Source organism: Mesoplodon mirus (assembly GCF_964341445.2).
Source record: "Mesoplodon mirus genome assembly, chromosome: 6".
In the NCBI taxonomy this organism is placed as follows: Eukaryota; Metazoa; Chordata; class Mammalia; order Artiodactyla; family Ziphiidae; genus Mesoplodon; species Mesoplodon mirus.
The window spans coordinates 130,632,781-130,704,869 of NC_138982.1; positions in this window are offsets into that span (position 1 = coordinate 130,632,781).

The window sequence follows — 72,089 nt, forward strand, 5'->3', positions numbered from 1 at the left end:
ACAAAAAATATAAACAAATGGAATCTAATGAAACTTAAAAGCTTTTGCACAGAAAAGGAAATGTTAAACAAGACGAAAATACAACCCTCAGGATGGGAGAAAAAATTTGCAAATGAAGCAACTGACGAAGGATTCATCTCCAAAATATACAAGTGGCTCTTGCAGCTCAATATCACAAAAACAAAACAACTGAATCCAAAAATGGACAGAGGACCTAAATAGACATTTCTTCAAAGAAGACATACAGATTGCCAACCAATACATGAAAGGATGCTCAACATCACTGATCTTCAGAGAAATGCAAATCAAAACTACAATGATGTATCACCTCATACCAGTCAGAATGGCATCATCAAAAATTCTACAAACACTAAATGCTGAAGAGGGTTTGGAGAAAAAGGAACCCTCTTGCACTGTTGGTGGGAATGTAAATTGATACAACCACTATGGAGAACAGTATGGATGTTCCTTAAAAAATTAAAAATAGAACTACCATATGACCCAGCAATCCCACTACTGGGCATATACCCTGAGAAAACCATATTTCAAAAAGAGACATGTACCACAATGTTAATTGCAGCTCTATTTACCATAGCCAGGACATAGAAGCAACCTAAGTGTCCATTGACAGATTAATGATAAAGAAGATGTGGCCCATGTATAGAACAGAATATTACTCAGCAATACGAAGAAATGAAATTGAGTTATTTGTAGTGAGGTGGATGGACCTAGAGTCTGTCATACAGAGTGAAGTAAGTCAGAAAGAGAAAAACAAATACTGTATGCTAACACATATATTTGGAATCTAAAAAAAAAAAAAAAAAAAGGTTCTGTACAACCTAGGAGCAGGACAGGAATAACGACGCAGACGTAGGGAATGAACTTGAGGATACGGGGAGGAGGAAGGTTAAGCTGGGACGAAGTTGAGAGAGTGGACATATATACACTACCAAATGTAAAATAGATAGCTAGTGGGAAGCAGCCACATAGCACAGGGAGATCAGCTCGGTGCTTTGTGTCCACCTAGAGGTGTGGGATAGGGTTGTTGGGAGGGAGACGCAAGAGGGAGGATGTATGAGGGTCTATGTATATGTATAGCTGATTCACTTAGTTATACAGCAGAAACAACCACACCATTGTAAAGCGATTATACTCCAATAAAGATGTTAAAAATATACTAAGTTGTGCATGTAAGTTCTATCCACTGTTAATTTTATGAGAAAATAAAACAACTTTCTGATACATCCCAGAATGAAATGTGCCAAAAATTTGGTACAAAATTTTTTCAAGTATCAATTTGTCTCAGCAAAATTAAATGATTCAGTGTGGCTCTGAAATTCTCCTTTTTGCTCTTATTTTGAACGGATTCATACTATGGAAGCATATTGTCTTTCATCACTTAACTATTTATCTCATGTTTTGATTATTATTCCCATATGAATTACCAGTGGCTTAATATAGAAACATACTTTATTTTCTCTACAGCTCTATCTAGTCAGGAGAAAGGGTTCACCTGGTTGGTTGTGGTTGGAGTCTCTTATGATATTCAGTCAGCTGGAGTCTGGTTATAATCCTCTTTCCATGTAATTACAGGCTTTCTCCTCCATATAGTCTCACTGCATGGAATGTTTGGGCTTCCTCACAGCATAGCGGCTCAAGGCTCTTGCACAAGAGCTCCAACAAGCAAAGTGAGAGTAATCTTTTATGAACCAGTTTAGAAGTCACAAAGCATCACATTTTATTTGTTATAAGTAAGTCATAAACCTGAGTTGTTACTAAGGGGAAGGGAATAATACTCAGGGAGATACTCTGTAAAACTTAATTCCTGTTACACATCATGTTTTATATTTATATGGGTCCTAATATCCTCCATGTAGCTAAATCCAGGATCACTATTTAGAGTCATGTTACTTCATAGTTCAGCAATTTTTGATACAGTTGTCAACCCCCTCCCTTTGGAAGCATTTTATCCTTGGCTTTCATGACACCACACTTCTCTTTTTCTGTTCATTTCTTCCTTCTTTTTCAACTTTTCCGTTTCTAGAGGATTTTACATGTTGGAGTTTCTCATTCAAACCCAGTCCTGCTTCTCTTCTCACCCTAGGCATTTAATTTCCTGTGGCTGCTGTAACAAATTACCACTAATTTGGTAGTTTAAAATAAGACATTTATTCTCTCACAGTTCTGGAAGCCAGAAGTCTGAAATCAATATGTTAATGCCACGTCCTCAGCATAACCCTTCTTAAATTATAAGACTAAGTTTATTATTTCTCCATTTTAGACTTTCATTTCATTCTATACCTCTTTACATCACAAATGCAATTGTGATCATTATTGCCGTACTTCATCAAATTGAAATCTATTCCTTTTAAGAAACATCATTTAGAAAAAACATTGCCAATTAAACTATGGCATTCCCATTTTTATCACTTGGAATTTTGATTTTATACTTATTAAAAGACCTCTTTAGCCATATGTACACCTATATTTTTATAATATTTCCCCCTCTTTTGCAAAAGTAGAAAAGAACAAAGACATTGATTAAAGTATTTATAAAACATCTTTATATTCACTCAGAGCCCAAATAATTTGAAATACTTTTCAAGTCAGAATGGATGGTGTCTATATTTGCCCACAAAATAACTTTTTCTGCATCATCAGGAATGTTGATGGTGTAGTGTTTCTTCAAAAAGTGTTTTACTCTTGCCTGTTCCTGGATGCTGTCACCCATTCTGGAATTTTTAATGTCTTTGTATAGTCAATTAATTATAACTACTACATCACAATTACTGGCAGGCCATCAGTGATCGTAAGATACCTTGTAAGTTCAGAGGTGTTAAAACAGAAGAAAGAGCAATATATGTCTTAGAATCAAAGAGTTTAAATATTTAGATAAGTACTTGTTTAATGCCTATTCCAAGTGCTAGATTTCCAAATGCTAGACCTGCATAAAGTCAGGTCTCATATGCTTGGAATCCCCATTTCATTCCAATAGTTAGGGCTTTGGGTCAACATCTCTCATCAGCAATATTACAGTAATCTGTATCAGGTAGCCCCTTTTCCAAAACAATCTATTGCTGTAGATTTTCTGATTATATACCTGCTTGGCCACTAGGTACAAAAAACCAGCTAACACCTCCAAGGGCTTACTGAGAGGTGGAGACCATCAAAGGGAAACTTCTTTCAGCAGGTCAAGGAGCTGCCTGAGTCTGTCAATGCACATAGCTGTAAACTGAAGAAAAAAAAAAAAAAGCACAACCTAATAGTTGAGAATTATGTTTTATTTGGCAGACTTCCTGAGGACTTAATCCTGGAAGGCAACTTCTCAGGTAGCTCTGAGGGACTGCTACAAAGAGGTATGGAAAGAGCCAGAATATATAGAACTTTTTGCAGAAACAAACAAACAAACCCAATTAGCCAGAGTATCAAAATATTACTGTTAATTAAAGAAAACCAGACATCTCAAGTTAATGAATTTAGCACTTGTCTATGTATGAGAAGATGCAAGAGTCTGGGCTCACTGAAATCTTTCCTTTGATATGCACCTTAATTATCTAGTGAATCTTAATTATCTAGGACCAGTATTCTGTTCTTTCCCATCCTAAGTCTCCTCAGAGTGCACAGTCGGGGCGGTTCCACTGGCTGAGGGCTTGATGGCAGCAAACTCCTTGCTTTACTGATATGGCAGGTGACATTCCTCTCCACACAGCATATAAAGGTCTTCATGAAATTGCACAAGCCTGTTGTTTTCACCTCATTTACTGCCATGGCACCAAAAGCAACACCTGTATCTCCCTCCACATACAGCACTCTGTCCCCTCTCTGGGTCCCTACATTTGATGCTGCCTGTGATGAGTACCCCTACCTTTCTAACCCTTCTTCCAGGTGTTTTCACCTCTCAGACTCCCTTTCTAAATCACCAGTATGTTTAATTCTTTGCATCTCTCTTTATACATATCAAGACAGGAATCCAGCCCAAGAGGTTAAGATAGGACCTAATAATGAGTGCGGGGCTGATGATAGGAGAAGGAATTCTGTTATGAAAACTAAGCCTGAGGCCATACTTAGCCAATGAACCCATGTGAGGTGTGGAACAGACACATTCCTCCAGGCAGCACAGGGTTCACAGACTAAGACAGCAAGAACCAAAATCTGGAAAGGAGGGTTGTGAAATCAGGAAGGCAATGAAGGACATGAAAAATAGCAAGAGAAAAAGAGTAATTTGAGGTAATTTAGCTTTGGAAAAATTAAGAAAATTTGAGCACAGGGCCTTTAGCTACTGGTACTTACTACGTGTATTAGTCTGCTCAGGCAGTTACAACAAAACACCATAAACTAAGTGACTTATAAACAACAGAAGTTTATTTATCACAGTCTTGGAGGCTGGAAGTCCAATATCAGAGTGCCAGCCAGGTTGGGTTCTGGTGAGAGCCCTCTTCCAGTTTCCTAATATGATGGGGGGAAAAAACTAGCTAGCTTCTTGGCTTCTTCTTATAAGGGCACTAATCCCATTTATATAGGTTCCACCTTCATGACCTAATTACCTCTAAATGGCCCCAATTTTAAATACCATCACCTTGGGGATTTGGGTTTCAAATATGAATTTTATAGGACATAATCATTGAGTCCATTGCAATCATTATTTATTGAATAAATAAAATGTGGAGTGCTATGATTCAAGGTAATAAGATGTAGATAATAAAAGGAAAACAACAAAGAAAACATTTTGTGTTAAAGACATTGTAGTGAGCTGAATAGCACCTCCCCCATATTCATATCCACCTAGAATCTCAACATGTAACCTTAGATGGAAATAGGATCTTTACAGATGTAATTAGTTAAGGACCTTAAGATGAGATCATCCTGGATTTAGGATGGGTCCTAAATTCAATAACTGATGTCTTTATAAGAAGAGAGGACACAGGAAAGTACACAGAGCAGAAGATGGATGCAGAGACTGGTTACACTGCCATAAGCCAAGGAACACCAGAAGCTGGAAGAAGCATTCTCCCCTAGAACATGACCTTATCAGCATCTTGATTTCAGACTTCTGGCTTCCAGAATCATGATAGAGTAAATTTTGTTTTTTTAAACCTTCAAGTTTGTGGTAATTTGTTAACAGCAGCCCTAAGAAACTAATATAGATTTTTTTTTTCCTAATTCAATCCTCCCTAAGGCATAAATGCTACTATTTCTGTTTTTCAAGCATGGAAGCAAACTCAGAGGAGCTAAGTAAGTAGCTGAGGGCCACCCAGCTGATAAGTGAGGGAACAGATTAAACCCATGTTTATTTGATTCTAAAGTTTTATCCTCTCTTTACAATGTTATAGACTAAGAGAAATGGTAATATAACTTAGAAATCTTCCCCTTTTAAAATCATTACAATAAATATATAAAATTAAGAGCTTAAAATATTAAACATATAGAAAGTTTATCTGAGGAATACTTTATTCTGAGAAAATGTAAGATAAATAAAGCATCACTGCACATACTCTCACACAATAATTCTGTGGAGTTGAGTGTCCTCTATCTGCCAAGTTGTATGTTGAATTCATTTCAACCCTGTATGTGAGGGACTGTTTATGGTGCCCATTTTATACATGATGAAAAGGAGACTCAGACAGTCTAGTACACAGAATAATGTCTTTCCAAAGATATCCACATAATCACTGGAACTTGTCAATATATTACGTTACCTGGCAAAAATGTATGTGACTTAAGGGTCTTCATATGGAAAGATTATTCTGAATTAGCTGGGGGGCCCAGTGTAATTATAAAAGAAAGAGGAAGAAGAATTAGAGAAGGAGAAGTGATGACAGCAGAGGTAAGAGAGAGAAATTTGAAGATGTTATGCTGCTGGACTTGAAGATGAAGGATGAGGCCATGAGCCAAAGAAGGCAGGTGGTCTCCAGAGACAGGAAAACGACAGGGACTGGATCCTCCCCTATGGTCTCCAGAAGGAATGCAGCCCTGTCAATGCTTTGAGTTTAGAACTTCTGACCTCCAGAATTGTAAAAGAATAAAGTTGTGTTGTTCTAAATTACTAAGTTTGTAGTAATTTATTTCAGCAACAAAGAGCACTAATACAGAGGGATTAGGAGTTATCTCATTGACCTTCATCTGGAAGGTGCAGCTGTAACCCAGGCCCCTTTGACACCAAGTTTCATGGTGCGTCTCATCGTAGTGGAGGGAAATTCACATCCAGAATAAAGACCAATCCACGCTAGGTAAAAGAAGTGCCTTTGTCTACTCAACTGGAAGTATACATTTTCTACATGCACAATAAAAGTGAGAAAAAAGAGCCAAATACATATTTATGGATGATAAACTACCACTTCTTCCTAAATGCAGGAAGAAAAAAGACATTTATCAAATTTTATTAAGTTTAAATTCTGGCCAGATGTATATCCCTTTGCTGTGGATGCAAATTTGATCACTATCCAAGTATTTTTCAATGTCTTCTCTTATATTTGGCTTATTTCCAAAAGCAGATGAAAATTACAGGTGTCCAATTCTGACTTGCTGCAAAATATATCTTTTTCTATTTACATAAAATGGTGAAAGATTACTCAAAATCTGTTAGCTCATGCTTAGCTTCAAACGACACACACTTAAGAACTCTTATTTCCACTATATTTTGTTTAACAAGCATTATTTCATGTTTATTGTTAGAAAGAAAGAAAGAAAGAAAGAAAGTGTTCAATTGATCATTTATTTCTTTCCAAGTTAAATACTACTTTTTCAAGGAGATATTAAAAACTTCAACAAAAAGACACTTGTATATGTAAGCATATTTTTTGGTTAAAACATATATTCACTTTATTTTGGCTTTCTAATATATACAATAACAAAATGTGTATTACTTTTTTATGGGCAGTGATTTTCCTATAATGTGTGATAGCACATTATGTCTAAATTATGGTTCTATATCTTACAGTGGAAATAAACAGAATCCTTTACCCCAATCTTCAAGGAATTTGGTTAGAAAATCAGAATATATACTCAAGATAAGGCTACTAAGCAAATCTCTGAACCTAATAAATCCCTACACTCCACTCCCTCTTCCAGCCATTCTCCACATTGCAATTAAAACAAGTGACAGGGCCTCCCTGGTGGCGCAGTGGTTGAGAGTCCGCCTGCCGATGCAGGGGATACGGGTTCGTGCCCCGGTCTGGGAGGATCCCATATGCCGCGGAGCGGCTGGGCCCGTGAGCCATGGCCGCTGGGCCTGCGCATCCGGAGCCTGTGCTCCGCAACGGGAGAGACCACAACAGTGAGAGGCCCGCATACCGCAAAAAGAAAAAAAAAAAAAAAAAAACAAGTGACAGTAATAAGGTGTCACGACAGATATCAGTTGTTTTTTCCCCTTCTCTTTGTTGGAAAGGTCTGGAGAGGTTTCACTGAGTAATTGGAATTGAATTGCTGGAGAAAAGGATGCTTAGCACTTGAGCGTGGCAGGTGGGCAGTGGCAGAAAGCATGAGGCTTCGTCAATGAATGAATGGCTTTACTGAAGTGGAGTTGCTTAAAGGAAAAGAGACCTGACCTTGACCTGCACAGATGGGTCAAAGTCACGTTACAAAAGACCTTGAATTTTGAGCTCTATGATCCGTGTTTGATCCTTCATGTTTAGGACATTATTTTCTTAAAAATGTTTAGTAAAATATAATATTTAGGGTACAGAGTAAAGCCAGTTTTATTGGGCTATAATCAATTCTAGTTTTTGCTTTGGGCAAGATGCTTTACCCTTCTTTGCTTTAATTTCCTCATCTTGAAAATGGTCTAATAAATAAGCCATATCGTCACAGTGTCACTGTGAAGATCAAGTGTGTTAATATACAGAAGTGTTTAAAATGATGCTTTGTCCACACAAAGTATTGAGAAACGTTTTTTTTTACTATTCTACAGCACACAGGTATTAAAAATACTTCAGACAAAGATAAGTACAATTTTTCTTTACAGATTATTATTTCAACAGCTTTGAGCAATCCAGCAGAGGAAATTAGTTTTTAAGAGTTTAATTTTCTTTCACCCAGTGTTTTATGAAATTGGGTGATTTTAAATTTTTTTAATTATGTATTTGTTGTATTATTTATTTTACTACAGAATCAACCATTTTTAATAGTACTTATTCTATGATACAGTTTTAGAAATCTGTTTTGCAAAACAGAAAATCCTGCTTTTATCTGTAAAACAAATAGAGTCAGTTCTTAATATTTGGGCTTGTATGCTCTAAAAAGTCCCCTCACAAACACTGAAGTAGCAAATACTGAACTATTGCTTCTAGGAGATAAACAAGGTTAGATTCTTCCAAGCCTCTGCATACAACATTGTCTTCAGCCTAAACACCATCTCCACCACTATCTTAGAACGTTTCTTTCTTAAGCTGAAATGGTGCAAAGTGAAAAAGCAATTACCTTAGGACACATCTTGCTAATGTATGAACAAAATAAATCAAGATAAAACACAGATGCTCAGACACAGTTTAAAGCTATGGCAGCTTGACGCTTAGATGCTGAGTGTAGTTCCAGGGAAGGAGCTTGGCGATGCCACTCTCACTGCTCTGCTCTGGGTGCATGCTGCCTTTGAACAGCTTGCTGCAAAACAAAAGTTGAACCCTATTTTCACCTTTTTTTCATAAAAGTGAAAATCCTCTTCAGATTTATTTCAGCTAGCCAAAAGAGGTACTAATGTAGACCTTTTGTAAAAGCGAAGGGGCATAAAGTGAACTTTGAAAAGTGGGGGAAACCTGCATATTATTTGTTTGTCAATATCTTCCTGAAACTACCCTGTCTCATCAGAGTAGAAGCCCTGCCCTTTCACAAAACCCTCTTTCTTCTTAATACAGAGGAGGTTTTCTTTTTTTTTTTTAATTCTTCTTCATCTTCCTGATCTGCAAAATCTGTCCCTCCTGCAAGTTCAATGTTTTCACAACATAAACACCTTTTGAAATGTGCAAGCTTCCCAGTGCTAGTCAAGGAGGGTTTACTGTGACCCTGGGTGACGTGACATAGCCAGAAATTTCTCTGGCTTTCAGCCTCACAGCGGACTTGTCCACTACACTTTTTTCTTGGTGATCAGGTCACAAATCCACAGATTAGGCCACTTTTCCTTTGTTCCTGTGCTTTAACTTGCGTCTGGGTGTTAATTTCATTCTTTCTCTTGTGGCCTCACAAACAGATCGCAAATTTCCTCTTCCTTTTTCTGGATGTGCTATATCGTTGGTTCATTAACATTGAACTTGTGGCCAAAAACACCATAACCGATGCCTAGTTAGAAGAAGGAAGCTTCTCTAACACACGTATTTTCTGCATTTAGGAATGCTAGGTAGCACTTCAGTACTACTCTTGGATGCCATTTTAAACAGTTAAATTTTAAAAATAAAATAAATAAAAAACACAATAATGCAAAAAAACAAAACAAAACATGACACTAAATAGAACAGGTAAAGGGCAGTTGTTTCCTGAAACAGAGCTAAAACAGGAAGGCAGAATATTACCTTGTTTTCCCTCAGCTGGGAACCTTCACATCAGGTGACTCAATTTTTGTCACTCAGCACACATCGTTGAATGACCATGAAAAATCTGTAAGTATTGATTTGGAGTTACAAATAAATTTGAGTGAGTAGGCAAATTTGTAATAACCAAATCCGAGAATAATGAAGATTAATTGTATAATGAGGATGTCACGTGTAAGAAGCTCTTTTTCAATAGGAGGATGAAGATGCTGCTAAAAAGAGGATGGATGAAGGGAACACTCACCTCCACAAGTGTCTTGAGTTTTACAATGATTTCACAATTAATGTTCAACAAGACAGTCCTAGTAGAGTGCGTTTGCTGTGTTATAACTGTAAGGGTTACATGATAAGGGAATGGCTTTTAAAGTCATTGAACACTTTGGGAATGATCTAGTAACTGCCAAAAAAATAAAATAAAAGCTGACAGCTGGACTAGTGCAACAGTGGTGTGGCTAGTAGGCTTTGCCAAGGGCTGTGTTCATCAAGAGTTACATCACTAAGACACATAAGGGAGCATATAGTCTAGTCTTCTGATATTTCATTTGTTTAAAGCAGAAATCCAGCCATTGTTTAGTTTGGTCATAAAATCTATGCATCTAGAAAACAATTGAAAGTTTATTATTAATACTTATGGGTCAAATATGACTGGGAGCTAGTTCTTAAACACTCACTTATAGATCATATGAGTGTAAATAATATGAAGTGGTATCTCTGGAGCTGATACCCACAGACCACGAGATATTTCCCAAAGAGGATGTGAGCATATGATGAAAGCTGACCTCTGGTCAGTCCCAAATATTGTTTCCAAAACACTTCTCAAATCTAACTCGATTCTGCTCCTGTTACCACTTCCCTGGTTTAGACTTTCTTTAGCTCTCTTCTGATCTAGTTCAGTCACTTATTATAAATTGGCAAAACACCTTCATTACCCAACAACGCTGGCAGAAAGAGCTGGCAGCAGAAGGGCCAGCAATAGTCAGCTCTCGCTTGTACAAATACCAGCCTGCAAGGACAGTCCTATGCCTTCATTTTGTGCTCAGAGAAGGAAGTTTCTGATAGTTAAGGCTATTGGTAAACATCTTTATTTAGCTAGATATATTCATAGTCTCCAAAAACACGAAAACATTAGATAGGTGAACTTGGACAATATATTTAACCTCATTAAGCCTGAGTTTTCTCATCTGTAGGGTGAATAGAATAGCACGGACCCAACCTGCTCTCTGTACCTCTCTCTGTTACAGTTTCCTTGTATGTGAAAAGGGAAAAAGTAATTTTAAAAATCAAGTTAATCCACTGAGGTGTGACAGGAGATTCACTTGTAGGATTTATATCTGCTTCCAACCTGGTGCTTTGTGATGTTAATTTAACCATTCAGACACGTTTGGGAACTGTTTAGTCCTCAATTCCAATTCCTGGTAATGCTCAAGACAGGAAAGGTTGTTAGACTTCTGAGCCCCAGATGTGTGTGTTGTTACTAAATTTTGCCATGGTCTGTGTAGAAAATGAGTTAAACTTCAGTGTGCAACATTCAAGGTCCACACTTGATCATGCGTCTCTAGGATCAACTAGAATTAGAGCTGAAATATTTCATGTTTAACTTATACAGCAGGGGTGTATTTATTTATTTATTTATTTTAATAGAGCTATAACTGTTAAAGTTTCTTAGCAAATTCCTTTGGTTTGTATTCTCCTAAAAGTAAATCATTTTAAGATTAATTGATATTAGACTAGTTTTACGACAACAAAAGCTTCCTTTTGGTTGGCTTTGAAAGGAAAGGCATCTCTTTATCAGTTATTTTCAATCCAAGTCTCTGCCCCTCATCCCACTTAGCTTTCCTACCTTCTACTGTTTTCTTCAAAGCAGGAAATTTCCTTAACAAAAGCAGGAACTGTTTAAAAATCAGACAGACTGACCCAGTAGCTGAGAACTTGCAAAATAAATCCTCATTTGAGTGAGTTTTTGGACTTGATTTTTCATCCTTGGCTAGAGACAGTGTGTACCCCTTAAGAGCCTCCATATCTGTCTTTCTGAGGAAAGATAAACTGTGCTTAGGACTCAAAGAGAAGATAACAGTGGTTGTGAAAAAAGGGTTAGAAGCTCTGGCAGCTTTGCCACAGAAATCCTTCAATAAATTCAAAAGGATTACTTTAGGCTTGCTGTGATATGCATGAAAGTTCATCAGGCAGAGTGGAATGAACCGATGCTAGCCTCTACTAGGCATAATGTGTTGACCTTAAACAGCAGGCAATCTGGGAGACAGAAGAAAACTCTTGGCAAATTACGTATAATAACTTATTTAGGGGTATGTCTAATTTTGGATGTATTTTTTGTTATATTTATTTATTTGGCAAGTCTTTGAATTCCAACCACGCAGAAGTCAGCCAGTCGGCCAGCACAACGGACTTGACGGATTGTCTGTCTACTGTACTACACTCTGAACGTCAGCATTTTTTGTGAGGTTAGGCAGAAGATAAAAAGATCTCAGTTTAGGGGTCATTGTTGTATTGTTACATGAACAAGTGGTGCCAGCCTCTAAAGATATAAATAGTGAAGGAATTGAGGCCAAAGAGCCATGGGTGAAGGGTTGTCTAAGCTGAAGCTATTTATGCATTGGAATAAATCACTGGGAAATGGTCAAGGTGAAGTCAGAGTGCTTGAAACAATTGTTTGTACCTTATCATAAAGAGGTTTTCCTTTTCCAGCTATCAGTCAACCTTCACATGAAAACCATTAGATACAAGAAAAACCTCATGCCTGCCAACAGCTTCTGCTAGCTAAGTCTGAGGTTTTCCTAATAGTATATAATTCTAGAATATCAAATATAAAACAGTGATGTTTGGCTAATGGTATTTTGGTAAGGGTGTACATTTGTTTGAATCTTTCAAGTAATCTCCTTTTTTTTCTCTTCTGTACCTATTTTGGCTTTGCAGGAGATTTTTATGGAAAATACCATATTTTTGTCAATGTTGTTATAATCCTTTTTTTTTTTAACTTATAGCTGTAATCAGATCTCAATTTGAGGAGGATTCATACTATAAACAGAGAAAAACTACCTGGATTCTTACATAACATCCTATGCAAGTGTGGTCTCTAGATCCACTAAAGACCTAAATGAAAATGGTAAAATAGTAAAGTTTATAGAGAAAAAGTCATAGGATATCTTTGTGGCAAGGTCCTGAAAAGATATCTTTAAAAAAATACCAAAAACACAAATATAAAGCAAAAAAATGATCGTTTTTGCTACATGAAAGTAAAGATTTCTAGTCAATGATTCACAGCATAGACAAGATAAGAGGTAGGTGGCCAAAGGGCAGAAGATATGTGAAATTTGTAAAATATTATAGGATAGGTTTCTACAAATCAACAAAGAAATAAATAAAGATGCCCCTGGAGGGAAATAAACAAAACTCATGAGCAGAGCAGATTATTTTTAGAAGAAACCAGAAAAGCACATAAAGAGATACTTAAAATCATTAAGTGATGATTAGTGTCATAGTAATGAGACAATGTAAATGAAAATAAGATTTTACTTTGCACCTTTTAGACAAAGACTAGATAATGTCATGTACTGGTAAAAATTCAGGGATATAGGAACAGTGGTGAATAGTGCCATTCTGGAGAGCAAATCTCTCGATAGGTATGCAGAATAGAAAAGTTATGGCCTGCATAACCCTAATTTTGATACTGGGGATGTGGCACAAAGATATTCCCACATGGGTCCATAGGGGGTAAAATCAACTATATTAACAATCAAATACTTTAAAAATACAGAGATACACAAAGCATACTAAAACAAATAAACATACCCATACCATCTAGACTTACCAATAGTAACATTTTCACACACTGTCAATCAATTTTTTAAGAATTAAAATCCTGTAGATAATACCAAATTTCTTTTTAATCACCTTTCCCCTCTCTTCTCCCTTTACATCTAAGTCTGAGACATCAGTACTATAATTTTGCTCTGCATCCTTGAGTTCATTTTCTGTGCTTAGAATTACCTAGATATTACACATATTCAATATACATCATTTTCAACAGGTAAGATTTTTTTGAAAATATGTGTAAGTGTCATCATAATATGGTAGCATTCTAAACATTCTTACTTTCACTCAATTTTTAACTTTATTAATAATTTGTATAGATTTTACATGTTCATTGTGTAAAACTGAACATGTATAAAATGACAAGTAGTAAAATATATATCTTCCTCCTATTTCTGAACGCCTGTCACTCAGTTTTTCCTTGAGTCCCTGACTTAACTACCATTATCAGTTTTGCAGACACTCTCCATAGAAACATATATGCATACATGACCTTCCTTTTATGCCAAATGTATGTAAAAGTTTTTTGTTGTTGTTGTTGTTCTTAAAGTTTAAAATCAGTTCATTGACCAGTAATAGTTATTTCTCACCAAAACTGACTTGATTTTTGCTTTATTTCTTTAATCCTCCTTGTCAAGCTAATTTATTAATATATATACAGCAATAGCATTGAATTTATTTTTGTTTTTTTTTAATTTGTTTTAACCTTTCTCAGGCTCAGAAATGTTTTATAAGTAATGGATTTTGCGTATATGTTCTAAGATACATATCAAGAGAGCTCATACATGACCCACTCCACCCTTTGTTCTTCCATTCGAAAAAAGATCAACTTTAAAAATTATATTTAAGAGATTTCCTTTGTGGTCTAGTGGTAAAGAATCTGTCTTCCATTGCAGGGGATGCGGGTTCAATCCATGGTCGGGGACCTAAGACACCACATGCTGCTGGGCAACAAAGCCCATGTGCCACAACTACTGAGCTTGCACCCCTCAGCGAGAGAGCCCATGTGCTGCAAACTACAGAGCCCACATGCCCTGGAGCCTATGTGCCACAACTAGAGAGAGAAAACCCACATGCCACAACTAGAGAGAAGGCCGCAGGCTGCAACAAAGAGCCCGTACTGCAACGAAAGACTCCAGCATGCCTCAAGGAAGACCCCACGTGCCTCAAGTGACCCGACGCAGCCAAAAAAATAAAAATAAAAATAAAATATTTTTAAAAATAAATGAAATAAAATTATATTTGAAATTCATGTTGCAAATTCTTTTTCCTTGACACAGCTTCCTCTTACATTTATACTTCCTCAATAATTTTCATGTGATCCATTAATCAAAGAAGGCAGTACATGGCATTTTTTACCTCAGTAAAATCCAGATATCTACCTATTCTCAAACTCTAAGTCATCTTGCCCAAAGACCTTCCCATATGCTTCATATGGCTGTGAGTTGGAACCATGTTCAGGTAGATGATGAGGCTAATGGGGTGTCAGGGAGTCCTGAGAAGCTGCTAGCTGGAGATTGTAGTATCGGGTGGGAACCTGCACATCAGCTACCCTATACCTCTTTAGGGTTCATTGTATTTTCCTACTGTCTTAAGCCTATACTCAAGAAGAGGGAGAGCCACCGTCACACCTGCATACAAAATTAGACTACTAATTTTAGTACACTGTTGCCTGGTGGGAATGTGTTCCTTTTTTTTTCACTTGGGGAGAGAAACTTTTTCTACTCTCTTTGAGAATCCTCATGGATTCATTCAAACTACATTCCCCTTCCCCAACCTCACCCTGAGGATGAAGAGTCAACCAGACTGCTCAGGTTAATTGCCAGAATGAAAATTACCACAGCAGTGTGGACTCCACATCCTCATTCTCTTTCCTATCTCCACCTCCAGCAAGCCGACGAGTACCTTTAGATTGACCTTGTCTTTCCAGCAGGAGAACCCACTGGTCTAGCTGTCATTTGCAGGTTTCAGGATGGAATTGGTTCCTGCCTTTGTAACTTCTTGCCTGGGACGGCAATAAGTTTTCATTATCTGTGGTCCCCCTTTTGCTCACCTTTTGGACCTATCTAGACTGATGAATGCATTATTTTTTTAACATCTCATTCTTTAGTGACAGGATAACTTGTCCAAGTTGTTTACCTCTCACTTCTGTTTTGTCAATCTCTTGACTTTTATCCTGTTTTTTTAATCTTTTGGGACTTTTTATAGGGCTTATATGCCTGACTGTTGTAATTTCAGAATTTTTCTAAGTTCCTCTTTTATTTGCCAGCATTATTTGACCCAATAATGTCCTCAGCGCTGAGCGCAATTACTTACTTGGTTCTCATCCCCCAAATTCTACTTTTACAAAAGGTTATTCTTTCAGGCTTATTCATAACCATGAGGCCCTTGTGCCTTTGTCTGAAACCGGCATCATCCCTCCTACCTCCACTCTGCCTCTCCATACTGGCGCCTGGTTTAACACTGACAATGCTATTTCCCAGGAAGTCTCTGTTGGACTCACTTCATTTCCTTCTAAGGCTTATTCACACCAAGCTGTGTCTCAACTCTGTTCATTCTGATACCCATATCTGGGAAGACATATCTTGGAATGAGTAGCAATAATCTCTGCTTCCTATTTTTCCTCAAGAAGCCAAATTCTATAACTTAATCATCTATAGGAATAAAATGCCCTCCATTTTATTCTCCATGGTATAAGGAGACAAAGATGGAAATTAAGAAGCATAAACTAAATAAATAAATAAAGTAAAATTATAATTAAGTCCCCAGTGTAAATCCCTGGAAGAGTTGATACCAGTGCCAATCAAAACTTTTGCAATTATGGGTTGAATCACTGCCCACACCCAAAAAAAAAGATATGTTGGTGTCCAAATCCCCAGTACTTTAGAATCTGACCTTATTTGGAAATAAGTTTTTGCATTTGCAGTTAAATTTAAATGAAGTCATTCTGTGCTCACTTCGGCAGCACATATACTAAAATGAAATCATTCTGGAGTAGGATGGGTTCCTAATCCAGTATAACTAGTGTCCTTATAAGGACATTTATAATGATCATGTGAGGACAGACACAGAGAGAATGTCATGTGAGGATGGGGACACAGTTTGGAGTAGAGATGCCAAGGAAGGCCAAATATTGCTGGCTTTCACCAGTAACTAGGAGCAAAGTGTTAAAATTAAATAAAGAACAGAGACCAAAATTGAGATTTCCCTGATCAGACAAAACCACCTAAGTCATGTAAGCAAAACTAAAGCTAGCTTTTTTCATGAACATAAAGGAAACTTAACTTTGGTTATTTTTTGTAAATGCCACTGACAATCATAAAATAAACTTAAGTCATCTTCCTAAAATTGGTATGAAATAATAATTTTAACCAATCCCCTGCCATTTAGGAACCCTCCTTGTAATAACAAATTGTTATAAATGTTAATAACTTCCTCATTTTCACTTTACAACCCGTCATGTAACTTCATGCCTCTGAGCTTCATATTAGTCTTTGAATTTGGAAGCTCCCAGCTCATGAACTGTTTTTCTATGCACAATAATCTCTTACTATATAGTATTTATTAATTTGGTGGTTCTAAATTTGCTATCTCTAAATTTCTAACAGGAACATTGAACAGATTCTCCCCCAGAATCGAATCCTCAGAAGGAACCAAACTAGTCTGTGGTACACTGTATGGCAGCTGTAGGAAAGTAAGATACCAGTTGTGGTTGATATAAGAAACAAATAGGTAGAGATACTGCTACTGGATTAATGGGTTATCTAATTATTTACTTGGGGAATAAGACTGTTAATAACACGAAGGATAAATTCTTTTTTTTTTTTTTTTTTTTTTTTGCGGTATGCGGGCCTCTCACTGTTGTGGCCTCTCCCGTTGCGGAACACAGGCTCCAGATGCGCAGGCTCAGCGGCCATGGCTCACGGGCCCAGCCGCTCTGTGGCATGTGGGATCTTCCCGGACTGGGGCATGAACCCATGTCCCCTGCATCAGCAGGCGGTCTCTCAACCACTGCCCCACCAGGGAAACCCGAAGGTTAAATCCTTATTTGCACCAAAATATATATTGTTCTTGTGGTCATGTTCCAATGGAATGCCATCATTTAGGAAGACTAACTCCTTCTCTTTTCTACAAAACATTTTTTCCACATCATAAAATGTAGACCATTAAAGAATAAATTTTCCCAATAATTTATCTGGTTTCATATAATTAGTAAAATATGCAGTACAGGAAAGAATAGATTTTATCATGGCTACACCATCAACTTTTTGAATTGAATTTGTAACAGAACTAGTTTATCAGTTGTAAAAATAAAACAAAATGCTGAATCAGTAGTTCAACAGTTTCTGTCTCTTAAATGTACTCAAGGATATGATAGATAGATAGATAGATAGATAGGCAGACAGAGATAATACATGCACACACATATATAATTTTTTTCTTTTGACTCATTTGTTTCAACACACATTCCTAGCTATGATACATGTAAGATACTGTATAATTTGACTTTTGAAAAATGTAGAAATGTAAATAAAATTGATTCTGAAATTAATCTGAATTAATCTTCACAACCTTTTTTTTTTCTTCAACATCCTTATTGGAGTACAATTGCTTAACAATGATGTGTTAGTTTCTGACCTAAAACAAAGCGAATAAGCTACACATATCCCCATATATCCACCCTCTTGAGTCTCCCTCCCATCCCCCTTATCCCTCTCCTCTAGGTGGTCAAAAAGCACTGAGGTGATCTCCCTGTGCTATGCAGCTGCTTCCCACAAGCTATTTATTTTACATTTGGTAGTGTATATATGACCATGCCACTCTCTCACTTCATCCCAGCTTACCCTTCCCCCTCCCCATGTCCTCAAGTCCATTCTCTATGTCTGAATCCTTATTCCTGTCCTGCCCCTAGGTTTTTCATCATCCCTTAGATTCCATATATATGTATTAGCATACGATATTTATTTTTCTCTTTCTGACTTACTTCACTCTGTATGACAGTTTCTAGGTCCATCCACCTCACTACAAATAACTCAAATTCGTTTCTGGGGGCTTCTTTGGTGGTGCAGTGGTTGAGAGTCCGCCTGCCGATGCAGGGGACACGGCTTCATGCCCCGGTCTGGGAAAATCCCACATCCCGTGGAGCGGCTAGGCCCATGAGCCATAGCCACTGAGCCTGTGCGTCTGGAGCCTCTGCTCTGCAATGGGAGAAGCCACAACAGTGAGAGGCCCGCATACTGAAAAAAAAAAATTGGTTTCTTTTTATGGCTGACTAATATCCCATTGTATACATGTGCCACGTCTTCTTTATCCATTCATCTGTCTATAGACACTTAGGTTGCTTCATGTCCTGGCTATTGTAATTAGTGCTGCAATGAATATTGTGGTACATGACTCTTTTTGATTTATGGTTTTCTCAGAATATAGGCCCAATAGTGGGATTGCTGGGTCACATGGTATTTCTATTTTTAGTTTTTGAAGGAACGTCCATACTGTTCTCCATCATGGCTGTATCAATTTACATTCCCACCAACAGTGCAAGAGGGTTCTCTTTTCTCTGCACCCTCTCCAGCATTTATTGTTTGTAGTTTTTTGAGGATGACCATTCTGACTGGTGAGAGGTGACACCTCATTGTAGTCCTGATTTGCATTTCTCTAATGATTAGTGATGTTGAACATCCTTTCATGTGTTTGTTGGCACTCTGTGTATCTTCTTTGGAGAAATGTCTATTTAGGTCTTCTCGCCATTTCTGGATTGGGTTGTTTGTTTTTCTGATATTGAGCTGAATGAGCGGCTTATAAATTTTGGAGATTAAACCTTTGTCAGTTGCTTCATTTGCAAATATTTTCTCCCATTCTGAGGGTTGTCTTTTCGTCTTGTTTATGGTTTCCTTTGTTGTTCAAAAGCCTTTAGGTTTCATTAGGTCCCATTTGTTTATTTTTCTTTTACTTTCATTTCTCTAGGAGGTGGGTCAAAAAGTATCTTGCTGTGATTTATGTCATAGAGTGTTCTGCCTATGTTTTCCTCTAAGAGTTTGATGGTGTCTGGCCTTACATTTAGGTCTTTAATCCATTTTGAGTTTATTTTTGGGTATGATGTTAGGGAGTGTTCTAATTTCATTATTTTACATGTAGCTGTCCATCTTTCCCAGCAACATATATTGATGAGGCTGTCTTTTCTCCATTATATATTCTTGACTTTTTATCAAAAATAAGGTGATGACATGTGAGTGGGTTTATCTCTGGGCTTTTTATCCTGTTCCATTGATCTATGTTTCTCTTTTTTGCAAGTACTATACTGTCTTGATTACTACAACTTTGTAGTATAGTCTGAAGCCCAGGAGCCTGATTCCTCTAGCTCCATTTTTCTTTCTCAAGATTGCTTTGGCTATTCGGGGTCTTTGTGTTTCCATACAATTTGTGAAAAATTTTGTTCTATTTCTGTGAAAATGCCATTGGTAGTTTGATAGGGATTGCATTGAATCTGTAGATTGCTTTGGGTAGTATAGTCATTTTCATAATGTTGATTCTTCCAATCCAAGAACATGGTATATCTCTCCATCTATTTATGTCATCTTTAATTTATTTCATCAGTGTCTTATAGTTTTCTGCACGCAGGTCTTTTGCCTCCTTAGGTAGGTTTATTCCTAGGTATTTTATTCTTTTTTGTTTCAGTGGTAAATGGGAGTGTTTCCTTAATTACTCTTTAAGATTTTTCATCATTAGTGTATAGGAATGCAAGAGATTTCTGTGCATTAATTTTTCATCCTGCTACTTTACCAAACTCATTGCTTAACTCTAGTAGTTTTCTGGTAGCATCTTTAGGATTCCCTATGTGTAATATTTCATCTGCAAACAGTAACAGTTTTACTTCTTTTCCAATTTGGATTCCATTTATTTCTTTTTCTTCTCTGATTGCTGTGGCTTAGACTTCCAAAACTATGTTTAATAATAGTGGTGAGAGTGGACATCTGTGTCTTGTTCCTGACCTTAGAGGAAATGGTTTCAGTTTTTCACCATTGAGAATGATGTTATCTGTGAGTTTGTCATATATGGCCTTTATTATGTTGAGGTAAGTTCCCTCTATGCCTACTTTCTGGAGAGTTTTCATCATAAATGGGTGTTGAATTTTTTCGAAAGGTTTTTCTGCATCTATTGAGATTATCATATGGTATTTGTACTTCAGTTTGTAAATATGGTGTTTCATATTGATTGATTTGCGTATATTGAAGAATCCTTGCATTCCTGGGATAAACCACACTTGATCATAGTGCATGATCCTTTTAATGTGCTGTTGGATACTGTTTGCTAGTATTTTGTTGAAGATTTTTGCATCTGTGTTCATCAGTGATATTGGCCTGTAGTTTTCTTTCTTTGTGACATCTGTGCCTGGTTTTTGTATCAGGGTAACAGTGGCCCCTTAGATTAAGTTTGGGAGTGTTCCTCCCTCTGCTATATTTTGGAAGAGTTTCAGGAGGATAAGTGTTAGCTCTTCTCTAAATGTTTGATAGATTTTGCCTGTGAAGCCATCTGGTCCTGTGCTTTTGTTTGTTGGAAGATTTTTTATCACAGTATCAATTTTAGGGCTTGTGATTGGTCTGTTTATATTTTCTATTTCTCCCTGGTTCAGCCTTGGAAGAATGTGCTTTTATAAGATTTTTTCCTTTTCTTCCAGGTTGTCCATTTTATTGACATATATTTGCTTGTAGTAATCTCTTATGATCCTTTGTATTTCTGCAGTGCCAGTTGGTACTTCCCCTTTTTAATTTCTAATTCTAATGATTTGAGCCGTCTCCCTATTTTTATTGTTGAGTCTGGCTAATGATTTATAAATTTAGTTTATCTTCTCAAAGAAACATTTATTACTTTTATTGATCTTTGTTATTGTTTCCCTCATTTCTCTTTCATTTGTTTCTGATGTGATCTTTATGATTTCTTTCCTTCTGCTGACTGGGTTTCTTTTTCTCTTCTTTCTCTAATTGCTTTAGGTGTAAGTTTAGGTTGTTTATTTGAGATTTTTCTTGTTTCTTGTGGTAGGATTTTATTGCTATAAACTTTCCTGTTAGAACCGCTTTTGCTGCATTACATAGGTTTTGGGTCGTCATGTTTTCATTGTAATTTTTTTCTAGGTATTTTTTATTTCCTCTTTGATTTCTTCAGTGATCTTTTGGTTATTTAGTAGTGTAATTTTTAGCCTCCATGTGTTTGTATTTTTTACAGATTTTTTTTAATGTAATTGATATCTAGTCTCATAGCACTGTGGTCAGAAAAGATACTTGATATGATTTCAATTTTCTTAAATTTACCAAGGCTTGATTTGTGACCCAAGATATGATCTATCCTGGAGAATGTTCCATAAGCACTTGAGAAGAAAGTGTATTCTGTTGTTTTTGGATGGAATGTCCTATAAATATCAATTAAGAAGTCCATCTTGTTTAGTGTATTATTTAAAGTTTGTGTTTCCTTATTTATTTTCATTTTGGATCATCTATCCTTGGTGAAAGTACGGTGTTAAACTCCACTACTATGGTTGTGTTGTTGATTTCCCCTTTTATTGATGTTAGCATTTGCCTTATGTATTGAAGTGCTCCTATGTTGGGTGCATAAATATTTACAATTTTTATATCTTCTTCTTGGATTGATACCTTGATAATTATGTAATGTCCTTCTTTGTGTCTTGTAATAGTCTTTATTTTAAAGTCTATTTTGTCTGATATGAGAATTGCTACTCCAACTTTCTTTTTATTTCCATTTTTATGGAATACCTTTTTCCTTCCCCTCACTTTCAGCCTGTATGTGTCCCTAGGTATGAAGTCAGTCTCTTGTAGACAGCATATATACGGGTCTTGTTGTTTTATCCATTCAGCCAGGCTATGTCTTTTGGTTGGGACATATAATCCATTTACATTTAAGGTAGTTGTCAATATGTATGTTCCTATTACCATTTTCTTAATTGTTTTGTGTTTGTTTATGTAAGTCTTTTCCTTCTCTTGTGTCTCCTGCCTAGAGAAGTTCCATTAGCATTTGTTGTAAAGCTGGTTTGCTGGTGCTGGATTCTCTTAGCTTTTGCTTGCCTGTAAAGTTTTTAATTCCTCCATCAACTCTGAATGAGATCCTTGTTTCATAGAGTAATGTTGGTTGTAGGTTTTTCCTTTTCATCACTTTACATATGTCCTGCTACTCCCTTCTGTCTTGCAGAGTTTTTGCTGAAAGTGCAGCTATTAACCTTATGGGGATTCCCTTGTATGTTATTTGTTGCTTTTCCCTGCTGCATTTAATATTTTTTCTTTGTATTTAATTTTTGATAGTTTGATTAATATATGTCTTGATGTTTATCTCCGTGGATTTATCCTGTATGAGACTCTCTGAACTTCCTGGAGTTGACTGATTATTTCCTGTCCCATACTAGGGAAGTTTTCTAATATAATCTCTTCAAATATTTTCTCAGTCTGCTTTTTTTTTTCTCTCTCTCTCTTCTTCTGGGACCCCTATAATTCAAATGCTTTTGCATTTAATGTTGTCCCAGAAGTCTCTGAGACTGTCCTCAATTCTTTTCATTCTTTTTTCTTTATTCTGCTCTGTGGTAGTTATTTCCACTATTTTATCTTCCATGTCACTTATCCATTCTTCTGCCTCAGTTATTCTGCTATTTATTCCTTCTAGAGAATTTTTAATTTCCTTTACTTGGTTGTTCATCATTGTTTGTTTGCTCTTTAGTTCTTTTAGGTGTTTGTTAAACATTTCTTGTATTTTCCCCATTCTATTTCCAAGATTTTGGATCATCTTTACTGTCATTACTCTGAATTGTTTTTCAAGTAGACTGCCTATTTCCTCTTCATTTGTTTCATCTGCTGGGTTTTTACCCTGCTTCTTCATCTGCTGTGTGTGTCTCTGTCTTCTCATTTTGCTTAACTTACTGTGTTTGGGGTCCCCTTTTCACAGGCTGCAGGTCCATAGTTCCTGTTGTTTGGATGTGTGCCCCCTGTGGCTAATGTTTGTTCAGTGGGTTGTGTAGGCTTCTGGGTGGAGGGGACTTGTGCCTGTGTTCTGGTGATTGAACCTTGATCTTGTTTTTCTGCTGGACAGGAACGTGACTGGTTGTGTGTTTTGGAGTGTCTATGACCTTATTATGATTTTAGGCAGGTTCTCTGCTAATGGGTTGGGTTGTGTTCCTGTCTTTCTTGTTCTTTGACATAGGGTGTCCAGCACTGTAGCTTGCTGGTCATTGAGTGGAGGTGGGTTTTAGCATTGAGATGGAGATCTCTGGGAGATCCTTTGCTGGTTTATATTACATGGACCTTGGAGGTCTCTGGTGGACCAATGTCTGAGCTTACCTCTCCCACCTCAGAGGCAAAGGCCTGACACCCCAGTGGAGCACAAAGAACTTGTCAGCCCCATGGCTCAAAAGAAAAGGTAGAAGAAATGAAAGAAAGAAAAAATAATAAAGTAAAAAGTTATTAAAATATTTATATAAAAATGTTTAATAACCTTTTAAATATATATATATATATTTTTTTTTTTTTTTTTACACGGGCATCTCACTGTTATGGCCTCTCCTGTTGCAGAGCACAGGCTCCAGATGTGCAGGCTCAGCAGCCATGGCTCATGGGCCCAGCCACTCCATGGCATGTGGGATATTCCCGGACCGGGGCATGAACCCGTGTCCCCTGCATCGGCAGGCAGACTCTCAATCACTGCACCACCAAGGGAGCCCTAAAGAATTCTTAAAATAATAAAATAAAATAATATAAGGTAATTAAAATATTTTTAATTTTATTTTGAAAAATAAAAGTTATTAAAATAAAAATATTATTTAAAATAGAAAAAATAAAGTAATAAAAAAAGAAAAAGAAAGAAGGAAAGAAGGTAACAATCATACCAAAAAACAAATCCACCAGTGATAACAAGTGCTAAAATCTATACTATAAATAATAAAACAAACACAAAATAATGGACAGACAGAACCCTAGGACAAAGCTATACAGACAAAATCACACAAAGAAGCATACACATACACACTCAGAAAAAGAGAAAAAGGGAAAAAATATATATCTGTATATAAAAAAAAATAAAAAAAGGAATAGAACAACCAAATCCATGAACAAATCTACCAATGATAATAAACTCTAAATACTAAGCTAAGATAAACATAAAAACAGAAACAAATTAGATGCAGAAAACAAACTCCAAGCCTAGAGTTGTCCCCTAATCCAGTGTCTCAATTTTGGGATGATTCATTGTCTATTCAGTTATTCCAGAGATTCAGTGTTCATCAAGTTGATTGTTGAGATTTAATCCACTTCTCCTGAAGCTGCTGGGAGAGATTTCCCTTTCACTTCTTTGTTCACATAGCTCCTGGGGTTCAGCTTTGGATTTGGCCCTGCCTCTGCATGTAGGTCGCCTGAGGGCATCTGTTCCCCACCCAAACAGGATAGGGTTAAAGAAGCAGCTGATTAGGGTTTTCTGGCTCACTCTGATTGGGGGGGGAGGGTGGGGTATGGAATGCGGGGCAAGCCTGCAGTGGCAGACACCAGTGTGATGTTGCAACAGCCTGAGGTGCACCATGTGTTCTCCCAGGGAAGTTGTCCTTGGATCACAGCACCCTGTTCGTGGCAGGCTGCACAGGGTCCCAGTAGGGGAGGTGTGAATAGTGATCTGTGCTTGTACACAGGCGTCTTGGTAGCTGCAGCAACAGCCTTAGCATTTCATGCCCGTCTCTGGTGTTTGCACTGATAGCCATGGCTTATAACTGTCTCTGGATCTTGTTTAGACTGTGCCATGAATCCCCTCTCCTTGTGCACTCTGAAACAATGGTCTCTTGCTTCTTAGGCAGTTCCAGTCTTTTTCCCGGATTCCCTCCCAGCTAGCTGTGGTGCACTAACTTCCTTCAGGCTGTGTTCACGCAGCTGACCCCAGTCCTCTCCTTGAGATCAGACCTCCGAACCCAGAGCCTCAGCTCACAGCTCACAGTCACCCCAGCAGGTGACCAGACAACTTTTCAGGCTGGTGAGTGCTGGTCGGCACCAATCCTCTGTTCGGGAATCTCTCCACTTTGCCCTCTACACCCCTATTGCTGTGTTCTCCTCCCCACCACCACCCCCCATCTTCCCCAGTGAAGGGACTTCCTAGTGTGTGGAAACTTTTCCTCCTTCACAGCTCCCTCCCAGAGGTGCAGGTCCCATCCCTATTCTTTTGTCTCTGTTTTTTTTCTTTTTTCTTTTGCCTTACCCAAGTACGTGGGAAATTTCTTGCCTTTTGGGAAGTCTGAGGTTTCCCGCCAGTGTTCAGTAGGTGTTCTGTAGGAGTTGTTCCACATGTAGGTATATTTCTGATGTATTTGTGGTGAGGAAGGTGATCTCCACGTCTTACTCCTCTGCCATCTTGAAGGTCTTTAACCACGACCTTTTTTTTTTTTTTAACTGTGGATTAAAAATAAATCTGTGATTTCTCTACTTACATGTAGAATTGTGTGATAATAGCTCATTTCTCCTTTCCCCCATCCTGTTCTGAGACTAGGTCCTTAGTGAAAGTAGCGTAATAGCTGACGTTCCTTGAAGACTTACTATGTGCCTGTCACATGTGCTAAGGCTTTAATCATTGTTGCATGAAACAGCAGTCTCAAAAGGTTTGTTTTACAGTGGTATCAACTCTTCCATTGATTTACACATAGTAACCAGATCTCCATTTCCATTCAGTATTGAACTGAAGACCACTTCAAACAGTATGATTGATACCAGATTAATTTTTTAAAATATTCCAATGTGTTTTTAAGGTGGTAGAGAATACCAGACTGCTAGATATTCCAAGGTAATGTTTGTCTTGTTTTGCTTTACAGACATAGCCTGAAATTAGTAATTCAACTGTGAGGCTTGGAATCCTCCTTCTGCCCACTAAACTCATTTTGCAATGAGCAATTGACAATAGCTGGCAGTCATATAGTTTTGAATTGGTATTAAAAAACATTTGTCAACTTGGGACAAAATCATTAAATATAAGAAACATGTTTACTCCTTTTCCCTTTTTACAGAACTTGAAGAATTCTTCATGTGATGACAACAGGAAATTAAATAAAGTCCAAATCACATTTTTGTTTTTCTATTTTTTTTAATATTTTGGAAATGTTCACTTATATTATTCTTCATATTCATTTCCTTATTCTGAAATTGACACAAATTCTAAGGAACAAAATATCCTACAGTTCACTTTGCAAGTACTTGCCAATATACAGCAACAACAATCCCCTATATTAATTTGGCCATAAATGAATTATATCTATTGGAACTAGACAGATATTGATGGCCAGATTTGGGTCTAGGTGGTTTAAAGTTCATACAGTTATAAAACATGTTTCAGTAATTTATATTATGGTTAGATCAGCATTTTCTGAGTTTAATTGCCTCCCATTGCCCATTCATTTCATCTATATTAATATTGCCTTTCCATATCACCAAGATGGCAACATAGGAGAGTCCTAAATTTCCCTCCTCCAACTGCTCATAGAATATATAGTCACACACTGAGGAATTCCCTCTGAAAGGAATCCAGGAGCTAGTTGAGTGACTCTGACACGTTGAGTGATGAGAAAATATCTACATTGAAATGGAGAGGAAAACTTGAAACACTCTCACCATAAACCCCACCCTCAGCACAGTGCCATATAATCAGGAGAGAATCTTCAACTCCCCGCTTCTCTCTAAGGAGTAAAGTGTTGGACCAAAAATCTTGCACCCCAACTTTTAAGACTGACAACTATGAGACATGTCTCCAAATCACCTAGCTCAGAAAGCCCACAGGGCTTGTGTTGCTGAATCCCAGGAGACTATAGCAAATAAGGAATCAGTTGTTAATAGGCACATCAGCACACACCATGGCTATACCCCCAAGGCCTAGTGCAGAGGGAGCAGGTAAAACATCCATCTCCCACTTTTTCCCTGGAAAGGGTTTGACTGCATGCTTTATCAGCTGATGCCTGAAGGTCCAGCTTCTAATTAGCACACATCTAAGTGCTGGCTGTGATCCTCGCTGGAGCCCAAAAGAGTCAATGGGCACTTTCTCCCACTTTTGTCTGTGGCTTACTCCAGTAAAACCAAGTTGCCAGCATATCCCTGAAAGGAGTTTGTCCACACATCTGGCACATCAACTGCTATGGAGACCACCCAAGGACTGGCTCCAAAATCACCTATCTCTGGAAGCTAATAGGAGCTCAGCATCCATGAGCCCCCAGGGGCCACACAAACAAAAATGTCCTTCTTAGGCACACAAACACTCCCAGTGACTATTCCTTCTGACTCAGCACAGAGTGAGCAAAAACGCCCATCTTCAGTTTCTCTCGGATTGGGGCTAATATAACATCCTGATGTTCCCAGCTGCTGCTTTAAAGATATACATAGAATGAAAGTGAAGGGATGGAAAGAGGTATTCCATGCACATAGGAATCAAAAGAAGCAGGGATATTTATACTTATATCAAACAAAATAGACATTAAGCCAAAGACTGTAACAAGAGACAAGATCATTGTATGGTGATAACAGTGTCACTTAATCAAGAGGATATGACAATTATAAATATTTATTGCACCTACCCCTGAAGCACCTGAATATATAAAGCAAATATTAACAGATCTGAAGAGAGAAATAAATAGTAATCAACATAATAAAGCACTTAATACTCCACTTAAAATGGATTTATCATCCACACAGAATATCAATAAGGAAACATTGGACTTAAATGACATGTTAGATCAGATGAGCCTAACTGAAAAATATAGAACATTTCATCCAGTAGCAGCAGGATAAGCATTTTTCTAAAGCACATGTGAAATACTCTCCAGGATAGATCAAGTGTTTGGCTACAAAACAAGTCTTGATAAATTTAAGAAGATGGACATCATATTAAGCCTCTTTCCCAACCAAAATGTTATGAAGCTAGAAATCAAAAAGAAAACTGGAAAATTCTCAAATACATGGAGATTAGACAGCATGCTCCTGAACAACGAATAGTTTAAAGAAAAACTCAAAAGGAATTTTTTTTTTTAATTCTTGAGACAATTGAAAAAGGAAACACAACAAACAAAAGCCTATGGGATGTGGCAAAAGCAGTCCTAAGAGGAAGGTTTATAGCAATAATAGCCTACATTAAGGGGAAAAAAAAGAAATAATTCAACATAACTTTGCATCTCAAGGAACAAGAATAGGAAGAACAATCTAAATCCACAGTTAGTAGAAGGAAGGAAATAACAAAGACCAGAGAAGAAATAAATGAAATAAAGATTATAAGCACAATAGAAAAGATCAATAAAACTAAGAAATATTTTTTTAAAAAAGATAAACAGACTTGAGAAACCTTTACTAGACTAACTAAGGAAAAAGAAAGTAGTCTCAAATAAAATCAGAAATGAAAGAAGAGACATTACAACTGATAACGCAGAAATACTACAGATCATGATAAACTGCTACGAACAATTACATGCCACCAAATTTGATAACATAGAAGAAATAGATAAATCTAGAAACATTACAACTTACCAAGACTGAATCTTGAAGAAACAGAAAATTGGTACAGACCAACTATTAGTAAGGAGATTGAATCAGTAATCAAAAACCTCCTAACGAAGAGAAGCCCAAGACCAGATGGTTTCATTGGTGAATTCCACCAAATATTTAAAGAAAAACTAATACCAATCCTTCTCAAACTCTTCAAAAATTTTGAATAGGAGCAAATATTTTCAAATTAATTTTACAATGGCAACATTACCCTAATACCAAAGCCAGAAAAAAGACACTACAAAAAAAGGAAATTACAAGTCAATATCCCTGATAAACATAGAGACAACAATCCTCAACAAAATGCTAGCAAACCTAATTAAGAGTACATTAAAAGAATCATACACCATGATCAAATGGGATTCATTCCAGGGATATGTATGATTTCAACGTATGCAAATCAATCAATGTGATACAGAACATTAACAAAATGAAGGATAAAAATCACTTGATCATCTCAATATACACAGAAAAAACACTTGAAAATATTCAACATCTGTTTATGGTAAAAACTCTCAATAAAATGGGTATGTAAGATATGTACCTCAGTGTAATAAAGTTCATACATGACAAATCCACAGCTAACAACATACTCAATGGTGAAAAGTGAAAACTTTTCACTAAGATCAGGAGCAAGACAAGGATACCCATTCTCACCAGTCTTATTCAATACAGTACTGGCAGTCCTCACCATAGTAGTTAGGCAAGAATAATACATAAAAGACAGCCAAATCAGAAAGAAAGAAGAAAAATTGTCTCTGCAGATAATGTGAGTTTATATATAGCAAACCTAGACTACACACACACACACACACACAAACACACACACACACAAACAAAATTGTTACAACTAGTAAACAAATTGAAGAAAGTTGCAGGATACAAAATCAATACACAAAAATAGTTGTGTTTCTATACAATAACAACAAGCTATCAGAAAGAGGCATTAAGAAAACAATAATATTTATGATAGCATCAAAAGGAATAAAATACCTAGAAAAAAATTTAACAAAAGAGGTGAAAGATCTATACACTAATTCTATAACACATTGATGAAAGAAATTGAAGAAGACACAAATAAATGGAAAGATAGTCTGTGTTCATGGATTGGAAATATTAATATTGTTAAAATGTCCATATTACCCAAAGTGATGTACAGATTCAATGCAATCCCTATGAAAATTCCAATGGCGTTTTTCACAGAGATAGAAAAAAAAATCCTGAATTTTTAAGGAGCCACAAAAGATCTTGAATAGTCAAAGCAATCTTGGGAAGGAAGAACAAAGCTGGAGGCATCACACTTCCATTTCAAACTATATTACAAAGTTTCAGTAATCAAAACAGTATGGTATTGGCATAAAAACTGACATAATAGATCAATAGAACATAATAGAGTGCAGAAATACAACCACATACATATGGTCAATTAATTTTCAACAGAAGAGCTAAGAACGTACAGGGAGTTAATATCTAATATATTCAACAAACTCATGCATCTTAATAGCAAAATAAATAAATAAATAACCCAATTAAAAAATGGGTAAAAGTCCTGAACAGATTTTCTTTTCCAAAGAAGACATACAAATGGGCAACATGTTCATGAAAAGGTGCTCAACATCACTAATCAACAGAGAAATGCAAATCAAAACCACCATGTGATAGCACCTTACATCTGTTAGAATAACTATCATCACAAAGACAAGAGAAAACAAATGCTGGCAAGGATGTTGAGAAAAAGGAACCCTATTGTACTGTTGGTGGGAATGTAAATTGGTGCAGCCACTATGGAAACAGTATGGAGGTTCCTCAAGAAATTAAAAATATAACTACCATATGACCCAGTAAGTCCTCTTTTGGTTATATATTCAAAGGAAATGAAATCACTGTCTTACAGTTATATTTCTATCTACATGCTCCTTGCAATATTATTCACAATAGCTAACATATGGAAACAACCTAAGTGTCCATAAAAGGATTAATGGGTAAGGAAAACAAGGCATATATATTATACATACATATATATATATATATATATATATATATATATATATATATATATATGATGTACATGTGTACATATATGTATGCATGCATATTAGATATGTGACTGAACAATATTCCATTGTGTATATGTATATTTACATACATTTATACATACACACACAATGGAATATTATTCATATTCAGTCTTAAAATACAAGGAAATCCTGACATTTGCAACAACATTGATGAGACTGGAGGGCATTATGCTAAGTGAAAAAAACAAGAAAGAAAGAGACAAATATTTCATGGTGTCATTTATATGTGGAATCTAAAAAATAAAGTCAAGCTGGGAGTTGGGAGAAACAAGTAGAGGTTGGTAAAATGGTGCAAACATTCAGTTATAAGATAAAAAGTTATGAGGATATAATGTATAATCATGACTATAGGTGATAATATTGTATTGTATAATTAAAATTTTCTAACAGTAGAATGTAAGTGGCCTCAACCAAAAAAAAATATATATATATATATACACAAAGTGATGGATGTATTAATTAACTCAAGTGTGGGAATCCTTTCACAATATATATGTATATCAAATCAACATGTTGTACACTTTATAATTTTATTTGTCAATTATACCTAAGTATAACTAAGTATTACCTAAGTAAACTTTAAAAAAGAAAAAAAGGTCCTTCCAACTGTTTTAAAGGCTTCATGTGGTCAGTTATCTTAAGCACTGTTGGAATTCAGACATCTGTAGAATGTTTTCTAGTTCAAATAATGATTTTAGAGGCAATTATATTTAGTTCTCACACAGCCCTGTCTCTACTTAGCCAATAAAGAAACTGAGAAATGTTGAATTATTTGTAATAGTCACAGAGCTAATAAATGATAGAATTGGAACATGGATTCAACTTTTTATTCTATATGTCATACTCTTTGCATCAGCTTATATTGCTGCTCTCTTGTCTGTTACTAACATCCACATTAGCCATAAAATCTAGCAAAATGATTTTCCTACAGTTTATGAAAAATACTTGGGAATGAAAGAGACTTTATAATCAGCTCTTTCTTTTAGCAGGTAAAATGTTCTTCTACATTTTACGAAGGAGAAAACAAAAGCTCACTGAAATTGTGATTTGTCTTAAATTAGTATGCCATGGAATGTGAAATATATTAAAGTTTTCTGTCTTTTGGCCAAGCTGTGCACTGTCATTGTTTGAATCAGAATCTCTTCCTGTTTCAGGCCCATTAGCCACAGAGAAGATGCTTGTTCATCTTCAAAAAAATAAAAATTTCACCAAGTAAGACTTTGTTTCAAAAGTAAAATTTATACATGGCACTTCCAATTCTTTTCACTGGCAGGCAATAAATAAGAAAATATTAAACCAAGAGCCAAACTGATGTGTCAAGTTCTTGTTATCAATACAGCAAAACATTATGGAAACAAATTTTTGGTTTTGAAATTTTTATGGAATAGGTTCTCATGATTACAAACCCAAAATTTAAGACAAGACTAACTTGTCCCCCAAAATCAAACAAAATTGCTTTGTTACAAAGTATTTCCTTTCTTTCATTTTCTTCTGTGCTTTGTGAAACCTCCTGAAATGATAATAATCCTAAAAATGAATTACAAATATTCAGCAAAAAGCAGGAAGTCAAATTGGCATTTATTTCAAATAATGCATGACTGTTAACATCCTGTTTTTTTTCTTCCTTCTGATTTTTTGGTCCTTGGAATATGAAAAACTTTCTCCATGACTAAAGAAATTTGGAACAAAAGTCAGTGAAGAAAAAGAAATAAGAATCACCAGATTTAGGTAACTGAGTCATCTAAAATAGCTATGAACACCACCTACATTTCAACTGCAAATGCAGATTAATTCAGAGGGAAGGAGTAGGAATTCTGGCTTTATGTTCAGCTAAAAAAGAGCAAGAGTAAACAATTATGTACTTATTCTTCTCTATCTCTATAATTCTGTGTTTCAAATTTTAATGTGATTTGAAATATTACTCAGATTGTAGTGAGAATTGTCTTCTTTTCTCTTTTAAGTGGTGTCATTGAAATGGATTGGAGTAAAGGTCCTGTGATGATGAACCAAAAACCCAGAAATCATGCTGCTACTTGGTATGAGATGTTCACTTTTTGAAATCCCTGAAGATTTTGGCAGAAGCTGGGATGAAGAGCAAGTTTGTAAGAAACCAGTTGCCAAATACCCATGGATTTGAGGAGAAGTGACTGGAAAGTTAGTAGATGACACTAGTGAGGAAGGGCAGAGGTTGGTAAAAGATCTTAATGTGAAGGAATTATATTCTGGAAGAAGCAGTAGGGAGCCAGGAGAATGCTGACAATCTCACCTGTCTCCTCAGTTTTTCGGGTGTATAAGAATGATCAACCTCCCAGAGCAGGATGTTTCTGGTGTCCTTGGAGAATTCTCAGGTTTCATTTAGCATAAGGAGAGAAGAGCATTCTTAGAAAAGCTAAGGATTTTCAAGAGTATCCATACTCAACATAAAGGCATAGAAGATAGCATAAAAGATGGGGAAGAAGGTCGGAGTTGAAGAATTACAGAGCAAGTACAGGTGAGGTAAGAGGGTACAAGTGATGTCCATTAACAGAAGAATGGATAAAGAAGATGTGGTACATATGTACAATGGAATATTACTCAGCCATCAAAAGGAACAAAACTGTGCAATTTGCAGAGACGTGGATGGACCTAGCGACTGTCAAACAGAGTGAAGTAAGTCAGAAAGAGAAAAACAAATCTTGTATAATATTGCTCATATGGAATCTAGAAAAATGATACAGCTGAATTTATTTGCAAAGCAGAAATAGACACAGATGTAGAGAATGGACATATGGATACCGGGGGGAAGGGGAGGTGGGATGAATTGGGAGATTGAGATTGACATATATAAACTACTATATATATAATAGATAACTAATGAGAACCTACTGTATAGCAGAAGGAACTCTACCCAATGCTCTTTGGTGACCTAAATGGGAAGGAAACCCAAAAAACAGGGGATATATGTATACATATAACTGATTCACTTTGCTGTACAGCAGAAACTAACACAACATTGTAAAGCAACTATACTCCAATAAAAATTAATTTTAAAAAAAGAGTGTACAGGTGAGATGAGAATATCTCTTACGTTTGGTGAACAGGGAGTACATTAGTTAGACAAGGCTAGTGATTGTCTTTCAATGTCCCAAATCATTGACTGTATACAAGACAGTGTCTGTTCTCGAAATAGAACATTGAGGGCTTCTGTGAGGTTTGAAGAAAAACAACGAGGGCAGGGCTGGTTTGTGTTGCTCAGGTATAGAGGGAAACCCCTGTGGAGAGAGAGTGTTTGTTTTAGAGAGGTTATATTGCAGTGCATAGACCAGGAGAATGGGCAATGAGGGAGCAGTTCAGAGCCCTGGAGTAGCAGCTTGAAAACCCTGTTGAGTGAAAAGGTTGTGACTGATTCCTGCACCAGGCCAACACTGTGACAGGTTTAAAGAGGAACAAAGAGATCTCTGGTTACAAGGTATTTCTTCCAGAACCAGAGACTCAATCACAGTTTGTAGAAGAGGTACCATTTCAAAAGAAAATATGAGAAAATGTAGAAGCTTTAATGACATAGGGAACCCACAAATAAAATAAAAGCTGAGACTCTCCAGGAATAGCTCATTTCCAAATGTGATTGTGAGTAATCTCATAACTTTGTGGCATTACATTTATTAAGATAAACTCCAGAGTAAAAAACCAGGTAAAAAAAAAGTAAATATTTATATAGTAAAGCAGATATATATTTGTAACTATTTCTACTATGAGGGGCTCTTTTACATGAGCAAGAAAATTCCCTGTTAAGTGGCTATAAAACAAATCAGTTGGTAAAAGTTACAGAAAACTGATTTAAGCTCAGTATGCAGACACAACCTCCAAATAGAGTAGATTTTAAATAATGGAGTAAGTAGACTTGTTAGAAAATAGGCTTCCTATCATTGAAATCATTGTATCAAAGACTTTATTTTCAACGATGTTGGAAAGGGAATTCTCATATTGGTGGGAGGTTAAATCAGGTTAGAAATGAGGAAGGACGAAGGAAAAGAAACTCAAGTTATGTGGTGCCTACCACGTGCCAGGCATTTTACATTTCCTGAAGATGTTATCTTTCCAATTTTATCAATATTAACTAAGTCTCAGAAAATGGAAGTAAATTGTCACAGTCACTGTTTAGAGACTACCAGTCACCTACAAATTCCTTTCTCTCCTTTCTTAATTATAAAATGTCTCAATTTTTTAGCTGATTACATGGCAGCCTATTTGGCTAACTTGCCAAATTACAATTGATTAAGATCTCAGATTTTTCATCTTGACACTAGGGACTGCAAGTGTGGTAGTAAACAAAATAGACAATAACCTCTGAGCTCCTGAACTATATTATAGTTGTAGATATTTTATACATACATTTGTTTATGTGTATATATAGACTATACACTTCTATTTCCTCATTTCTAATTTACTCTGCATCAGATTTCTGCTCACCACGGCTCTAATGAAATCATTCTTTCAATGGTCACCAATGGCTTCCTAATTGCCAAACCTAACCTTGCTGACCTCACTACAGTTTTTCGTGCATTGTCCATTTCTGTATCTTGAAATCTCAGCTGATCCTGGAAATGGTCTTATGAGATCCACTGAAATTAGTATTGTACTTTCATCTTTCAATAATTACATAATAATCCACTACATATATCCTTAATAAAAATACATATATATACACTGGATTTTGTTATGTCAATTTAGCTGAGACTGGGATCTATGTACCTTAGAATCCCTTTCCCCATGTGATTCTGGATTTGAGTTAGATAAAAGAGGAGCTTGTTTGAATGAAGAAACCAATAATTTTGGAAGGTTGTGATTGTGGAGAACAAGGTGACAGAAAGTTGCAGTGTGTTGACTGGGCTCCAATTTTAACTCATCATTTTAATGTTTTCATCATCCAACAGTGGCTCAAGGCAACTTCTGTGCTACACCAAGGTGGTAGCTTCCACAGATATCTCCTCAAATACTTGGCCATTATATAAAGTCCCAATTCAGTATCCAGACATGTACGTTTTCTGGAACTTTTCTGCAACTTCTGATCAGTCCACCCACAACAGGCTCTATTGGTTAGTGACTTTTGCTGAATTTAATTTCCCTGTTCCAGACCTTCACATGCCCACATCCTTCTACATGTTTGTAAGCTTTAATTTCCATAATAAAACTCTTCTGCCCATAATACCTTTAGTGTTCCTGTTCATAGGATGAATTCTAAAGGACACATGTGTTAGATTAAAAATGAAGTGATTATTCTTAGAAAATGAGCCACATTTCACATTCTGTGGGTAAAACCTGGGTATTCCTCTCAATAGTTCTCAGAATGAAAGACAAGGGGCTTACTCAAGGATATTTATGAACCTTTGAAACCTCTAGAAATAAGGTATATCATTAGACTATGACAGGGTTAAAGGCATACTGAGTACAAGTAGACTCAAGGGCTATTTCAGTCACAGATTTAGTCTTCTGCTATGGACTGACTTGTACCCCTCTGCCAAATTCATATGTTTCAGCCTTAACCCCCAATGTGACTGTATTTGGAGATAGTGTCTTGAGGAGGTAATTAAGGTTAAGTAAGGTCATAAGTGGAGGAACCTATTCTGACAAGATTAAAGCCTTATAAGGAAGACATAAAGGAGAGGAACACAAGAGATCTCTCTCTCTGCCTTATGAAGACAGTGTGAAAGCGACTCTCTGCTAGACAGAAAGCCTCACCACGACAATCCTTGTCCCTTAACCTGGGACTTCCAGGATTCAGAACTGTAAGAAAGTTAAGCCACCCATGAAAGTCTATGACTTTTATTGTGGCAGCCTGAGCTAAGACACCTTTATATGACCTCAGGTTCAGTTTGTCTATAGAATCCACTTCAGAAGTCCTGCCTTACATAGCATTCTTGTGTAGGATAGGAAATTATAGGGGCACTAAAAATTCAATCTGTATAGATATTTTCATCTAAGTCTTCTATAATAAGCATCCTACCTGGCCCACCTGATAAGGTCTTCTAAGTAGGTGATGCTTCCATGTCCTGCTCTCTGTGGTGTGAACTGTCTCACTTTCTATTGATCTCACCTGAGCAGACATTTATCAACATCTCACTTGAAGTGATGGCTCCTTTCCTATTCCCTCTGACCACATGGGTTTTATCCTTCTTAATGCTTCCAGTAGGAATCAGAAGGAAAATGTAAATGTGATAATACCTTGCTTCATCAGCAGTTCTAATTTGATAGACAGAAGTCATTTTAAATTATTCTTTGGGGACTTCCCTGGTGGTGCAGTGGTTAAGACTCCATGCTCCCAATGCAGGGGGCCAGGGTTTGATCCCTGCTCAGGGAACTAGATCCCACATGCATGCCACAACTAAGAGTTCTCATGCCACAACTAAGACCTGGTGCAACCAAATAAATTATTCTTTGGTTGAATGCAAGAACTGGCATATTTTCTCAAAATATTGGGTATAAAAATGTACTGCTTCAGGGGTTACATGACTTTGATTGGTTTATTAGTATTAATTATTTGGGGATAAAATTATGTAACTTTGGAAGCCATACCTTTCAATATATGATCTCTTTAGCATCTTAGTGACCTGTAACAATTAATTTGATTACCAAGATGGCCAAGTTAGTTTTGAGGCTATGACCAACACACTGGAAGAATCTGACTCATTGTGTACTCGGCTTTTCACTTTGGTGTTTAACAAACAGGAAAGAAACATACACAGTCTAGTGCTTGCAGTCAAGCAGTTGGTGTTGTGTTCTGAGCAGACTTCGTTCTTCTGGGTTGTATCCAAGCAGCACAAACTCATAACTAGATCATAGAATCAGAACACCAGAATTCTGTTTCTATGTCCAACATTTTAGTACAATCATATGGAATGCAACCTTGAAATATGAAATGTAATATTTCAGATAAGTCAGTGTTCAAGTTGGCAACTTACATTTGCCTGTTCAGAATTGAGGAATTTGCTATTGTCTAGACCATGTTTTAGACAGTGAGCCACAAATCCCAATACAGAGGCTATTCTGTTGTTACATAACTTGAATAAATTTATTTTCCCCAATTCACTGAAGAAAAATGTAAGAATACTAAATCTCTAATAAAGTGGGAATACATGTCAAATAAAACTTATCTAACATCCTATATGGAGACAGATGGCCAAATTCAAAGCATCCTTGACATTAAAAATCTAAGATCAATTTTACTACATATGGGAAATTGTCAGGCTAAAATAGATACTATTACATAGCACTTGTTAATTAACTATTTGCCTAATCCAGTATGTTCATTTAGACAAACCCACAATATCTAAGTAAAGTTGTGCTAGCCTAGAGAAACCATAGTTACTCACTGAAGAATTTTAATTTTTACAAATAGTGAGTTTTAGTCTAAAAGCAGGGAATTTATGATAGTAATTGCAAATGTCATTATGTCAATAAGATTGTGCAAAGAAAGGGCTAACGTTTTCATCTTCCTTTCTTTTTAGTCAGCAGTAATTATTGAGACATAACACCACCAAAAATGGTGTCCCTGTGCAGCTCATTAAATATATTTGCTCTTAAATTCAAAAACATTACTTCCACATGGTTAATGGCTATATCAGATCATTTGCAATAATAAAAACTAAGAAAAATCATAGAATTCATAAAACCTTTCCCACAAAAATAAAAAGCCAGTTTTAATAGCCTTGTCCAATGGAGGGGCAGACCATCAGAATTTCCTTGCCCCGCCAAGAAAGTTAGAAAGTTATCATTAAAAATAATTTGGCTGAGGCAATAAACTCAAATTGCATAATCTATGAAAGAAAAAAGTCTGTATGCTATAAGTTAATTTCTTTAAAATATATTAAGATTATTATAACTACATTAAATTCTACTGAAGTTGAATCAGAGATTGGGAGAGATGATCTCAAAGCTGTTTTCCAATTTAAAATTTTATGATTCTATGAATGTGTAATAGATTTAAAGTAGAAAAAAGATAAGGCAGAAAGAAAACAAATAAAATTCCCTCCATGATGCTGACTGTATTTATTTGATTTTTTAAAAACACACAAAAAAAGATGGAAATGTATCTTCATCGAACGTTCTTTTTATGTCTTTTCAATATTTGAAGAGTTGATACAGAGCCTCCTTTCAAGCAGTTATTTCTCAATGACTTTAAAAAAAGAGAGAGGAATAAATGTCTAATAAGAAACAATTTCCTAATATACACTGCACATTAGAAAAATTGGTTTTGAAGTCTTAAATAAACCACTAAATGTATCTATTATTCAGAGATTGGCAAATATGAACTGTGATTTCCCATTCACAAAAAAAAATCATTTTATTCATTTTTCTTAAAAGAAAAAGAGTTATATTTGAAGACTCTGGTCAATTTTGAAGTTATGAAAGAAAAAATACACCCATGTCAAATTCACTAATAGGATTAGATTCTATAACCTTATTATTGTCAGAAAAATATAATATTAAGTGGTCTCAGATTTGTGGCCATGTGATACTGATCAAAAATTCATTAGATATTTACTAAATGATTTGTAGGTATTAATTTCAAATTTTGTATCATGTTGAATAGTCATTTCTTTTTCTTTCTTTCTTTCTTTTTTTTTTAACCAGTTTCTCAAAAGAGAATTACTGTGTTCATATCCAGATTTCACTTTTAATAACTATATGATCTTGGGGCAAATTACTAATTTCTCTGCAGATAATTTTTGTATTACAGAATTGCTAGGATATTCACATTATACAGTGAGAGGTGCTTTGTAATCTATACAGATACATAAAAATGTTAATTAGATAAAGAGGCCGAGGAAGCTAGCTGTCCATCAAAACTGCCTCTCCACTTCTGTGTATACTGTAGTAGCTGCTTAATGGAGCTATATGAGCTCCATTACCAAGACCACCTTGCAGCTAGTTATGGCCTTGTGACTAGTTCATATCAACAAAATGAAAATTAGGTGTGCCACTTTCTGACCAAGGTCATAACCTTGTGCATTCTCCATGCTCTCTTTCTCCTTCCATAAACTAGATAAAAATGATTATGGTCCCAGGAACTGACAGAAGATGGGAGAAGCTTGGGTCCTTGAGTCGTGATATAGAAAAGAACTGTCCAGTAATCAGAAATACATACCTGGAAGTGTTACTATGGGGGTGAAAATAATAATCTCTTGTGTTGAGCCATTACACATTTAACATATTTTTTATCACAGCTTATAAATTGGCACCTTGTAATAAAATACTCCTATATATAAAAAAAAACTAAAATAGACAGCATGGGCTTAGGAGTTGGGTAGTGAGAAAAAAAGATTATGTAGGCTAGGAATTTGGGGACCTATGCTATGCAGTGTCAAAATATTTAGTTAAACTCTTGTCAGAGATAAGTTGGAAATCAGAAGAGTTCTTAGAACTGTGTTTCTAAGAAAATTGTTGGAAGGATCCCAAGTGCTAGTGTGTGTTGGCTTTTCATGCTACGTGTAGCAAAGTATTTCAAGAATAGGATTAGCTCATATATGACTGACCAAAAAGTAGCAGGGCTGGAAAAGTCAGCAGCTCTTGGAGTCCACAGAGAATTGCTCCCCAGATACTGTTTAGATTTTTCAGAGAAAAAGAAGCAGTCATGTGGCAAGTTCCAATTAAAGGCATTGCTTTCCCACGCCAGCTTGTTGTAGATGGTTTTAAGATAGCACCTACTAAATTTGGAGAAACAGGCATGAGGCAGAGAAAGCAAAATTGTAAGACAGACTTAAGAACCATGTCTGGGAAAGAATTTTGAATGTGATTATAGGCACAATGAACTAACAAGGAGCAAATATTTCTGAAGCCTATTAAGATTCTGAAAGTGTTGTATTGACAAAGGAACAAGAGTCTGGACTCTAAAATCCAGTGACTAATGCACAACCATAACCCTTGGATTCCTAGCTGGAATGAACAAGGAGTCAGCTATGAAAGCTGGTCAGCCTTCACCAGAATCCCCAATATTCACTTCCAGTGATGACATGGAGGAAATGGGTGAGGAAAGAAACTCTAGAAATGAAACCAGGAGCCTTGGAGAACAGTGGACAGTCTTCTCAAGGAGAAATAGAGGCCTAATCCATAATCTTTCATAGGGAATGTTTTAATGTATGCTCTGCAAAATATGACCAAGAAGTAGTAACTACTATGAGATCATTGACGTAATAGCCTACCCTTCTTCCTCCACTGTATATTTGGTGTGGGGACAAGCAGAGGCATTTAACTTGTATCTTCAGTTGACAGGCCAATAAACAGGAAAAAAAAAGCCCCATTTGGTGCATGGAGAAGACTCTACATCACCCAGAGATCCTGGATTTTGAGCTGGATGCAGTAACTTAATCAGAAGTTGGGTGTATTCTTTGAGTGGGAAGAAAGGTGCACATTTCCCACCCAAGGAAATAAGGGTAAATTTGGTGGTTAGAAAAATAGGACTGTGAGAGTACCCCTTTCCTCATTAATCTCACTATGTACTTGTAGCTAGGAAGCAGCTACCCAGTTAAGAAGCACATTTACTTGCCCTGCTTATGACCATATGTTTATATGTGATTAGTTTTCACTAAACTAGTATGAACAAAAATGATAAGAATCCCTTCCAGGCAAATGTTTATTGTTAAAGCCTCTCAGTCTATGGAATTTTTGTTATAGCAGCCTGAATGGACTAAGACATATTATCATGGTTACATATGACTTTTCCCTTTCTATTATTTTATTTTATATTTTTGTATCTTTATTGGAGTATAATTGCTTTATGATGTTGTGTTAGTTTCTGCTGTAAAACACAGTGAATCAGCTCTATGTATACATATATCCCCATATCACCTCCCTCTTGAGCCTCCCTCTGACATTCCCTATTCCACCCCTCTAAGTTGTCACAAAGCATCGAGTTGATTTCCCTGTGCTATGCAACAGCTTGCCACTAGTCATCCATTTTACATTTGATAGTGTATATATGTCAATGCTACCCTGTCACTTCGTCCCAGCTTCCCCTTGACCCGCTGTGTCCTCAAGTCAGTTCTCTACATCTGCATCTTTATTCCAGCCTTGCCACTATGTTCACCAGTACTGTTTTTTCAGATTCCATATATATGCATTGGCATATGGTATTTGTTTTACTCTTTCTGACTTACTCCACTGTATGACAGAATCTAGGTCCAATGACCTCACTACAAATAAATCAATTTTGTTCCATTTTATGACTGAGTAATATTCCATTGTATATATGTGCTACATCTTCTTTATTCATTCATCTGTCAATGGACATTTAGGTTGCTTCCATATTCCTGACTATAATAAAGAGGGCTGCAATTAATTTTATGGTACATGTCTCTTTTTGAATTATGGTTTTCTCAGGTTATATGCCCAGTAGTGGGATTACTGGGTCATATGGTAGTTCTATTTTTAGTTTTTTAAGGAACCTCCATACTGTTCTCCATAGTGGCTGTATCAATTTACATTTCCACCAACAGTGCAGGAGGATTCCCTTTTCTCCACACCCTCTCCAGCATTTACTTTTTGTAGATTTTTTGATGATGGCCATTCAGAGCAGTGTAATTTGTGGTTTTGATTTGCATTTCTTTAATGATTAGTGATGTTAAACATCTTTTCATGTGTTGGTTCACCATCTGTAAGTCTTCTTTGGATAAATGTCTATTTAGGTCTTCTGCCCATTTTTGGATTGGGTTGTTTGTTTGTTTTTTTTTTGATATTGAGCTGCATAAGCTGCTTGTATATTTTGGAGATTAATCCTTTGTCAGTTGCTTCATTTGCAAATATTTTCTCCCATTCTGAGGGTTGTCTTTTCATCTTGTTTATAGTTTCCTATGCTGTGCAAAAGATTTTAAGTTTCAGTAGGTCCCATGGTAAAAACAAAATCAAACAAACAAAAACAGAAAGAAGGAAACACACATACACATAAAAGAAACAAAAACAGAACCCAATAAAACAAAAGACAAGAGAACAACCAGAGAAAGAGAAAAACTCAAAAATGAAAAAAAAAAACTAATTAGGATTAAAACTAACAAAAACATCTAACCTAAAAACAAAACCAAAGCAGTGTGTGAACTGAAGAATAAGGCAAGGAAACAGAATAAACCAATAAAAATAATTTAAAAAATAATAAAATAAAAAGGGGAGAGAAAGGACAACCATAAAGCAAAGTAGAAATGGAAATATAAGAATAAAAAATAAATTAAAGAAAAAGAAAATAATAAAAATAAGGGATAAGAATTCAGAAAAAAAGCAAAGTAAAAAGAGAAGTATATAAAAAAATAAAAATAAAAAGTATGTTATAATACAGAGATCCCAAATGAATAAATAAAATAATAATAAATACTTAAACACCACCAAACTAATTAAAAAAAGAAAGAACAAAAAACCAGAACCAACAACAGAACGAATGAAAACATAATAAAACTAATAGTAATAATTATGTTATTCCCTGGATTCTCCTCTGTAAATGTCCTCACACACTCTCACCTCTGCCTTCCTAAGACCTTTCTATTATTTTAAAAGTTTTTTTCAGGCATTTTGGTTTCTTGATCAATTTCCAGACAAAAGTAAAATTGTAGCACTCTGGTAATTATATCTCATCTTAAATTAAGTTTCATTTCCTTTTTGTATTTCATTCTTTGAAAACTCTGATTTGATGTAAAACCTGCATGTCCTTAAATACATTTGCAAAGAGTGTTTACAAATTCATGGTCCTCAAAGCAGATTAACATGAAAACAGATGACTTATTACACAAGGGGGAAACCTCCAGAGCCACGGAGGATAGCACAGCAACAGTGGTGCAGGGGCAAAGTGGAGAGATTCCCGCACAGAGGATCGGTGCTGACCATCACTTACCAACTTGAGAGGCTTGTCTGCTCACCCACCGGGACTAGTGGTGGCTGGGAGCTGAGGCTTCAGATTCAGAGGGTGGATGCCAGGGAAAGGACTGGGGTTAGCTGCATGAACACAGTATGAAGGGGGCTACTCAGCCACAGCTAGCTGGGAGGCAGTCCGGGAAAAAGTCTGGAACTGCCTAAGAGGCAAGAGACCATTGTTTCTGGGTGTGCAAGGAGAGGAGATTCAGAGCACCACCTAAATGAGCTCCAGATATGGGCACAAGCCACAGCTATCAGCACAGACAACAGAGACGGGCATGAAATACTAACGCTGCTGCTGCAGCCACCAAGAAACCTGTGTGTAAGCACAGGTCACCATCCACACCTCCCTTCCTGGGAGTCTGTACAGCCCTCCACTGCCAGGGTCCCATGATCCAGGGACAACTTCCCAGGGAGAACATATGGCGCACCTCAGGCTGTTGCACTTTTACACTGGCCTCTGCCACTGCAGGCTCAACCCGCATTCCATACCACTCCCTCCACCCGACCTGAGTGAGCCAGAGCCGCCTAATCAGCAGGCGGACTCTCAGTCACTGCGCCACCAGGGAAGTCCCTGTTTGTAGATTTTTTGATGATAGCCATCCTAACCAGAGTGAGGTGATACCTCACTGTAGTTTTGATTTGCATTTCTCTAATGATTAGTGATGTTGAGCAGCTTTTCATGTGCCTCTCAGGCATCTGTATGTCTTCTTTGGAGAAACATCTATTTAGGTCTTCTGCCCTTCTGCTCCTTTAACCCCATCCTCTCTGAGCAAAGAACAGATGCCCTCAGGAGACCAACATGCAGAGGCAGGGCCAAAGCCAAACCTGAACCACAAGATCTGTTCAAACAAAGAAGAGAAAGGGAAATTTCACCCAGCAGCCTCAGGAGCATCAGATTAAATCTCCACAATTAACTTGATGTACACTACATCAGTGGAATACCAGAATAGACAATGAATCATCCCAAAATTGAAGCAGTGGATTTTGGGAGCAATGATATATATATATTTTGTTCTTTTTGTGAGTGTGTAGGTGTATGCTCCTTTTTGAGATTTTGTCTATATAGGTTTGTTTTACCATTTGTCCTAGGGATCTGCCTGCCCATTTTTTCTTGTTTTTTTTTTTTTTGTATATATTTTAGCATTTGTTATCATGGGTGAAATTATTTTTTTGGTTTGGTTGCTCTCTTTTCTTTTTTTTTCTTCTTTTTTATTACTTTTTACATTTTTAATTTTTAATAATTATTTTTCATTTTAATAACTATTTTATTTATTTTATTGTTTAATTTCTTTCTTTCTTTTTTTCTCCCTTTTCTTCTGAGCCATGTGGCTGACAGAGTCTTGCTCCAACCAGTGTCAGGCCTGTGTCTCTGAGGTGGGAGAGCTGAGTTCAGGATATTGGTCCACCAGAGACCTCCCAGCTCCATGTAATATCACAGAGTGAAAGTTCTCCCAGAGATCTCCATCTCAACGCTAAGACCCAGCTCCACTCAGCAACCAGCAAGCTACAGCACTGGACACCCTATGACAAACAACTAGCAAGACAAGATCACAACCAAACCTATTAACAGAGAAACTGCTTAAAATCATAATAAGGTCACAAACACCACAAAACATACAACAGGACGTGGTCCTGCCCACCAGAAAGAAAAGATCCTGGCTCATCCACCAGAACACAGGCAATAGTCCCCTCCACCAAGAAGCCCACACAACCCACTGAACCAACCTTACCCACTGGGGGAAGACAAAAAATAAATAAATAAATAACAGGAACTATGAACTAGCAACCTGTGAAAAGGAGACCCCAAACACAGTAAGTTAAGCAAAATGAGAATACATAGAAACACACAGCAGATGAAGGAGCAAGGTAAAAACCCACAAGACCAAAAAAATGAAGAGGAAATAGGCAGTCTACCTGAAAAATAATTCAGAGGAATGATAGTAAAGATGATCCAAATCTTGGAAATAGAATGGAGAAAATACAAGAAACAATTAACAAGGACCTAGAAGAATTAAAGAACAAGGAAACAATGATGAACAACACAATAAATGAAATTAAGAATTCTCTAGAAGGAAGCAATAGCGGAATAACTGAGGCAGAAGAACGGATAAGTGACCTGAAAGATAAAAGAGTGGAAATAACTACCAAAGAACAGAATAAAGAAAAAAGAATGAAAAGAATTGAGGACAATCTCAGAGACTTCTGGGAGAACATATAATGCACCAGCATGTGAATTATAGGGATCCCAGAAGAAGAGTAAAAGAAAGGGAGAGAAAATATTTGAAGAGATTATAATTGAAAAGTTCCCTAATATGGGATAGAAAATAGTCAGTCAAGTCCAGGCAACACAGAGAGTCCCATCCAGGATAAATGCAAGGAGAAACAGGCCAAGACACATTTTAATCAAACTATCAAAAATTAAATACAAAGGAAAATATTAAAAGCAGCGAGGGAAAAACAACAAATAACATACAAGGGATTCCCCATAAGGTTAACAGCTGATCTTTCAGAAGAAACACTGCAAGCCAGAAGGGAGTGGCAGAACATATTTAAACTGAGGAAAGGAAAAAAGCTACAACCAAGATTACTCGACCCAGTAAGGATCTCATTCAGATTTGATGGAGAAATTAAAATCTTTACAGACAAGCAAAAGCTAAGATAATTCAGCATAACTAAACCAGCTTTACAACAAATGCTAATGGAAGTTCTCTAGGCAGGAAACACAAGAGAAAGAAAAGACCTGCAATAACAAGCCAAGGACAATTAAGAAAATGGGAATAGGAACATGCAAATCCATAATTACCGTAAATGTAAATGGATTAAATTTTCCAACCAAAAGACACAGATTGGCTAAATGGATGAAAAAGCAAGAACCATATATATACTGTCTACAATAGACCCACTTCAGACCTGGGAACACCTACAGACTGAGTGAGGGGATGGAAAAAGATATTCCATGAAAATGGAAATCAAAAGAAAGCTGGAATAGCAATTATCATATCAGAAAATATAGACTTTAAAATAAAGACTATTAGAAGAGACAAAGAAGGACACTACATAATGATCAATGGATCAATCCAAGAAGAAGATATATAACAATTGTGAATATTTCTGCACCCAACGTAGGAGCACCTCAACACATAAGGCAAAAGCTAACAGCCATAAAAGGGGAAATTGACAGTAACACAATCATAGCAGTGATCTTTAACACCACACTTTTACCAATGGACTGATCATCAAAAATGAAAATAAATAAGGAAACACAAGCTTTAAATCACACACTAAACAAGATGTACTTAATTGATATTTATAGGACATTCTAACAAAACACAACAGAATACACTTTCTTCTGAAGTGCTCATGGAACATTCTCCAGGATAAATCATTTCTTGGGTCACAAATCAAGTCTTAGTAAATTTAAGAAAATTGAAATCATATGAAGTAAGTTTTCTGACCACAACACTATGAGACTAGATATCAGTTACAGGAAAAAAAATCTGTAAAAAATAAAAATACATGGAGGATAAACAATACACTGTTAAATAACCAAGAGATCACTGAAGAAATGAAAGAGGAAAGCAAAAACTACCTACAAAAAAATGATAATGAAAACATGATGACACAAAACCTATGGGATGCAGCAAAAACACTTGTAATAGGGAAGTTTACAGCAATACAATCCTACCTCAAGAAACAAGAAACGTCTCAAATAAACAACCTAAACTTGCACCTAAAGAAATTAGAGAAAGAAGAACAAGAAAACCCCAAAGTTAGCAGAAGGAAAGAAATCATAATGATCAGATAAGAAATAAATGAAAAAGAAATGAAGGAAATGATACCAAAGATCAATAAAACTAAAAGCCGCTTCTTTGAGAAGATAAACAAAGTTGATAAACCATTAGTCAGACTCATGAAGGAGAAAAGGGAGAAGACACATCAATAGAATGAGAAATGAAAAAAGTGAAGTAACAATTGACACTGCAGAAATAGAAAGGATCATGAGGGATCACTACAAGCAAATATATGCCAGTTAAATGGAAAACCTGGAAGAAATGGACAACTTCTTATAAAAGCACAATATTCTTAGACCGAACGAGGAAGAAAGAGAAAATATAAACAGACCAATCACAAGCACTGAAATTGAGATGGTGATTAAAAATCTTCCAGCAAACAAAAGCCCAGGACCAGATGGCTTCACAGGCAAATTCTATCAAACATTTAGAGAAGAGCTAACACCTATCCTTCACAAACTCTTCCAAAATATAGCAGAGAGAGGAACACTCCCAAATTAATTCTATGAGGCCACCATCACCCTGATACCAAAACCAAAGATGTCACAAACAAAGAAAATTACAGGCCAATATCACTGATGAACACAGATGCAAAAATCCTCAACAAAATACTAGCAAACAGAATCCAACAGTACATTAAAAGGATCATACACCATGATCAAGTGGGGTTTATTCCAGGAATGCAAGGATTCTTCAAAATACCCAAATTAATCAATGTGATACACCATATTAACAAATTGAAAGATAAGACCCATATGATCAACTCAATAGATGCAGAAAAACATTCTACAAAATTTAACACCAATTTATAATAAAAACACTCCAGAAAGTAGGCATAGGGAGAACTTACATGAACATAATAAAGGTTGTATAAGACAAACCCACAGCCACCATGGTTTTCAAGTGTGAAAAACTGAAACCATTTCAATTAAGATCAAGAACAAGACAAGGTTACTCACTTTCACCACTATTATTCAAAGTAGTTTTGGAAGTATTAACCACAGCAATTAATGAAGAAAAAGAAAGAAAAAGAATCCAAATCAGAAAAGAAGTAAAGCTGTCCCTGTTTGCAGATGACATGATACTACACATAGTGAATCCTAAAGAGGCTGCCAGAAATCTACTAGAGCTAATGAATGAATTTGGGAAAGTAACAGGATATAAAATTAATGCACACAAATCTCTTGCATTCCTATACACTAATGATGAATAATCTGGAAGAGAAATTAAGGAAACACTCCCGTTTACCATTGCAACAAAGAGAATAAAATACCAAGGAATAAACCTACCTATGGAGAACAAAGACCTGTATGCAGAAAGCTATATGATACTGATGAAAGAAATTAAAGAGGATACAAACAGATGGAGAGATATACCATGTTCTCGGATTGGAATAATCAACATTGTGAAAATGACTATACTACCCAAAGCAATTTACAGATTCAATGCAATCCCTATAAAATTACCAGTAGCATTTTTTTACAGAACTAAACAGATAATTTCACAATTTCTGTGGAAACATAAAAAACCCCAAATAACTAAAGCAATCTTGAGAAGTAAAAACAGAGCTGGAGGAATCAGGCTCCCTGACTTCAGACTATACTACAAAGCTACAGTAATCAAGGCAGTATGGTGCTGGGAGAAAAACAGAAATGTAGATCAATGGAACAGGATAGAAAGTCTAGAGATAAATCCATGCACATATGGTCACCTTATTTTTGATAAAGAAGACAAGAATATACAATGGAAAAAAGACAGCCTCTTCAATAAGTGCTGCTGGGAAAAATGGACAACTACATGTATAAGAATGAAATTAGAACACTCCCTAACACCATACACAAAAATAACAATAAAATGGATTAAAGACCTAAATGTAAGGTCAGACCCTCTAAAACTCTTAGAGGAAAACTTAGGCAGAACACTCTATGACATAAATCACAGCCAGATCCTTTTTGACCCACCTCCTAGAGAAATGGAAATAAAAATAATCAAATGGGACCTAATGAAACTTCAAAGCTTTTGCACAGCAAAGGAGACCATAAACAAGATGAAAAGACAACCCTCAGAATGGGAGAAAATATTTGCAAAAGAAGCAACTGACAAAGGATTAATCTCCAAAATATACAAGCAGTTTATAAAGCTCAATAGCAAAAATAACAAACAACCCAAGCCAAAAATGGGCAGAAGACCTAAATAGACATTTCTCCAAAGAAGGTGTACAGATTGCCAACAAACACATGAAAGAATGCTCAACATCACTAATCATTAGAGAAATGCAAATCAAAACTACAATGTGGTATAACCTCACACCAGTCAGAATGTCCAGCATCAAAAAATCTACAAACAATAAATGCTGGATAGGATGTGGAGAAAAGAGAAACCTCTTGCACTGTTGGTGGGAATGTAAATTGATACAGCCACTATGAAAAACAGTATGGAGCTTCCTTAAAAAACTAAAAATAGCACTTCCATATGACCCAGCAATCCCACTATTGGGCCTATATTCTGAGAAAACCATAATTCAAAATGAGTCATGTAACACGATGTTCATTGCAACTCCATTTACAATATCCAGGTAATGGAATAAACCTAAGTGTCCATCAACAGATGAATGGATAAAGAAGATGTGGCACATACATACAATGGAATATTACATAAAATGATACAAAATTGAGTTTTTTTGTAGTGAGGTGGATGGGCCTAGAATTTGTCATACAGAGTGAAGTAAGTCAGAAAGAGTAAAACAAATACCTTATGTTAACACATATATATGCATTCTAAAGAAATTAAAAATAAGAGATGTCAATTGACTAGAAGTCAGGGAGTATAAAGAAATGAGTAACCAAATTAAACAGGCAGAGATAAGCAGAGTTCAGAATCTGAGCACTACACAGATGTTAGGGGTCTCTCTAATTGAATTTCTGTGGCACTAGGCTAGCAGTTGACAAGACGGGAAGGAAAAGACTGAGTAGTTACAGATAAAACCGGTATTTAACAAAGGTTCTGAAAAGATCTGTTTGAATACATTTTGCTTGTTAGAATATCTCTATATCTTCCAGAATGTTTAAAATAGTCTAAAATTATTTTTTTAATTTGTTGCCAAGCATTTGAAAGAAGAGAGAAAATGAGAAGTTAAGGAGAGTGAACCAAATAGTTTATATCAGCAATCAATAACTATTTTTCACTTTTCTAAAGGGAACAATCAAGTATTATTGGTATTTCCATAGGAAGGGAGACACTTAATGTGGGTTTAGAGGGCGATTAACATTTCTGGCATACTAATTGAGTTTTTACTGTGTGTAACTTTTATATCCTTGGGGATGAGCTTGGGAAATGACCTTCAAAGGAAAGAATAGACCAAAAAATGGAACATATAATTTTTTAAAAGAGGGGTTCCTATCATCTTTATGATTTTGTGTGTGACCTATTTCTCCTTTCTTAAAATACCTACTTCTGATGTGTATGTTTGTTATTCCTGCACTTTCTCACCCCACGTCTCTAGACATCTTGTCATCTTTAAGCATGTTGCAATACAGATACTGATAACTCCAAAACTCATAGAAGAAATAAAGCTTAACACCAATTACTAATGAATTATTACTGATTCCAATTTGCGATTATGACATAATGTCTTCCCACATATTCCATTACTATTCTAATACTTACAAACAAAACCCTTTTATAAGGTGAATTCACTTATATAATGTAAAATTGATATGTATTTTTATGTCCGTATAGGGAAACAGGAATTGATTTCCATGAGTAATTAAAATTTAAAAGGCAGAAACCTTTTCAGCAGCATAAAGACCTCTGAAAATCCATTTCTCTGTAAAAGCTATGAGAACACTGGCAGAAATTTTCTGAATCAACATTTTCACAACTTTTTGAAATTAACCAAATGTTTTCAATCGTCTGTAGCCTGTTCATGAAAAAAAGGTGGATCCAAACGAGAACAGTTGAAATGTGTGATGTTCCTAACTTGCCTTATTTCCATCCACCCGTACTCCTGTAACTCTGCAGTAGCTTTGAGAACCAGCAGCCTCAAAACCATGGTAGATGTGAAAATCAGGACTCCAACAGCCAATATGGATTGGTCTTTGTGTCTAACCAATACCAAATGATCTTGATGACTATATTTCAAAGTTTTGAAATCAGGTAGACTGATTCTTCTCACTTTATTCTGTTTTAAAATTATTTTAGCTATTTTAGTGCTTTTGCTTTCTATGAAAATTATTGAATAGTCTTGTCTATACCTACATAGAAGTCTCACTGGGATTTTGATAGAAATTGCATTAAACCTGTATATCAATTTGGGGAAAATCGGCATGGTTATGATGTTGTGTCTTCCAATCCATGAACACATGAATCTATGAATCCATTAAGTGTAGTATGTCTCTCCATTTATTTAGCTCTTCATTGCTTGCTCTCATCAGTGTTCTATAGCTCTCATCATACAAGTCCTATAGGTGTTCTGTTCAATTTGCAACTTAGTATTTCATTTCATTTTTTTGAGCAATTGTAAACAGCACTGCATTTTTAATTCATGTGCTCATTGCTAGTGTACTGAAATAGAATTGATATTTTTATGTTTATTTTGTATTCTGTAACCTTTCTGAACTCATTTATTACTTCTAGGAATTTTATTTGGGGATGAGGAGAGTTGATTGTAGATTCTTTGGCATTTTTTATTTTTTTATGTAAACTATCATGGTGTTTACAAATAGGGACTGTTTTACTTCTTCCTTTCCTTTCTATTGAAACTCATGCTTTTATTTCCTTTGTTTGCCTTATATTATTCTGTCTAGACCTTCTTGCACTACATTGAATAGTTGTGGTGAAAGTGAATGTCCTTGCTTCATTTCTGATCTTAGGAGCAAAGCATTCAGCCTTTACCATTAAATGTGATGGTAGATGGAAGTGATTTATAGGTGTTCTTTAGCATGCTTATAGAGTTTCCTTCATTCCTATTTTTTCTGAAAATTATTATCATGATTTGGTGTTGAATTTTGCCAAGTACTTTTACTGCATTAATGATATAATCTTGTGATTTTTCTTCTGTATCCTGTTAATATACTGAATTACATTGATTAGTTTTCAAATATTAAATGAGCCTCCCATTACAGGAATAAATACCACTTAGTCATGGTGCAGAACTATTTTCCTATATTGCTGAATTCTATTTAATAATATTTTCATAAAAATTTTTACATCCTTATTCATGACAGATATTGGTAGTTTTATTAGTGTTATTCTTTTTGTTTTTGGTATCAAGGAATACAAATGTCATAAAAAAATAAGAAATGTTCACTTCTTTCTCCTGGAGGAGACTGTAGAATTGGTGCTAATTCCTTAAAAATTTAGTAGAATTCTCTGGAAACCACCTGTGCTTGGAGATTTATTTTTCTTAGGAGTTTAGATACAAACTTTATCTAGTTACAATTAACTTTTATTTATATTTACAGGGCTATGCAAATTATTTACTACTGATTGGAGTGTTGTGACATTTTGTGCTCTTTGAGAAATGTGTCTATTTCACCTCAGGTGACAAATTTTTGTAAATAGAATTCTTAGTAGTTTTCTTTTTGGTTTCTGTAGGCTTTGTACTGATATCCTCATTTCACTCCTGATAATTGGCAACTTATATCTTCTCTCTTTTTTTTCTTTGTTCATCTTGCTAGAAGTTTGTCAATTTTTTTGATTTTTCAGAGAACCAGCTTTTGTTTCATTAATTTTCTCTATTAATTTTCTGTTTTTAATTCTATCAGTTTATACTTTTATCTTTATTATTTTCTTCCTTATGCTTGTTTCAGGTTTCTTTTGCTCTCCTTTTTCTAGATTTGTGAGGTGAGAAGATTTGAGATTTTGCTCTTTTCTAATGTGTGTATTCAGTGTTATAAATTTCCTTTCCAGTATTGATTTAGCTATGTCCCAGAAACGTGATATATTTTTATTTTCATTTCATTTTGTGTTTTTTTTTAAATTTTTCTTGAGACTTCCCCTTTAACCCAATGATTACATAGAAATGCACTGTTTAGTTTCCAAGTATTTGGAGATTCTCCTTTTTATATTTATCATATTGGTTTTTAGTTTGATCCCATTGTGATCAGAGAACACACTTTGTATTTTAATTCTTTTAAATTTGTCTAGGTTTGCTTAGATCAGCATATGATCTGTCTTGATACATGTTCCAGAGGCATTTATAAATTTTTTTCTTCTCCTGTTGTGTAGAAATGTTCTATAAACATCAGTCAGATCTTAAAAGTTGATGTTGTTGAATTCTCCTAGACCCTTGTTGATGTTCTGTCTAGTTGGTCTATCAATTGTTGAGAGAAGGGTGCTGAAGTCTCCAGCAAAACTGTGAGTTTGTCTACTTATCTTTTTTGTTCTATCATCTTTTGTTTCACATAGTTTGCACTTCTATTGCTTGAAGCATACACATTTAGCATTACTATAACTTTTTTGGTGTATTCACTCTTTTGTCATTATATAATACCCTTCTCTGCCCCTGGCAATTTTCTTTATTCTGAAATCTACTTTATGTAATAATAATATAGCCAGTCCTGCTTTTTCTTTTTTTATTAATGTTTCATGACATATATTTTCCATGTTTGTACTTTTAACCTACCTATATTATTATATTTAAAGTGAGTATTTTATAGACAGAATGTAGCTTGGTCATGTTTTCTCATCTACCTTATGAATCTTTGTATTTTAATTGGTATATTTAATGTAATAATTAATATTTTGGGTCTTAAGTCTGTCATTTAGGTCTTGTTTTATTTTCTTTCTGTTTTCTTTTACCTGTCTTCCCATAGGTAATGTGACAATTTTTAAGAATTTCCTTTTGATTTATCTATCAAGATTTTTAGTATATATCTTGATATAGCTTTTTAGTGGTTGCTTTATGTATTACAGTATATATCTGTATAATATCATTTCTACTAATGTTGAATGTTTACCAGTTCAAGTGAAGTGTTGAAGCTTACCTCCCTTTACATCACTTTTCCCTCTCCTGTTTATAATATAATTGTTTTAAATATTTCCCATATATTTCCCATATATTTAGAATCAGTCAGTGTTATAATTTTTACCCCAACCATCAATCATGACTTAGAAAGCTCAAGAGGAGACATAAAATGTATTTTATTTACCCATATATTTGCTTGTAACATGCTATATCTTCCTTCCTGATATTCCAAGTTTGCTTCTTTTATCAGTTTCTTTTTGTTTAGAGAATGCTATGGACTGAAATGTGTCTTTCCAAAATTCATACGTTAAGGACCTAATCCATAGTGTGGCTGTGTCTGGAGATAGGGTCTCTAAGCAGGTAATTAAGGTTAAGTGAGATCCTAAGGGTGGGGTCCTGATATGACAGGATTAGTGACCTTATAAGAAGTGACACCAAAGAACTAGCAATCACTTTCTAGCTTGCTCTCTGTCTCTCTGTCTCTCTCCACTGAAAAGGGGTCATGTGAGCATGCATGGCGAGATGGCAGCCACTTTCTTTAGGCAGGAGGAGAGACCTCACCAGAAATTGACAATGTTGGCTCTCTGATCTCACACTTCAAGCCCCAGAACTATGAGAAAATAAATGTTGTTTAAGTCAGTCGGTCTGTAGTATTTTGTTATGGTAACCCAAACTAATACAGAGAGCTTTATCGAGACATTCTTTTAGGATAGGACTTCTGCTGATAAAGTACTTATCTTAATTTTCCTTCCTTGGAAAATATCATAATTTATCTGCATTTCTGATGGGAATGATCACTTCATATAGAATTCTGGGTTGACAATTTTTTTTTTCCAGCATGTAAAAAAAAAAATGCTGTGCCACTGATTTCTGCTAAGAAATCTAAAGTTGTTCAAATTGTTTTTCTCCTATAGGTAAGATTTCAATTCTCACTAGCTGCTTTTAAGATTTGTATTTACTTTTAGTTTTCAGAAATTTAACTATGAAATGTCTTGGTGTGAATGTTTCTGAGTTTATCATGTTTGGATAACCTGTTTAGTGTCTGAATCTGTACATTTATAGTTTTTGCCAAATTTGGGAAGTTTTTAGTTATTGTTTCTTTGGATTTTTTTTTAGCTCCACCTTCTTTCTCCTCACCTTGTGGAACTCTGATGACATGAATATTTAATATTTTTTATAATACCAGATTGAGTAATTTCTATTGCTCTGTCTTCCAATTTACTGATTCTATTCCCTGAACTCATCATTCTGCTATAAAGCCCATTCATTGAGGTTTTTGAAGATTTTATTTTCTTTTGAGGTGGGGTTGGCTATTATATTATTCAGTTTTAAAATTTTCATTTTGCTCTACTTTATAGCTTTTGTTTCTTTGCTGGTACTTTTTACTTTCTATTTTCAATGTGTTTTTAATTGCTTGTTGAAGAATTTTTGTGATGGCTATATTGAAATTTTTGTCAGATAATTGTAATATCTTCATTGTCTTGTTATTGGCATCTGTGGATTGTCTTTTTTTATTCAGTTAGAGATGTTCCTGTTTCTTGGCATGATGAGTGGTATTCTATTAAATCATGGACATTTTCAGTATTATGTTATGAGACTCTGGTCTTATTGAAGCCTGTTTTAGCTAGCTGTCTCTGCACAGACAGGAGATAATGCCTACTTGTTACTGCCAGGTGGGGATAGAAGTCCAAGTTCCCCATCTACCTTCCATTATCACCCAAGGGGGAGAGGCAATTCTTGTTACTGTTGGATGAATGTGGGAATTCCACCTCCCCCGCTAGACATCCCCTGATATCATCCTGGCTGAGAAAAGTAGTGTGCTTTATTATTGCTTCTCATGTGGCCTCCATTGACACCACAGTGAAGGTAATGTGGACAATGGTGAAAGTCCTGACTCTCCTCTAGAAAGGAAGTGGAGAGATTCTCTTTATCTCCAGGTGAGGATGAAATCCCAACAAGGGTGACTCATTTCCCAGAATAGGGATTAAAGTTACAACTTCCTACTCAGCCTTCTCTGACACCACCCAAGAGATAGTTTGGTGTACCTTTCCACCATCGAACAAGAGTGGAAATCTAGGCCCCTCACTTCGCCTTTGCTGTCTGGGCTTGGGGTAAGACCACAGATTTCTCTATGATGTTTGGCCAGAGTAGAGCAGTTATTATCTATTTTTTTTCTTTCTTGCAAGTCTGCCCCTTTCCTGGGCCTTTGGCTACAGAGAGCAGTCTTTTGTTGGGGATTTTTGTTTCCACAGCTGTTGGCATTTCTGGGTTTCCAGCTTCTTCAGCTCCAAGTTTGAGATATATGAGGCAAAAAGAAAATACATGAACTCATCACCATGTCATTCTTTGGGTTTCAAGATTCTTAGCTAGTCTGCCTTCTTCTCTTCATCTTTCAAAGTATTTTTATGTTTGTTTTATATATAATGTCTGGGGTTTTCAGCTGTACTCAGTAGGAGTACATATACTCTATCTTTCCTGAAGCAGAAATTCTCTTGAGAGAGATTGATTTTTAAAATCATACTGGGAGGAGACTTTGATCAAATGCATACATAGTTATGCATCCATGACTTAAAATAAGGTCCTGAGATAAGGAAATGACTCATGTTAGGGCAAATAGAATGCAACGATTTTGCTGAGGCAAAAGGGATCAAACCACAGAGAAGATGAAGGCTTATTAACTCAACATGAGATGTTGATTACAGAAAATAGATTTACCTGACTGTTACAATCAGGATTCTGGAGCCCAGGGAGGGCAAAACCACACAATTAGTATCTATTCCAGAATTCTATCATGAGCAAGAACAATTAGATTCCCGGTGGCCACCTGCTTAATACTGGTTTTATAACCAAATAGGATTTAGTACTAAGTGTTTTGGTCCAAATTTGTTTTTTGGGAGCCTGTTTAATGAACTTTTCTTTTTGCTTCTGGACGTTCAGACAATAAGAAATATACAATCCTTTAATTTTGAAAATATAGAAACACATGAAGCAAAAATCAATCTAGGTACTCCCTTGTAGAGATGGTAAATGATATTTCAGAATAAAGAAAATCATCACCGTGTTATGAACCCTCTGAGCTCCTTTGGATAATCTGGTAATGGTGTACAATGCCACAGTGCCTGGCTCACGGCAAAGGCATGCCATGGAAAAAGATCTTGCAAACATTTATTCAGGTAATAGATACCCCTTGTAATGAGGAACAGATTTAATAGAATGATGACTTGTTCCCAGAAAATCTGAGTATCAGAATTTGAAGTTAAGTTCACTCTAGTCTAATTATAAAATGAAGAGGTTTTATTTATTTGTTTGTTTTTTAAGTAGAAAGAGACAGAACATATTCATATATAACTTCATACCTGAAGAAATGTGAAGCCCTACCTTCCTGACAAAGAATGTCCACTAATTAAAAATGACTGTGCTGGCATTTTTAAAATCTCTCTTTGCATATTGAATACTTGCTTTGGGTAAGAATTTGACAAACCCAAAGCACATGGCTATTTTTTCAGGGTTGTGTTCTGTAAATGTCATCAACATTTCAAAATGTTGAAGAAGGTCCTTTAGTAGAGAAAATGAGATACCACTTTTGGTTTCCTAATCCACAGAGATGTGAGGGAGGGACTCTGAAGGACATACCCAGAGAGTCAGTATTGGTGACAAAGGGGCCAGAATAACAGCCAAATCCTGTACAATAAAGACCAAAAATCAAAAACACTTTGCAACACTAAAATGGGTCATTCCAAATGTCTAGAAATGCTTTCAGTAACTAACTTTCTTGGTAATTTTTATATGTTTCTAATCCTGTGTCATATTACTGAACTATAGCAGAGAAACTTACATTTAGTTTGCCCCTTGAACAATATTATGTGGTTTCAAAACCACAGCTGTAGGAAGAGGAAATCCATTTGATGTTTCCATTAGTGTGTTATTCAAGTTCAGTCCATTAGTAAACATTTAAAATTGTGAAATACCAATATGTTATAGTGCTAGGAACACTGGAGTAATAGAAGACCTGAATTTGAGTTCTTATGACCACTGATGACACAACTTCTTTTCTGGGTCTTTCCTTAATTGTAAATTAGAAAAATAATAATAGCTGTTCTGGATACCTCACTGGGTTGCTCCAATGAACAAAAAAAAAGAAAAAAAGAAAGAAAGAAAATATTTATGAAGGGGAATTCACATCAAAGCAGTCTTGAAACCTTCAAACAGCAGAACTGCAAGTGGCTTTAGCTGGAGACCAAAATGGCACAAAGGGGCAAGAGAGGACATTAGTTAGTGTAGATGTTTGGAAATTGCATGTGAAATCATATCTGTACCATAGCTCAACTTCTTCAGGCAGCATTCAACTTGAAAGCTGTTCTTCTTAAAACATCCAAGAACATCAAGGTATGTGCACATTTACACATATGCACAAACACATGCATACACAAACAGTGCAATACTAATCAAATGCTATCTAAATACCTGCTCTGTGTCAGCTGTTGTCCTTGGGGATAAAGTAATAAACAATTCCAATATAGTCTTTCCTTTTACAGAGCATACATTATGACGAGGAAGACAGGTAATTCCAGTCTAATCTTCAAAAATGCACAATGACAACATAAGTTGAAGAAATTAGAACTATACTGTTATGAATATTCTTCATTACATTAACATGAATATATTAGTTATATATTAACTGATTTTTTAAATTTAAAAAAATTAAATATTATTCTCTCATTCCCTCACTAACATAAAATATGCATAATTAATAATAATTAACCTTATATCTCAACGTTTAAGCTCAGAGCTTCCAAGAGGGAATGTGAAATCTAGAAAAGAAAAGAGCTTTATCCAAAGATGGCCAGAGGGATATTATTTTCCCTTCTCGTGAGATGGTTATCATGTGTTCTGTTGTTAGCAAGAAACATGATTTTTCTATGTCTTTATTTGGAAGTTAAAAAACTCAAGTTCTTTGTGTCCACCTAGACGGGTGGGATAGGGAAGGTAGGAAGGAGACGCAAGAGGGAGAAGATATGGGGATATATGTTTATGTATAGCTTATTCACTTTGTTATACAGCAGAAACTAACACACCACTGTAATGCAATTATACTCCAATAAAGACGTTAAAAAAAAAAAACTCAAGTTGAATGTCAAGTTGATAATGGGAAGACTATGGTATCTTTCTACGGTGTCAACTTAGTTAAGCTAGAACTAGGTCTTCCAGAATTCTGTTTCCTATTTATTTCTGGATGAGGGTAGGGCAAAAGAGAAATTGCACAAGACTTGGACAGTGGAAGCCAAGTAGTGGCTGTTAATCTCTGTAGGTCATTAGCAGATGTCAAGAACCTTGCAGCTCACATACATTGTCGCTGATCTGCTGAGTCACCTTGTGGAATGCAGAGGCAGCCAGACCCACAGCTCTTTCAGATCCTGCCAGATCTCTTCCTTAGCTTCAGGTATAGATGTTGCTCCCTGGTGGAGGGTATCTGTTCCTAGTGTAGGACACTCATATCATCAAGATTGGAGGAGGTAAGACTCAGACGTTGGTTCCAGTTTTTCCTCGTGGATTCCAATTTTTTCTCATAGATTCCAGTTTGGTTTTGTTCTCTCTTCTACTCCATATTCAACTTTTTTCCCTAACTACTAACCTTGTAGACCTACAATAACTTCAGGTCCACCACCAGATAAAACGGCAACAGTCTTCCATAGACTTCTTTGCCAGCTCCCACTAATATATGTGGTCTGATCCCAAGAATTTATTCTTTCATCTATGTTGGCTCTGCTTCTCTGATTGAACCTTAACTTATAGAATATACTGCATCAAAATGAGAGGGGGAGTGTCAAAAATAAAGACAACATTAGATCAATAAAGGGGTGAATTCAACAACCCAGAAACTTATGAATTTTTGACCCAGGATGATAGGTGTGTAAATCAGAAAGTAACCAGTTCAGACAGATCATAAGAACATGGACTTCAGCAGAAAAGTCTCCAGGTAAAACAAACAAACAAACTCTGAAGAACAGGTAATATGACTGAGAGAAGAGATAAAATCAAGGCTATGATCAAAACTTGAAATAAAAGAAATCAATCCAAAACTCCAAGTAAAACAAACATCTGCATAAGCAATTATGGTCCACATATCAAATTACTTGTCCAAATTAAAACAGGAAGCCAGTGACCTTCTATAGGAAAAATAGAATGGATTTTAAGCAATAGATAGAATGAGCATAAAGCTAGAAGATGTGACAAAGAAAACATATGTTTCTTTTTTACAACAAGAAAAACAAAACAAAATGAAAGCATTTAGAAACCCCAGGTAGTAAAAAAAAAAAAAAAAAAAAAAGTAAAAATATGAAGAAAACAAAAATGGGTCATGATTTTTAGTATCTGAAACTCAGTAAGAAGTAAAAATTGATTTTAACATTCTCCTAGCAGTATCAATGGGGTTGTCATTGTAGAAAAGGAGACATAATTATATCACACCACTTGACACTGTTGTAAAAGTTATTTACATAGACATGTCAATTTAATTGCAATTTATGTTTTTCAACTTTTAGAATCAGCCTATATAATGCCCAGATGACTAAATTCTTAACACAAAACAGAATATAAATGGAATCAACACTAAGGAAATAAAAGCCATAATATATCATGATGATACTTCATACTATGTTATCATAGCAAATATATTAACCAAGTCATAGAAAACAAGAATAAGGAAACCATGTGGGGTACTTCACTTGCTACAGATTTTTGAGAAAATAGCGTCACAATAAAATATGGGATGATGCTTTGCTGAGAGAAGTATGGGCTGGAGTCAGGAATATTATCCCATATAATTGTACTCTACACCATAAAAACAATTTAGCATATAGTATAAAGTATTGATTCTCTGTTTCTTGAGAACCTGGTTTTCTTTTCTTTGTTATAGACTGAATGTTTGTTTCCCTCCAAAATTCATATCCTCAAGACTTAACCCCAATGGGATTATATTTGGAGACGAGGCCTCTAAGGAAGTGATGAGGTGAGATGAAGTCCTAAGGGTGGGATTGTGTTCTGACAGGATTAGTGTCCTTATAAGAAGAGACACCAGAGAGCTCTCTTTTTCTCTCTCTCTCCACATGCAAGCACTGAGGAAAGGCCATATGAGAACATAGTGAGATGACCAGGCAGAGAGTTCTCACCAGAAACAGATTAGCCAGAACCTTGATCTTGGGCTTCTAGCCTTCAGAACTGTAAGAAAATAAATTTCTGTTGTTTAAGCCACTCAGTTTATAGTATTTTGTTATGGCAGCCTGGGCTACAACAGAGACCAATATAGGATTAAAAAGGTGAAGAGAAGCTAAATGTCCCATGTTTCCAGTTTAATCATGCTAGCTCCATGTTTATTTGATTTATATTTGTTATATATTATGTTTGATGTCAGAGTTTTCCTGATGAAAGGAAAAAGAGTTCTAATTCACCGAGAGAACATCTCTGAAGAAATTGAATGTCAAAGCAATTAAATGCAATAGAACTTCTCTTTCCTACTGTCAACTCCTAATGATTTTTTCTTTCATGTTGCTATTTTATACATTAATATTTTATCCTAAAATAACTTCTGGGTTGCAGAAAAGTTGTTAAAAATTTACAAAGAACTTTCTTGCTTCCTCCAGCCATGTTTAACAATTAACACTTTGCCAACTTGCTCACTCATGCTCTCTCTCTTCCTCTCTTCTTCTCTCTTTAAATATACATGTAAATAATATAATAATATATACATATAAATCTAAACCTTTAAGATTAAGTTGCAGACATCACACTTCCTTATTCCCTGACCATTTTAGCACCTACTTCTCAAGAACAAGGACATTCTCTTACATACTTACCTTCCTGACTACTTTGAGCTTACTTTTTTCTTTCTCTATGTCTTCCCCATAATTTCGTAGATTGTATTTGGTTAGTTTTGTTCACATCCATAAACACATACCAGTATTCTGAGTGTGGGAATCTAGGTAGAATAAGAAAGTAGTGTTTATAGAAGAATCTATTCCATGGTGAAATAATAAAAATAAGTTTGATGAATATTCAAGTAGAAATAACCATATACAGTCTTCTCCATTTAGAATTGTACCCAAATCTGTATATAATGTTCTGAAGTGAAATAATAATCCCATGCATTGTCATATCATATGCAGATAGCTCTTCATTCTATTCTGTTTTCCTTGTTCTTTCTCATTCTTTATGAAAGATATCTAAAAACTGATCTTCACTGAAAAACAACACTAAAATCAAGCAGAAGATTGTTTTGGCAAAATATATTGGACTGATAAGACTAATTAGCATATTTGAGTTCAGACCTCCGGACATTTTTTCAAATGTTTTCATTTTTATTCATGATTTTAAACATACTTCTCTTTTATTTTGAAACGCTTGTTTTGGAGGAAAACTTTGGAAATATGTCAAGGAAAAATTTACATCAAAATGATTTAAATAGTGTTTACCAAGAATCTTTGGTAAATGTTTTTCTCTCTTAGAACTATAAAATCTGGCAAACACAATTCAGGGAGATGTTCAGCCTTAAACAGAGATGTTGCAGTTTTGAACTGGATTAAAATTGAAAAGTACCTTTCTAGCTCTTACTTGAGACGTTTTGTTAATATAAATCTAAACAGAACACCCATATAACACTAGTCTGTTTCTTTCATCTCAAACGGTTCTGGGCTCTGTTAAACCATTATGGGTGTTTTGTACATCAGCTGTACTCACGTTAACTCATGGATATAGTGAGAAACTGAACATTTTTTAGTTACTCAACTAGGATGTAAGGGGATTCTTCAAAGACTTAGAATTCAGAGACTGAAGATTGAACACAAGCTCAAAGAGAAAAGATAAGCCCCCATTTTTCTTTTTAATTAAGTTGACCTCACTATTAGAATAGGTAAAATTGTATCATACTAGTTACTGATCTGCGAGATGTTAGAAAACATGTTCAAACAGTTAATGTGGAGACATGACACACCTATTTATTGTTTTCCACCTTTACTGAGATATATGTAATTGACCTATAATGATGTGCAAGTTTAAGAGGTACAGTGTCTTGATTTAATAGACTTATATATTGTAAAACAATTACCACCACAGCATCAGGTAACACCTAAATCATATCACCTAAATACTATTTATTTTTGTGTGTGTGGTGAGAACATCCAGGATCTACTCTCCAAGTAACTTTCAAGTATGTAAGATAGTATTATTAACTATAATCACTATGCTGTACATTGGATGCCCAGAATCTATTCATCTTATAACTAGAAATTTATACTCTTTGACCAACATCTCCCATTTTCTCTACCTCCCACCCTGGTAACTACCATTCTACTCTTTGTTTCTACTGGTTCAGCTTTTTTAGATTTCACATATAAGTGGTATCATACAGTATTTGTCTTTCTCTATCAGACTTATTTCACTTAGCATAATGTCCTCAATGTCTATCCATGTTTTCCCAAATGACAAGATACCCTTCTTTCTCATGACTGAGTAATATGCATACTACATACATCTTCTTTATCTATTCATCTGTTGACACATTCATCTGTTGACAACATCTGCTGTTTCCATATTTTGGCTATTGTGAATAATGCTGCAATGAATATGGAGGTGCAGATGTCTCTTTGAGACACTGTTTTTAATTCCTTTAGCAGTAAGATTGCTGAATCATATAGTAGTTTTATTTTTAATTTTTTGAAGAACTTCCATACTATTTTCCATAGTGGCTGCACCAATTTACATTCCCACCAACTGTCCATGAGGGTTCCCTTTTCTTCACATACTCACCAACTCTTGCTATCTCTTGTCTTTTTGATAACAGTCACTCTAACTGGTATGAAGTAGTATTTCTTTGTGGTTTTGATTTGCATTTCTCTAATGATTAGTGATATAGATCATCTTTTCCTGTACCTGTTGGCCATTTGTTTGTCTTTTTGGGAAAAAAAATGTCTTTTCAGGTTTTTTGCCCATTCTTCAATTGGATTATTTCTTTCTTTTTTAAAAAAAAATTATGTTTATTTTAAAATAAATTTATTTGTTTATTTATTTTTGACTGCATTGGGTCTTCATTGCTCTGTGTGGGCTTTCTCTAGTTGTGGCAAGCAGGGGTTACTTTTCGCTGCGGTGTGCGGGCTTCTTATTGCAGTGTCTTCTCTTGTTGTGGAGCACAGTCTCTAGGCATGCGGGCTTCAGTAGTTGTGGCGCATGGGCTTAGTTGCTCCGTGGCATGTGGGATCTTCCCAGACAAGGGCTCAAAACCATGTCGCAGGCATTGGCAGGCAGATTCTTAACCACTGCGCCACCAGGGAACTCCCTATTTATTTATTTGCTATTGATTTTTATGACTTCTTTATATATTTTGGATATTAACCCCTTAACAGAGATATGACGTGCAAATATTTTATCCCATTCCATAGGTTGCTTGTTCATTTTGTTGACGACTTCCTTTGTGACACACATACTTTATGCCTAGAGAGATACAGGTATTGTTAGTGTTATCCTGGCCCACACTGTTTCCTCTCACCTAAAACCATTTCCCTCTCAGCCACTGACTAGAAATTCCGCTAATGGAGATATATTCATTTGTGTAAGACCCAACACACGTGAGAGAGATCATGATTTTTATACCATCAATATTACTGACCATAGAGTAGGCTTTTTATATATACATTTTTTAAACAGCAGGTGAACACAGGAAGGCGAAAGAAAAATCAATAAGCTAAAGTTTTACTTATAGAGACCAAACCTTTGTGGGTTTCATGATGGGACCTCAGAGAGTTATTGTGAAGCTATCACAACATAAAGGGAATAAAATGAATAGCATAGTGGGTAGAACATGGTATATCCTCAATAAATTATAATTCTCTTTCTCTTCACTTAAGTCCTTCACATCCCACAGACCAAATGGCAAATCAGCACATTGTTATGCATAAGTATAAATTCTCCTTTGTTAAAAAAATAATTTAAAAAACAAAGCTATCACTTCTCTATATATGCTAGTCTATATACAGGTATCCTATACTGACCACTCTAAATCTATCTTTCAGATATTCTGACCTTTTATCCCCACCATAAATCATGTATTGATTAGACTAAATCTGTCTTTCTAAGTACATTATATTTGATTTTTTCAGATGTTCTCTGGTTATTGACAGACCCAAGGAAACACATTATTTCTATCTCATGTAGCTGGGGATGAGGGATGGGGATAGGAAAGTGGAATTGCCCCCTCTCAGGTGTTTAAGGGTATTTGTGAGCAAATGCTAACAACAAATGGAAGAGCTTTCCTCTCTCCTGGGCCAATATGGGTTCACAGAGGCACCCTAAACTTGCTTGCACAAGTGGGGCACTAGGAGGTGATGTCCTCTCTTAGTTCAGACTCTCATTCCATCCCGTGGTTATGGGGGTAGAGCTGCAGTAAGTGGAGGAAAGAGGAGAGGTTGACAGAAGTAACCCCTGCCCATGTGAGAATATAGCCAAAAGAGGTCCCAAACTCACTGACCAGGCTGCAGGTTGGAGGAAAGCACCGTATCTTTCTGTGATCCTTGCTGTGTAAAGCAAGTAACCTGATGCTGAGGTAAAAGGTTGGAGACTGCCCATATTACCATCTCCAGTGCCCTGAAGAAGTCAAAAGTCAAGGAAGTAGTGGGACTTCCCTGGTGGACCAGTGGTTAAAGACTCTTCAGGGGGATAGGGTTTGATCCCTGGTCAGGGAACTAAGTTAAAAAAAAAAAAGTCAAGGAAGTAGCTGCAGACCTGCAGAAAAGAAAAATGCCCTGTTGGTTTTTCCCAATAGTTAGGTGAATGTTGTGTGGCCATCAACCAACTTGACGGAAGTTGCTTCCTGTACCAGAACCCTGGGTTTTGGTGCACCCTGGAGCTCACATCAACTAAAGGATTGTCCAGGCCTGTTGGACACCATCTCTTCACACTCCAAAATTGAGGACTTGAGAGCATTTTTTAGGTCTCAGAAATTTAACCCTCTTTATAGTCTTTAAGTTTATTGTTTGACTTCCAATAACATTTATTTTAATTTTTTAAAAATTTTATATTTTATTGGAGTATAGTTGATTTACAATGTTGTGTTAGTTTCGGGTGTACAGCAAAGTGATTCAGTTATAAGTTACATTTTCATAAACATTCATGTGAAAATAAAACAGGGGCTGTGTATAGCTCTTCGATCAGAGAATTTACTTTTTCAGCGTACTGTTCATATTAATACACAAATTCTGACAATCTCTGCTACAATATAAAAATATTAAAATATTTTACATGGTGATATCTGATAAATAAACTTATTGATTTAACACTTTCAGATAAATTTAGGAAAACGTCCTTGTGTCATATCTACTAGAATGACTAACATTTATTATAGATTACATAATTCTCCAATACTGAAGTTTTGAAGGTGTATGGTCCTCGCGTCATATTGTGTTGCTATCTTTTCCATAATTATAAGATGTTTTGATATATTTGTGTAATAAACAAAATTTGTATTTTTAGGTAAGAAAATCTGGTGTCAATATACATTTTAGACTTTGTATGAAATTTCACCTAAAATTATATACTAAAATAATACTTGTTGAGTATACCTTTTCTAACTTTAAATTTTATAACCATTATTGCAACTCATAAAAAAACACAAGTAGTTGTTAAAATATGAGAATGATTCACTGTGACCCTCTAGTAACTTTCTAAACATTTTTTTTCAAAAAACTTATCATAACATTTCACTTTCTTTATGTAAATTACAAGAAGCTAGTATAATGTGCTTTTCATATTACATTTTTTCTTTTGTTACATATATTATCACCTTAAAGTTTGTGGATATTTAGTGTCTCAACAATTGTTGCTCTTTACAAAACTTTCTAAATTTTGATTCGGGGCAGAACTTGAAAAGAGCAATTCTGCCCCCTGGTGTTCTGTAAAATCCAGGGTAGCTGCTTGCTTCTGGGAAATCGCCAGTACTTCCTTGCCAACTTGAAAGTTGTAACTCTGAATCAGAATTCTAGAATAATCAGCTGTGCCCCCGCCCCCGTTCTATTTTTTTCCAAGTTTGCACAAACCAATCATGGAAGCTGGTTACTTTATCTGTACCTGTGCCAGACTTAGAACTCATTCCTCAGGACTTTTACTAAGGTTTGTAGAGCCAAATAACAAAACTTTAATTGAAACCATGTGCTATTCTGTTTGAAATTTTATTTTATTTTAAACATATTTTTAAATTTAGGATGTATTTATACATCTGAATTGCTGAATTACTAATTGATAACTTAGACCACAGAGATTATATTGTGCTATATTTTTAAAAACAATAATAAGAACAATAAAAGAATACAAGCTCATAATTTTTAAAAATTACATCTTTTAGCAGCTAGGAAAAGTTGTGTGTGCATTTGAATTCAGATAATTCATAGAAGGAAACAATCAACATTTTGTAAAATGATCATTTATGGGATTAAAAAACAAACAAACAAAAAAGAACCCATCAATAACAAAGAAATAATCACCAAATTAATTTATGTGTCTCTACTCTTATAGTGGAAAGTGCTAAGAAACAATACAAATGTTTAGAGGTTTCCAGTTTATCAGTCCTCCGTAGAAAGACAGCACAGAAGATGAAATACTATAAAAGTTGGTCTGGACTTCTGAGTCTGTTTTCCCTTGATACTTAAATTTCTGAACATTTTGTATCGTTCTGTTCCTTTTGTGTATTTATTTTCAAATTGGCGATATGTTAGCATTCATAGAACCGGACTTATAATTGGGTATTTTCATCCTCAGGAGTCTATGGAAGAGCTTCATCAGTAATTTATATATGCATACATGTATAGTGGTTGGGATGGAGAGAAACCATCATTTATTTTCATCTGATTCTCAAAGAGGTCCATGACCCGCCCCCTGACCCCCCCAAAAAGGGATAAAAATAACCGTGAAAAAATAATTCTGATTTCTAATACAACTCTAATCCCTGAGATCAAATCATAAAGGTTTACATGGTATGCTACTGCCATCTTGTGTCTGCCTAGTATCTCTCAGTTTTCATCAATAGTGCTAGTTGGACAGATGAATCAGAAACATTCTGAATCCAGCCTGGAGGGTTCTGCAGAGACTTAAGGGAACAGAACACAGAAAAAGAGTGAACTTCAGGCTGTGGGTCCCTTAAACCATCACTAGAATTCTAACACATAAGTACTTTAATGAAGTGTAAGCTACTCAGAATTAAAGATTTATCTTCAATAGTTTTACTCTTATGTTACTCTTTCATGCTTGGATCAGAAATTAGTCCTGGCAGGATTCCCATAGAACATCTAGATGGTAACATGTTACAAGTGAAGGCAAGAAGACATCACAATCTCATTGAGATGCTGCAAGGAATCTTCAAATCTTGGAGCCTTGACGTTTTCTCTATCTGGGAGTGTCTGGATATTCACTCAACATGAGTCAGTTTTCAAAACTTTTAAAATTTAGGCATTCCTGCTTGAAAAAAAAATTGAAAACTATAAAGAGGAAAAAAATGCTCAGTTTTATTACACAAAATTAAAAGAGTTTTTAGTCCCTGTGATTTCTGGTTATGTGGCCAAATTGAGTTCAATACTGCATATGTGTCCAAAAGTGATTTTAGCTCTTAAATATCCCTGTAATCTAAGAAATGTAAGATTAATCATAGAACATCAGAAGGGAAATACAGAGGTTCCCATTGGTAACCTTCTAATTCAATGTTTACCTGCCAATTCCACAAACATATGGCCCTTTATATATATTTTTTAATATTATCAACTTGTCAGCTACATGAGAGGATGATTAGAGAGAGTTGGCAACTGCCCTGAGTAACAAGTGTATTCTGGACTCAGTGAAGGAATAAACTATTAAACTTCTTTCTCACAATTATGACTACAAAATCATCTCAGGAAAATTTATAAAAGCAATGGCAGATATTGTAAGGTTATTTCCAGCCAGCACAGAATTTCTATTTAAGAGGAAATTTGAAGTAGCTCTTTGATTGAAAAGGGATCCTGGGAACTAGACTTGAACCTGATTTGGGATAGCAAGAACAGTAATTGGGGAGTCTTATGTGAAGGACATCACCCAGTGTACCTTCTACTAGATTACAAAGAATTCTTCTAGAGAGGTAGCATTTGGCCTCGTGCTATATAGCACTAGAGTCAAAAGAATAAGTGGAAATATTTAGTATCAAAATAAGCACAAATAAAGCCATCTTTTCAGGAGAAATTTAACTTCATATTATATTTTTACCTGGGGGATGGTGGAGACAGATGAGTGTAATTCAAAACTTCCATTTGAAAAGCATTACTCATATCCTCTGGATCAAGTCACCCTTCATCTGAGTCTTTGATCCTATAATTAATTGGCTTCCTCTACATGATAGGACTTCTCAAGGCATCTAAGAATTATTTCCAACAGGAGCCTCAGTTAAAATAAAACATGCTAGGATTCAAGTCTCTGAACCACTCAGGTTCTTCCACTAACAAACATCTCTGAAGTCCGCGCCATGTACCTGTTTTGGGAATCTCTTGTCTGAGGGAAGGCTAGCTCTCCACATTGGCAGTGCTATTGTTGGGATACTGTATTTCTCTAGGCTTGCCCATCTGATACGTCTGTCCCAGAGGAAGAGCTGCAGGAACTGATAGACGGTTTCCTTCCACTTCATGCTTCTTGACCAATGAAAACAAAGCTCAGAAGCGGAAAAATCAGTAATCACATAATAAAAGACCTCAGGCATAAAAATCTTTCATTTTGGACAGTGGAAACTTGATTTTGTTACATCCTCCCTGAATTTTGCTTAGAAATCAAAAAATAGTACTGGAAAAGCCCTCAAAAGACCACGTGTCCAGTGTCCTGCCACCAGGGGCTTGTTTTATGTGCCCCTTGCTTCCCTGGCCACACCAGACTAAGCACATAGATGCTGTTTTCTTTAGCAATCTTTCCAGTGCTTTCGTTCCAGGGTAACTGGGCTCTCCACTCCACTTTCTTATGACCTGATTCCATAGCTGCAGCATCCCTTTTTTTCCCAATGACATTGGCTGGATTTTCACTTGAAACTTCTCTTTATGCCCACAGTGACCTTTGATGCTAACCTGTTATGTCCTCCTGCTTTCAGTTGCTGTTACTCTAGACTCCCTTGAGTACCACCCTCAGTACCACCTTTGTATTAGTGCCCTACACACCAGCCTTACAAAAAAGATAGACTCCTCACGGCCTCTTTCAGCCTCACTCTTGGTGACTTTTGCATTGTTTTCCCAGCAGCTGGACCAGACTACATTAAGCAACACTACCAAGAGTCCATTCCTTTTCCTCTAGTGCTACCCAGTGGTCAAGATAAAATCAATTCACCTCAATTGCTCTGTGACTCAGAATAAGCTCCTTGGTGTATCCAAAGCACCTTGGAGGAGTTAAAATAATCTTTGACCCCACTCTGGGTTACAGAGAAAAAAATGTCTGTTCCAATGTTCTCTGAAGTATTTCTTCCAGAACAGTGATTAATTTTTCATGGAAGTCTTAGTGGCTTTTATTCCTAAACTGAAATCAGTAAAAGTAATATGCAGAACAAGGCTGTCCCCATGAGACCTTTGCTTACTAAAATGTATGAACATCAACATGAATGGTAAAATTGTACTGTTCTCTGAATTGTTGGAATAAGGAGTAATTTTTGGTTAAATAGGTCTCATGCTCATTCCAAAGTAGTTGAGTGCACATGGGTATTTTCTAACCACCCTGTGTTTTTAAAGAAAATTTCTTTTGTTGTTACTTATTTACCAAAAACCACATTTTATGACTTCAAACCTTCTTTATCCTTTAAAGTTGACATGAATTTGGCTCTTTCTGATTGATCTCGATGCATTTCTGACTGTGGTAATATCGAGAGCCAATATCAATTTCTTTCAAAAAGGATCAAAGAAAGATTCATTTTCTCTTCCCACAGAAACAGTTTTTAAAAAGTTCTCCCCTCCTAGAATTTATGTTAAAGGAAATTTAAATAAAAAGTAGAGCAAACATCTTCATCCTTAAATACAATTACACTTTTACAATTTCAAATAAATTGAGCTTTTTTCATGGTATCTGTATTCTACAATTAAATTAATATTTATTGTCATTTTCAAGAATGTATCTTGTAAAACAGGTTTATTGTCATTTACCTTCAAAATGTGTGATTCTGTATGGATGTGTATATGTGTGGATTTGGGGGTGAAGTGGGGTGTTAGCATGCTTTCAGAATTTTTGAAAAGAAGCCCTAGGAAACAGGCTCTTAATCTTCCTGAAATGAACAAGTTAGGTGCCCATTAGTATTCATTTCCCGTAGATAAAAGAAGAAACTTAACAATGTTTTGGAACGCATTAAAAGGGGAAGGCCCACCTCTGTCTCATATTCCAACCCCACAAATTCATTCAATTGGTTTTATTTCCTTGTGATGTTTTTATAGGTCTGTAATCATTTATTTGTCATTCTGAAATCTAAGAAA